The 71633-nt window shown below is 42.9% G+C and overlaps 5 protein-coding genes across 5 annotated transcripts; 3 read left to right on the top strand and 2 right to left on the bottom strand.

Annotated features, from left to right (window-relative positions):
- Nucleotides 1–6706: 6706 nt before the first annotated feature.
- LOC109476846 lies at nucleotides 6707–9041 on the top strand. Its single transcript, XM_019777865.1, has one exon. The coding sequence runs from the start codon at nucleotides 8274–8276 to the stop codon at nucleotides 8988–8990; it is 717 nt and encodes a 238-aa protein (XP_019633424.1). The 5' UTR covers nucleotides 6707–8273; the 3' UTR covers nucleotides 8991–9041.
- Nucleotides 9042–11745: 2704 nt separating this feature from the next.
- On the top strand, nucleotides 11746–13736 carry LOC109476842 (uncharacterized protein F54H12.2-like). The gene has a single exon (XM_019777860.1). It carries the CDS (start codon nucleotides 11746–11748, stop codon nucleotides 13081–13083), a length of 1338 nt encoding a protein of 445 aa, XP_019633419.1. The 3' UTR covers nucleotides 13084–13736.
- Nucleotides 13737–13942: 206 nt separating this feature from the next.
- Nucleotides 13943–18575, bottom strand: LOC109476841. Its single transcript, XM_019777859.1, has 3 exons — nucleotides 18177–18575; nucleotides 16342–18073; nucleotides 13943–14722 (listed from the first exon to the last, which is right to left on the bottom strand). The coding sequence occupies exons 1-3, from the start codon at nucleotides 18332–18334 to the stop codon at nucleotides 13943–13945; spliced, it is 2670 nt and encodes an 889-aa protein (XP_019633418.1). The 5' UTR covers nucleotides 18335–18575.
- Nucleotides 18576–22498: 3923 nt separating this feature from the next.
- Nucleotides 22499–23865, top strand: LOC109476843. The gene is made up of 3 exons (XM_019777861.1): nucleotides 22499–22832; nucleotides 23077–23166; nucleotides 23265–23865. Exons 1-3 carry the CDS (start codon nucleotides 22607–22609, stop codon nucleotides 23753–23755), a joined length of 807 nt encoding a protein of 268 aa, XP_019633420.1. The 5' UTR covers nucleotides 22499–22606; the 3' UTR covers nucleotides 23756–23865.
- Nucleotides 23866–42153: 18288 nt separating this feature from the next.
- On the bottom strand, nucleotides 42154–63196 carry LOC109476845 (alpha-aminoadipic semialdehyde dehydrogenase-like). Its single transcript, XM_019777864.1, has 14 exons — nucleotides 62966–63196; nucleotides 62304–62423; nucleotides 59715–59919; nucleotides 54683–54815; nucleotides 53712–53756; nucleotides 53441–53576; nucleotides 49535–49574; nucleotides 48977–49113; nucleotides 47447–47531; nucleotides 46648–46754; nucleotides 44965–45081; nucleotides 43777–43874; nucleotides 43434–43583; nucleotides 42154–42838 (listed from the first exon to the last, which is right to left on the bottom strand). The coding sequence occupies exons 1-14, from the start codon at nucleotides 63146–63148 to the stop codon at nucleotides 42781–42783; spliced, it is 1614 nt and encodes a 537-aa protein (XP_019633423.1). The 5' UTR covers nucleotides 63149–63196; the 3' UTR covers nucleotides 42154–42780.
- Between the last annotated feature and the right edge of the window lie 8437 nt (nucleotides 63197–71633).

Genomic DNA, 71633 nt, shown 5'->3' with positions numbered 1-71633 from the left:
ATTCCAAAACATGATTTGGAATAACACGCAGTGGAATGCCTGTTGCATTCCAAAAGGTGATCCATTCCAAAACATAATATTTCGTAATCACGTGTCTGGGGGCGGAGCCTCGTACTTCTGTGGGCGTGGCTAAATGAAACGTGTCTGGAAATGTTTTTTAACACTCAGTGTTCCATATTATATTGTTACAGTCTGAGACGTGTCAAGTTTAATGCAGAAATGGGAGTGTCAAAATGCCCCACGAGTGTTTTAGAATACCTGTGTCACTTCTCGAAATAAATGGTTCCCTATGTTTCAAATTGGTAGCTTTTGGATATAAGCATTGCCCATGCTGTCTGCCTCTGTATGTTTTGACCTTCTAAGCCTCTTCAGTGTTAGTCATGGCACGCCCGTCAATTATACCCGCATTCAGGACCGCCACTGCACGGCCGAAGCATGGTAAAGCTCACACGCAACTGTGGCGACCCATCTTTGTCACAATCTCAAAGTTTGTCATTTTTAAACAAAGCAGCAGCAACTCCACACAAAGTCCTATCCCAAGCCCACATGTATGGAGCACGTTTTGGAATATTGCATTTCGTATCTTTGTCTGAAACATTTTTCGGAATATTCTATAACGTGCCTAGAGAAAGGACACGAAATGGAATATTCCGAAACATGTCTGGAGCATGTTTCGGAATATTCCATGTCGTGACTAGATAAAGGGCACGAAATGGAATATTCCGAAACATGTCCTAATCATGTTTCGGAATATTCCATAACGTGGCGATATAGGCTTTGCCGCGGCCGAGCTAGTAACCCAATATCCCCATATATACTAGCTGGGCCGTGGAGACCACATTTCTAACTGAATTATTAGTATATTACAAGCTTGTTTGCATAATTTAATGACACAAAGTAATGCTAAATATTTACAAACTGCACTTTGATACAAAAAAATTTAACTATAAATTCCGTTCTCTCTTCTGTGGCTCAACAAGTATCACGTGATTCTTTAAGCGGGAAAATCATGAGAAACAGATCCGCGAGCATCCGACCAAGGAGTAAACTCAGGCCAGGTTAACTAGGAAACTAACATGATTGCCAGTAAATGGAACATCATACCAAGGATATCATAGTACTGATTGTTCGTGGACGTCCTTTTCCCCACACAGCTGAATTAAACGTGCTAACACCGTCGGCGCTCTAAGCCCGACGACATGTTCAGACAAGTAAACAGGGCACGATTTTGAACACAGTATTTGTATACGAACAGCAAAAATTAAAATTAAACTAAACAAAAACACGAAGAAGATAGCCCCCTGGCACTGTTAATCTCTGTTAATCCCGACTGGCAACTCCGAAGTCTATTAAAGTCAGTCTCAATTTTTTTGAAGTCTCGCAAAAACAACAGACCAAATATGGAAACTTCGGTATGAATAATTAATCACCACTCCTGTCAATCATTCGTGATTGACAGCGTGGCCGTTCACGTTTTGGAACATTCCAAATCGTGGTCCAGCTGCGCCATGATTTGGAATACAACGTGTGGAATGCCTGTTGCATTCCAGAACGTGGCCCATTCCAAAACATGATTTGGAATAACACGTTTTGGAATGCAACAGGTTGTTGTTGTAAGCGCGCCGGCTAGCTGAACCGGCCACACCAGCGGTACTTTCCTGGATTTGTTCCATTTGATTTCTAACATTAACGTTTGTTGAATTCGAAGTTGTTGAAAGAATAAATAAAGGATAGTGATCAAACTTCTTTTTGTCTTTTTCATTGTCTTCATCTTATGTAAACATAACTGCCTTCGTATTTGAGACAGCTTATGCATTAAATTCGATTGTATCTATATTTTGAGCATGTCCAGTTTTGACATGTGTCTGCTGGAGTACTCTGTATTGATAACTGTTAACGTGATGATAGCCGCCATCGTGAAACACCTAATCTGCAGTACAGTAGCATAATATTATGCCTTCTGACTGGTTAAAAAAATGAAAACAAAGAAGAAATCATGTCAATAGAGCCCAAAATGGAAGATTTAAAAAATCCTGTCAATAGTGCCAAAAATGGCACTACTGACAGGACGATCCTGTCAGCAGTGCAGTATTTCCTGTTATTGACAGGATCGTCCTGTCAGCAGTGCAGTATTTTCTGCTATTGACAGGACGATCCTGTCAGCAGTGCAGTATTTTCTGCTATTGACAGGACGATCCTGTCAGCAGTGCAGTATTTTCTGCTATTGACAGGACGATCCTGTCAGCAGTGCAGTATTTCCTATTATTGACAGGATCGTCCTGTCAGCAGTGCAGTATTTCCTATTATTGACAGGATCGTCCTGTCAGCAGTGCAGTACTTTCTGCTGTTGACAGGGTGATCCTGTCAATAGCCTCAGGCCCTACCAAACACTGAAGCCTGTGGCTATTGACAGGATCGTCCTGTCAACAGCAGAAAGTACTGCACTGATGACAGCATCCCGGCAGAACGTACTGCGCCTGCGCAAAATCCGTAATGTTTTGTGCATAGCACTTCGGCAGAACGTCTCATATAAGGTTGTATTAGCGCATATAAGGTTAACAGCCCGTCTGTAGTATTCAAATGTTGTGTAGGATAAGATATCTTCTGCAAAAGGCAAAATTCTCATGCAAAAGTAACCAAATATCCGACGAAAAACGGGTTTTGCGCAGGCGCAGTACGTTCTGCCGGGGTGCTACTGATGACAGGATTGTCCTGTCAATAGCAGAAAACACTGCACTGCTGACAGGACGATCCTGTCAATAGCAAAGAATACTGCATTGCTGACAGGACGATCCTGTCAATAACAGGAAATACTGCACTGCTGACAGGATTTTTCCTGTCAGCAGTGCAAATCATTCTACTATTGACAGGATCGATAAAATGTTGGTATTTTTATTTCATACTGGAAATTTTGGGGGTGGGCGCTGGTTCGTGTAGGTCTTATGTAGGTGTTATTATGTATGCTATCAGGCCATTTTTACGATAAGTACGAAAAGAAGAGGAAAAACTTTTTTTTAATTCGTTGGAAAATTCGTTGGAGACGAGTAACTGGCGTGGCTAATCGCTGGGACGATCAAGACGGAAAGAAATAGGGGACGCTACTGTCAGTTCAGACCATATCGTCTTGACCAATCAGGCTACGCCTTGTGTAACCGGTCACTGCTACATCTGGAATTCATTTACACGGCTTTTCTCAGAAACCGCTCCGTAGAAAAACTTCATTTTTTTACGATCCTGTGCTGCGGCCCCTGCAGATCGTCGTGACTGCATACATCGATCCCCCGATCGGTAGCGCGTGCGCCTGGCCTCCCGTAAGCAATGCGGCGGCAGTGCGTGCCTGTCGCCCCGATTAGCCTCTACCAGGCACCGCGGATCGCTGGAAAAATAGTAGAAATTGGCCGAAATAAAGGAAATATGATGGTAGCGGACAAATACGGTTTCTCCGACCCAAAATCTATCGCCAAATACTAGTAAATGCCGGACTCTGGCACCTAGGGTTAACCGTCAGACGTGCTAACAGTAACACAACAACCCGCCCCCCAGTAACACTAACCAGCTTGCCAGGCCCTGCAGCGTGCCTTTGCCGGTACTGTGGGGCCCAGTGGGGCCGGTAAAATTCGGTGGCCAGCTGGATACGCGCGCCAGGGGGCTGTTGTTGTTAGCGCGCCGGCTAGCTGAACCGGCCACACCAGCGGTACTCTCCTGGATTTGTTCCATCTGATTTTTAACATTAACGTTTGTTGAATTCAAAGTTGTTGAAAGAATAAATAAAGGATAGAGATCAAACTTCTTTTGTCTTTTTTATTGTCTTCATCTTATGTAAACATAACTTCCTTCGTATTTCAGACAGCTTATGCATGAAATTTGATTGTATTTATATTTTGAGCATGTCTAGTTTTGACATGTATCTGCTGGAGTACTCTGTATTGATAACTGTTGACGTGATGATAGCCGCCATCGTGATACGTCTAATCTGCAGTACAGTAGCATATGCCTTTTGACTGGTTAAAAAAATGAAAACAAAGAAGAAATTATGTCAATAGAGCCCAAAATGGAAGATTTAAAAAATCCTGTCAATAGTGCCAAAAATGGCACTACTGACAGGACGATCCTGTCAGCAGTGCAGTATTTCCTGTTATTGACAGGATCGTCCTGTCAGCAGTGCAGTATTTTTTGCTATTGACAGGACGATCCTGTCAGCAGTGCAGTATTTCTTGTTATTGACAGGACGATCCTGTCAGCAGTGCAGTATTTTTTGCTATTGACAGGACGATCCTGTCAGCAGTGCAGTACTTCCTGCTGTTGACAGGACGATCCTGCCAATAGCCTCAGGCTTTTTTAAAAGGTCGGGAGTATTTTTCTTGCACTTCTAGCACCTCAGAGGGACGTTAGGAATGCAAGAAAATTTTTTCCGACCATTTCCAAAAGAAATAGCGACTTTGTTAAAATTCGCCTGTATAACGCGTTTCAGGCTCTAAATCATAGGTTTTGCACGAAAAAAACCGACCAAATTTTTTTTATACGTATAATGTGCGGAAATTTTTTTAAAAGGTCGGGAGTATTTTTCTTGCACTTCTAACACCTCAGAGGGACGTTAGGAATGCAAGAAAATTTTTTCCGACCATTTCCAAAAGAAATAGCGACTTTGTTAAAATTCGCCTGTATAACGCGTTTCAGGCTCTAAATCATAGGTTTTGCACGAAAAAAACCGACCAAATTTTTTTTATACGTATAATGTGCGGAAATTTTTTAAAAGGTCGGGAGTATTTTTCTTGCACTTCTAACACCTCAGAGGGACGTTAGGAATGCAAGAAAATTTTTCCGACCATTTCCAAAAGAAATAGCGACTTTGTTAAAATTCGCCTGTATAACGCGTTTCAGGCTCTAAATCATAGGTTTTGCACGAAAAAAACCGACCAAATTTTTTTATACGTATAATGTGCGGAAATTTTTTTAAAAGGTCGGGAGTATTTTTCTTGCACTTCTAACACCTCAGAGGGACGTTAGGAATGCAAGAAAAATTTTTCCGACCATTTCCAAAAGAAATAGCGACTTTGTTAAAATTCGCCTGTATAACGCGTTTCAGGCTCTAAATCATAGGTTTTGCACGAAAAAAACCGACCAAATTTTTTTTATACGTATAATGTGCGGAAATTTTTTTAAAAGGTCGGGAGTATTTTTCTTGCACTTCTAACACCTCAGAGGGACGTTAGGAATGCAAGAAAATTTTTTCCGACCATTTCCAAAAGAAATAGCGACTTTGTTAAAATTCGCCTGTATAACGCGTTTCAGGATCTAAATCATAGGTTTTGCACGAAAAAAAACGACCAAATTTTTTTTATACGTATAATGTGCGGAAATTTTTTTAAAAGGTCGGGAGTATTTTTCTTGCACTTCTAACACCTCAGAGGGACGTTAGGAGTGCAAGAAAATTTTTTCCGACCCATTTCCCCAAAAGAAATAGCCGTACGTTTGTTAAAATTCGCCTGTATAACGACGTTTCAGGCTCTAAATCATAGGTTTTGCACGAAAAAAAACCGACCAAATTTTTTTTATACGTATAATGTGCGGAAATTTTTTTAAAAGGTCGGGAGTATTTTTCTTGCACTTCTAACTCCTCAGAGGGACGTTAGGAATGCAAGAAAATTTTTTCCGACCATTTCCAAAAGAAATAGCGACTTTGTTAAAATTCGCCTGTATAACGCGTTTCAGGCTCTAAATCATAGGTTTTGCACGAAAAAAACCGCCAAATTTTTTTTATACGTATAATGTGCGGAAATTTTTTTAAAAGGTCGGGAGTATTTTTCTTGCACTTCTAACACCTCAGAGGGACGTTAAGAATGCAAGAAAATTTTTTCCGACCATTTCCAAAAGAAATAGCGACTTTGTTAAAATTCGCCTGTATAACGCGTTTCAGGCTCTAAATCATAGGTTTTGCACGAAAAAAACCGACCAAATTTTTTTTATACGTATAATGTGCGGAAATTTTTTTAAAAGGTCGGAGTATTTTTCTTGCACTTCTAACACCTCAGAGGGACGTTAGGAATGCAAGAAAATTTTTTCCGACCATTTCCAAAAGAAATAGCGACTTTGTTAAAATTCGCCTGTATAATGCGTTTCAGGCTCTAAATCATAGGTTTTGCACGAAAAAACCGACCAAATTTTTTTTATACGTATAATGTGCGGAAATCTTTTTAAAAGGTCGGGAGTATTTTTCTTGCACTTCTAACACCTCAGAGGGACGTTAGGAATGCAAGAAAATTTTTTCCGACCATTTCCAAAAGAAATAGCGACTTTGTTAAAATTCGCCTGTATAACGCGTTTCAGGCTCTAAATCATAGGTTTTGCACGAAAAAAACCGACCAAATTTTTTTTATACGTATAATGTGCGGAAATCTTTTTAAAAGGTCGGGAGTATTTTTCTTGCACTTCTAACACCTCAGAGGGACGTTAGGAATGCAAGAAAATTTTTTCCGACCATTTCCAAAAGAAATAGCGACTTTGTTAAAATTCGCCTGTATAACGCGTTTCAGGCTCTAAATCATAGGTTAGTAGTATGTTATGGACAGGATAGGTATTATTTGCGGCGCTCCTCCACCTGTTATGTGGCGGAGTACAGTGGCGCAGACTAGGTGTGGTCCCTCGGAGGTGTAGAGGTCACGTGAAGGTCAATGTGGCATACCAGACGCCGCGGGAGGTCGTGTCGGGCGGCATCGTTACTTAAGGGTAGGTTGTGTATGTATCGCTGTGTCAGTATGGAGGTGTTGAAAACCCAAACGGAAGACATATTTCGTCACCTGCTCCACCACAGAGCTCCCAACGTGTTTCCTAGAAACGGGCGACTTGAAAATAGAGCCATATACCGTAAGGTTGTGCAAGTGTCAAACGATGTGACGGAGAGGAAAGAGTGGGCTGATCTCCTCTGCTGTTTTGTCTCTACAACAACAACAACAAACGGGGCTTCACGACTGAGAGCCCTGCTAGAAAACGTGCTTAACGAGGATGGATTGAGCTGGGGGCGTGTCATCATCGCCATGATTTTTGCTCTGGATGTCAATATTAAGTTACACGGGTCACAAACGAACCAAGAAAACGCGATATGCTCAGAGTTAGCCGAGTTGATGTGCGCCATAGCGGGGAGGTGGCTGTTACGACGCGGAGGGTGGAGTGGGATGATTGACGCTGCAGAACCGTCGATATTCGTGGCTGTTGTGAACCTTATCTGTCGTATGTGGACTGCGCCTGTTTGCGTTATTGTATCGTGACTATGAACAGGATCTAGAACGTGTCTGTGAACATCTGCTTGCTGATTGGTCATGGTGTAAGAAGATTTCTGTATAAAGACAGACGAACTTTGGTCTTGTTCACTTGCGCCCTCTCAACGCTTCCGACTGGCAAGGACCCGACGACAACTCTTGCTGAGCGATGGCTGCTACAGATCCCGTGCAGACTCCGAAAATTCATAGCAACAGTAACAAAAACGGGACAGAAATCAGATTCCCCTTGGGGGGAAACGTCTACGCTACAGCTGGGCATTTTCGAAAAAAAGTGGAAGTAAGTTTGCGTCATTTTCACAGAACTTTTCTGCGGCCTAACCGGAAATTGAAGGGCGATACTAGGACTGGGGTGTTTCTAACCCCTGAACAATGGCGGACTCTGAAACTTAACATGTCGGGTGTGTCGGCGGCTCTACAGGCCTATACGGCTGCTGCTATGCCTGACGACCCGACTCTGTTCTCACCTCGCCGGTTTAACCTGGGAAACCTGACCTACGCCATCGTACAGATATCAAGAGGGGAGATCGTTGTGACAATGCGAGAATATTTCCAGCGACGGCCAGAATTCCGACGCGGGCCACCAAACGATGATTTTGACGACCTTCTACCGGGAAAGAGATGCCTTAAGTTATCTGCCGCACAGTGGTATGCACTGGAGGAGAACAGCCAGAAGATAGATACGGTACTTGAAGCAGTGACAGAGAAGACAGACTTCCTGACCGACAAGCTGCTGAACAACATCGTGGGCTGTGACGTGTGACCTTCTTCAGATATAGTGCTGTGGCGCTCCACATTCTGGTCTATGTGGTGCGCGTGTTATTGTATCGTGAAGGTGAACAAGATCGAGAACGTGTTTGGACATGTCAACAAAGCTGCCTGCTGATTGGTCAAGGCGTAAGAAGATTTCTGTATAAAGCCAGACGAACTTTGTCCCTCTTCACTTGCGACTTCTCTGCGTTTCGGACTACCAAGTACAGGACAACTCTTCGGCGAACGATGGCTGCTACAGATGTCAGCAATTGGCTGAACCAGCCGATATACCAGGGCCATTTGTACACCGACGCAACAACGCAGACACCACCGCCACGCGACGAACCGTCTGCGGGCGCATCGCTGTATTCGACCGCAAGTTTGCCTGCCGACCCCGTACCGTCCCCGACACCGAAGATGCACATCAGCAGTGGTAACGACGGAGCGGAAATCAGATTCCCCTTGGGGCAAAACGTCTTCGCTACTGCTGGACATTACAAAGGAAAAGCAACGCTGTCTCTCCGTGATTTCTACAGACCACGGCCAGACCAGGAGGACGTATGGAAGGGTGGCAAGAAGGGGGTGGTTCTAACCCCCGAACAATGGAGGACTCTTAAGCGCAACATGTCCGGGGTTTCGTCAGCTCTGCTGGCTTGTACCTTCGCCGCCATGCCCTACGACACGACCGTGTTCTCACCTCGCCGCTTTCACCTGGGAAACCTGACATACGCCATCGTGGAGGTCTTCAAAGGGTCAGCGGTGGTGGCAATCAGAGAATTTTATCGACGAAGCCCAGAAGACGCCAACAATCTACTACCGGGCAAGAAAGGGCTCAACCTATCTGCAGAACAGTGGAAGGAGCTGCAGGAGCACAGTCAGAAGATTGATGCGGTACTTGAAGCTGTGGCAGAGAACACAGCGGTCCTTACCGACAAGCTGCTGAGCGACATTGCTGGTCTGTGATGTGTTGTCCTGAATAAAGCTTCCTGTGGTCCGAACGCAGGCAAAGACGTGATATCTGTGTGTGTGTGGTCTCTTAAGAGTGGTTTAGATAGATAAGTAGATAGCCGGTATAAATACCGAGACTAGTAAGTTGTCAGCTCAGTCTTACAGTGAAAGAGTTAGAAGAAGCAGCACCCATGTCTTGTCTTCCTAACGTCTTTAACTTCGGTGAAATCGCTTGGGGGTTGGTGGAACGCATTCATTGTGCGTTCATGTGCATAGGAGGGCGAATGTTTATTTTCCTCCGCGGTCTGGGATGGTTTCCAAAAATCGTCGGAGGAGGAGGGGGACCAGGAACGCAGGACGGAGCAGAGAGACCGAACCCACCAACAAAGATGAAGCATGGCACGACGTCCTCCACGGGGTTTACTACGACCCTAGACACCCTGCAGGGTATAGTGGAGTGGGACGGCTCCACCGAGCCGTCGGTAGCAAGTTCGGAATCAGCAGAAAGCAAGTAGGAGAGTGGCTTCGGTCTCAAGACCCATACACCTTACACAAACCCATCAGGCGTCGGTTTGAAAGAGCTAGAGTGATAGTAGGCGGTATAAATGATCAATTCCAGGCCGACTTAGTGGACATGTCATCTCTCTCCCGACACAACGACGGATATCGCTATCTCCTTACCTGTATAGACATATTCTCCAAATACGCCTGGGTCGTGCCAATCAAAGACAAGAAGGGCACCACTCTGGTGGAAGCCTTTCAAACCATCCTAGCCAAGGACGGACGGAAACCAAGATGCTTGCAAACAGATCAGGGAACCGAGTTTCTCAACCGACACTTTCAGACATTGCTGAAAAAAGAAGGGATCGAATTCTTTACAACCTTCAACGTGGAAACCAAGGCCAGCGTCGTAGAAAGGTTCAATCGCACGCTGAAAACGAAGATGTGGAAATATTTCACGGCGGCAAACACTAATAGGTACATTGACGTCGTCGACGATTTGGTGTGGGCCTACAATCACTCACATCACAGGAGTATCAAAAGGGCGCCGGTTGATGTTAATAGGAAGAACGAAAATGTTGTGTGGTATACCCTGTACGGAGACCGTGGCACACCGCGCCCCCGCGAGGTGAGAAAGCCAGCACACACTTTTAGATTTGAAATTGGAGACTGGGTGAGACTCAGCAAGTCCAAGATGCGCCTTGAAAAAGGTTACACACCAAACTGGACCGACGAGCTGTTTACCATTTGGAAAAGAATCCCTCGGCATCCTCCCGTGTACCGTGTGAAAGATTATCAAGGAGAGGAGCTGAAGGGGACGTTTTATGAAGAAGAACTGCAAAAAGTTGCAAAGAAAGACGGCGACATCTATCAAGTGGAAGTCGTCCTTGACAAGAGACGACGCGGAAAGAAGACGGAATACTTGGTCAAGTGGAAAGGGTATCCTAGCAAGTTCAACAGTTGGGTGCGCGAAGAGGATATGCTACAAATATGATAAATACGGGCACTCCCCCAGGCGTCGGACATTACAGGACAGTGTCTCAATATGGCTGCGTCGTTTTATGTCACACTCCCGAGTGATGGGAGTATGGATGTTTACCCAGACAACACGTTATCTACCTACAGAACCAAATTATCACACCCCATCGAGCTGAAGGGAGACTGGGAGGTGTCCCTATCCGAAATCCAATATCCCCATAGCTGGATGAATGTTAGGGAAGGTGACAATACGCTTTTGTATTTTGTGGCAGACGAAACGATCGAAGGAGGAGGGAGAGAGTACGAGGTCATCACGGTCCCCAGCGGATACTACAAGAACATTTCACAACTAGTGAAGGTCCTGAACGAAGCGGCGGCCGTGCGATATGCCGACCTCTTCAAGCAGCACGACATGTTTGCCTATAACGCCATCGCGAAAAGAGTGACCATGTTTCTTCCGCCCTTGGTGGCCAACATCCCGACCACCAAGACCTACTTGACTGGGTCGTTGGCAGAAAGATTAGGGTGGAAGACAAAATCCTACATATCCGGCAGCTGGATACAGGCTCCACATCAACCAGATTTGAACGCCGGGCTCGAGTCGCTGTACGTGTACTGCGACCTGATTCACGCCCGGCTAGTGGGAGGGGTGAAAGTCCCACTGTTACGTATCGTTAAAGTACAGGGAGAAGATGATGCTGTGGTGGACCACGTCATTCACGTGCCTCAGTACCTACCACTGGCCAGGAGGCGCTTTGAGACGATCGAAATCAATATAACAGATCACTTTGGTCAACCTGTCCCATTTGAACGAGGGCGACTGATCGTGACACTTCATTTCAGACAGAGACGGTCGTCCTACTTCTCCTAAGATGATGGTGTATCGTGGTCGTTCTATACAGCGTGGATATGGGTTAGGAGGAATCTTTCGTGGACTATTCAGATCGGCTGTACCTCTTCTGAAGCGAGGGGCTAAAGCTGTGGGAAAACAGGCTTTAAGGAGTGGTATAGATTTAGCTCAAGACGTCTTTAACGGACAAGGGGTTAAACTCGCTGCTAAACGCAGGGCTGGTGAGTTGGGGCAACGATTGATGTCTGGCCCTCAGCAAAAAAGAGCAAGACCAGGTATAAAGTTGCCGCAACCGCGACAGAGCGCGAGGAGGGTGACAGCTGGGACGACTAAAGGCAAACAAACTTTAAAAAGGAAAAACCAACGAAAGGTGGCCAGTTTCGCGAAAGCCACCGGGCGCGGCAGACGTACCTCTCCCGACATCTTCGACTAGAGGAAGACATGGATCGCGTACATCCTAAATCGTGTTCTTGTACAAAGTCAGAACTCGAACTATTTGACATTCCGGATACACAGACAACCATTCTCGATGGTAGATGGGTAGAGCATCACCCTATCTCAACGCTTACCGAGATGTCCCCGATAGAATTCGACATTCCTGGAGCCGGAGAAGAGTACACGGACCTGAGTCAAACTCAGCTGTACGTGGGAGCCAAGATTGTCTGCGCTAATGGAGACGACCTGCCCGATGGAGAAAGAGTAGGACCGACCAACCTATGGCTCCACTCGCTGTTTCAGCAAATTGACGTCTCCCTGGGAAATAAGATCGTAACGGACTCCACAAATACCTATCCCTATCGAGCCTACTTCGAAAACCTGTTGAACTACGGAGAAGACGCAAAACAGACACAGCTGACCTCTGCCCTCTTCTACCAAGACACCCCTGGGCGCCTTCACATGGTAGACCCTTTCCCAACCGACCAAAACGCTGTGGTGAACACCGGGCTGGTAAAGCGAGCCACCATGACCCGGGGGAGCCGAGAGGTAGATCTCATCGGTCCTTTACACGTGGATTTGTTTTTTCAAGACCGTTACCTCCTCAACAAGGTAGATATGAAAATCAAGCTGCATCGATCCAAACATCAGTTCAACCTGATGTCGCCAGAGCAGAACAAACAGTACAAAGTCGTCATCACCGGAGCCGCCCTGTTCCTCCGAAAGGTCAACTTGCTATCAACCTATCAGCTGTCCATCGAAAACCGACTGAACAAAGAAAGTGCTAAGTACCCTCTGAAGAGAATCCAAGTAAAACCATTCACCATCCCTCAGGGAAACCACACTGTGTCCAACGACAACCTTTTCCTGGGTCAGATCCCCAAACGACTGGCCATCGCCCTGGTGAGCAACGTCGACTTCCAAGGGTCCTACGGGACAAATCCGTTCAATTTTCAACACTTCGACCTTAATTACATTAGTCTGTGTATCGATGGACGCCAGGTACCCCACAAAGCGCTGACGCCAAACTTTGAAGACGGTCATTTCATCAGGTCCTACTTCAACCTCTTCGGGCCTATCGGAAAGTTGGGGCAGGATTCCGGCAACCAGATCGCCAGAGACGCGTTTGATAAAGGGTACACCATCTACTGCTACGATCTCAGTCCAGACTTGTGCGGACTGGGAGGAGATCACTTCAACGTAATCAAGCAGGGGAACCTCCGACTAGAGCTTCACTTTGCCAAGGCTCTGGAACAGACGGTAGTTGCTCTGGTCTTTGCAGAGTTTGATAATCTCCTGGAAATCAACAGGCAGAGGATCGTCACCTTCGACTACAACAACTAAACATGGACACAAAACAGATCTACAGCGTGCTTGAAAGCGACGAGAACACGGCCCCCATCGCTCGCGGAGTCTTTGCAGCAGACCAACTACCTACAAATGTACCAGAGTACCCGAGCGCGTTCGTGGTAAACACAGACTGCAGTGGAAAGCCAGGACAGCACTGGCTGGCTCTTTACTTCGACGAGTCCATGCGGGGCGAATTCTTTGATTCCTATGGGCGCGCACCAAAAGATTACCCCCGCTCCATAGAGTTGTTTTTGCGTAGAAACTCTAGACTTCCGTGGATTCGTAACGAGCGTCAGATTCAATCAAGATGGTCGACTACCTGTGGACAGCACTGTCTGTTCTACCTCTTACATAGATGTAGACGTATTCCCTTAATGAGTATAGTCGATATGTTTAGCCGGAATCTAGAATTAAACGATGTATCCGTAGCTCAGTTTATAGAAGAACATTTTGATATCGGTGTTCCTGTCGTTGACCTGAGTCATATCATGAGCCAAGTCGCTCGCACCTTAGAAGACGTTTGTCGCACACTACGGTAGACAAGTTTGTCATTAGTTGTATACGTGCAGTTGAATACGTGAAGTTAACTATACTTATCATTGTAGTAGACGTAGAAGGTTGTAACGAATAAATGTTATGAAAACGTATATCTCGCGTTGCCTTTCATTCATGACGTATCAAGCCATCAATCGATCAATCACGCACACACGCACACGTACACTGACACACACCTGTCCTTGGTGCTGAACACCATTCAACACACACACACACACACGTACACTGACAAACAAGTAAGACAAGACTTGATCTATATTTCAATCACAGTGAACTTTATTTGGTAATATCGACGTGATCACTTCCACGCAGTTTCTGTGAAGGACTGTTTGGCAGACGAGGGAGGTTTCGCGACGAAAACTTTTGCCTTGCTTGCGGGAATCCGTTTAGGACCACGGCGTTGTGGAGGTCGAGGAGTCGGCACGATGTCTTCTTCCTCTTCTCCGCTTGAAAGAGTGTCACCGAGAGCAGCACGCGCCTTGTGTTTCTTAATCACAGCCAGTCGGGTTGGGTGTCTTATGGCTGCTTCAGGGGTGTTTATGCGTGCCAGCCCTCTGCTGAAGGCTCGCCATCCAATGGGGTTGAAATTCTGTCTCCGTTGAATCACATCTCTTAAGAGATCCGAGATCTGGGATCCGGGAACTACTTTCTTATCGTAGAGAAGCTCTCCGTGTTGGTTGTAATCGAGAATGTCCCCTCCCTTGTGTTTGATGACGTTGAGCAACTGTTGGGCACGCGCTTTCATGTTTTTTGGGAAAGCCGCCAATATGGTCTTGTCTTCTTTACCGGTAGGCGAGGCGGTGCTGGGAGAGGTGGTGGTGGTGGACCCTTCATCTTTAGCGACATTGTTCTTAGCGGTGACGGTGGCAGCAGGGGTGGAGTTCGACGTTACCAACCTGACGCTGACTGGCTCGGCTCGTCGTTTGTCTCTGTACGTGAGATAACGCTGAAGAAGCTGTTGGTACAGGGTTGCCTTCTCGTCATCGCCTAAATCTTGGCGCGACATCACCTCTTGCATTTGACCGTCCACACTTAAAGCCGATTTAACCAGTGGGGTCATCTCTTCCTGTTGTTTGGCCTGGATCGTGGAAAGCAATTCTTGAGGAACAAGGGCCATCTTTCTGCCGTACTCCATGTCGCACTTGGTTATTTCTTCCCACCAAACAGAGACGTGATGGCCGAAATGATCGGACTGAGCAACAGGGACAGGAACCCGCCCTTTTGTATTAATGTCTGTCTTTTCTTGGACAGTGGAATTTTCTTGTCACCGAGCGCGCGTAGAGTGCTCTTGTGTCGGGACAGTCCTTTCTTTTGTCCTGGTGTGAGACGGATGTTTCCTTTCAGGACGTTATGTGAACAGTCGCAAATCGACTTTAGAAGATCGTTTGGGGCTGTCGATAGAATAGCTTTCCGCAATTTGGGGTTGGCTTTGCTCAGGACGCGAAGACAGTCTGCGTGACGGTGTAGTCTCTGTGACATCTCGACTCGTTGTGACAGCTGAGAGTGGTCGACACGGCGTTTTATTATTTCCTCAGGTACACGTAGGGTTGAGGGGTGAGCATACCGCTTCTTACACGCAACTCAATAGGTGATTCCGGATGCAGGTCAAGGAACAAATGACCGTGAGTCTTCTTATTGACGGCGTCCTCGTAACATTCTTGTAGGAATTTGCTATGTCCGGGGAACATCTGCTTGGCCAGTGTAGTAACCATACTCTGATCTCTGGGAGACTTAAACAGGACGATATAACTAGAGTTAAGACTGATCGTTCTGAGACCCTGGTAGAATAGGTTTTGCACTAACAAGAAAACCGATATGCCTCTGTGACGGCTGGCCCGAGTGAATAATTTTGTGACCTTATCACCCTTTGCTACCTCTTCCATTTGATCATCAATTACAATAGCGTTACGACATCCCGGCTTCGTAACGTCATTCCAGTTTTCAGGAAGACCTTCTTGAAACTGAATCTTTGACCCCAGTTTAGAGCTCAGCTCTGTCATAAGGCTCTCCTGGTATTCTGAATAACACCACACCACGTGTTCGAACGGTCCTGGATCTAGCCATTCGGTTCCTGCTGTTAACAGTTTTTGTACAAAATAAGACTTCCCTGAGCCACTACACCCACTTAACATAACGCGACATGGTAGCTTTAACTGAACATTCATCTTCACAAATGACACTTACGGAGTGCGACCCCTTCATTTATACCATGATATTTCTCTCTCTCTCTCTCTCTCTCTCTCTCTCTCTCTCTCTCTCTCTGTTACATCTGACAGTCAACTCAGCCATACCGATCAGAAACAAGAAACAATATTCGTGTGACGAAATATCGTGTTTATTTACATAATATCATGCCGCTATGTACATAGATACGATACATACTTTACACACACGTGTAGGGTGTTACACAATATCTTATCATATGTCTAAGGGCAGAGTCGTGACACCGTCATCTTGCACTTTTCGTTTTGGATAGAAATACGAAAAAGCTGCCCTTATCTGTGTATACGTAAACATTTGATTGGCTATCGCTCTGAACCCCCTGTTCACACCCTGACCACTTTCCTTAGTTTTCAAGACTTTAAGATATTTCTGATAATTTATGTCGTTACCTCTCTTGCTAACACCCTTACAACTGAATTTGTCATTTTTGTCCTCCCCACCAAAACAGTAATACGTTTTGGAACACAATCCAACAATTCCATCCCCTGCCCATTCTTCCTTAAAAAGACCGGGAGTGCGCTTGTCGTACGCCGCGTTTTCTGGCGTGTCTGTACGAGGGAACCAAAGGTGTTTCTCGTTTTCGTACCTCTCCCGCATGTGAGGTTTGATAACATCCTCCAGCCTGTCTGCGGATATTGCTATGTAGGCTGAGTCTGTATCCATTTCGCAATATTGGAAATCGGAGACGTCTACAAACTCAAGCATAAAGTCAAAATAAAACTGCAACATTCTTAGTTTCGCATACTGATAGACAAAGAATCCAATTTGGAGAGGCAAGTCCAATTTGATGGTTGCCTTAGAACTCTGAACTTCGTAGAAGTTTTCCGTGACTTCCCAAAGTTGGCGAAAGCAAGGCGAATTAATCGCCCGCGTGGTAGAGACCACATCTCCAAAATATTCCACTTTCAACTGTTTCTCTTTGTTAGTGACCGTCTTGCCATAAGCAGAATTACCTATCAATTTCATAGTCTCGGCTATGACTTTCTTTCTGTCGTCTCTATCACCTTCCCGCCTGGCATTGCTAACTGCTTCGACGAAAGGTTCGAAACACCTTTTGGGGATGTATTCCAGAACTTGATAGATGTGTTCCACAACCAACCCCTTTTCCAAATACCATTTCAGCAGAGGTGTCGCCAACAAGATCTTTTGACCGAACATACTGCCAATGAGAGAACGTCTGGGTCTGGACATGACGCCATGTGTTTCGGCGTACTGTTTCATGTGGTCGCCAATGTCGCCGATGGAAATGTCGACGTTCTTAAAGATGGGACACATTTCTGCAAAATTAGTCTTCAGAACCCAACGCACGAATACATCACATTCTACGACACCAAAAAAATTATCCTGACGGATAGCATCAAGGATGTCATCCTGTGTTAGTTTTACTTTGCATTCAGTCGGTGTTTTGCGGCTGGCCAAAAAATCCTTCAATGCCTGGTCTGTTTTTTGCAATTTTTGCCAATCGCATTCCCACATTTCAGTCACCTGAAAACCTTCTCTCTGCAGATATTGTGTTGTTAGTTTTGTTTCTAACCGAAGTTCGAATTTCGTTTTACCTCTGAAATCATACTTCGCCTTCTCGGTCAAATGGCAATCATGGCCGTGCCAGTAGCACCCGTGGAATTGAAAAATCTGCCCGGTTTGAGAACAGAAGCCATCCACTGGGATTCGGCGGTGCCCTATACGTTTTTCTGTATTGTTAAACTTGTGTCTTATGGCGATACCATACTTGTGAGCCACCCAATCTAACCAAGCTTTTGCCATACGACCACGAGAAGAAGCGGAATACTCTTTCACGAAGCCGGTTTCTGCCTGTCGCCGAATGTAATATTCTGTTGGCATCTGTTGTCCGACTGCATAAAGATACAAGGCGTTAGCGTCAAAACCAATCACCTTTTGACAAGGTTTAGGTAGCCTGCTCTGACCTGCCATCTCGCGTTCCCTTATCATAGTTACTCCCTTCTGATGGTGTCTATGAAATATTATGCTAGGCCCTCCAACAATATTCTCTTTAAACAATTTGTATACCTCTTCATTATCAGGCAAAGTGAAAAAAGTGTCACTACCCAAGTTCTTAAACAAATATTTTAGGGTGAGTCCTGGTACACTAATCCCGTCCTTCAGCATGTCGAGCCCCAGGTCTTTGTAGAAGTCAACCATCTTCTGGATCGCTTCTAACATCGGCTGGACATCTTTGTTGTTGTACCTGCAGGAAAAGACACACACACACATTACATATATCGGTCATGTTTGTAAGCTGTAAACCTGAAAGAACAACCCATGGAGAACGTGACGAGACATACACTCACCATATCAGAAAATCCTTCATGGTCTCCATGCCGCATTCTTCCCAGACCGCCTGACAGTGGGCGTAGTCCTCTGGAGAAATGTGTGTCCCGCGCAACTTGCTGTAGAAGGCGTCGGCGGGTGGAAGGCTTGTCTGCTCCAACTTACTCAGGTCATCCATCCATTCGTACCTGCATTTAACGTAAAAGGAAAGCAACACGTAGTTTGTTTATGTGGTACACAAGCATAGAAAGAAACAACGCACAAAGTTAATGGTACACAAGCATAGAAAGAAACAACGCACAAAGTTAAACAACATGAAGAACATGAAAAAGACCATGAATCTGCTCATAAACAACTTACGGAAAGACTCCCTTCATCTCCTGGCACTCGTACGCCTTGAGAAGATGTGAATAGGAAAATCCCGGGGCTAGGAAGTTGACTAAGTCCACAAAGTTGAAGTCTTCAGTTGCAATCGACATGTAGCTGTTGCCTTTTTTAATGACTCGTAGGTTGGTTTGAGTTTCAAGAAGGGAAGGAAGAAAAAATTTCTTCATGGCATTTACATCATATTTCCCTGAATTGAATCCAATCACAGGTACCTGTCTAAGATGTTTTTCTAGTTCTTCAAGCATCTTCGTTAGGTAATGTTTCTTGAGTTTTGAGTCCTTATCCGTCCTATCCAATGGCGGTTTGTTTCTCTCCTCCTGTTCCATTTGCTCAATGTCTTTTTGTCTTTTGTCTAGGATCTCGTTGAAAACCCACCCAAAGGTCTCTCGCAGTGTTTTGTATGCATGATGACTGATTTGTTCTATGTACGCAAGGAAGTCTTCAGCAACAACTTTGGGTTCGCCGTCTGAAACAAAACACTTAGGGGTCGTGAATCCTGGTACATTGGAACTGACGCTGACGCTTAAGAGCTCATGCACCGCCTCCCAAGTCATTTTTTCCGAGTTTTGCTCGGCCAGTGGTTTCAGGAGACACTCAATGTCCCATGTCACCCGGTAGGGGTAAATGCGCTGTTCCCTTGGAATCGAAACCCCTTCATCTTGAAGTTTGTCAAATATGTTTGATGTTAATTGAAAAGCTCCGCCAGGATAAACAAAACTCGTAGAGCCCGTACACTGTCTCTGGTGTACCATGAGATGCCCGTGGTGCGTAAACTTTCTCGAACAAACCTGACAAGACCAAGATTTTGAGTATGAATTAAAGTCTTTGATGTAGCTGAGATGGTTTGCGTATAAATTCAGATACATCGTATCTTGGAACTTCATCACCGGCCGCCTTACTAACTCCGCAAACACAGATCCGTCTGTGTCTTTTCTCAAACTGTAGACATAGATGTTCGTGTGAAACAGCGCTTCCAGGACGGTTAGTTCACCCAATGTCACCCCTTTGAACTCTTTCCGTGTCTTCCCCGAGAATTCCAAATAAGCTTGGAAAAGTTCTTTCGCTGGTTTCTCTATGTTTCTGTGCCAAGCCCCTGCTCTGTGCACCGCCAAACATCTGAAGAAGCATAGATTATCTTTGTATTGTCCATTGGATCCAGAGTCAAGCCCGATAATGGCGCGGCTGTGGCGGATAAAGTCTGGTAACTCATCAAAAGCGCCTATAGGGTGATCTGTCAGCTTGTCGACGTAGAAAGTTACGTTTGTCAAAATATGTACCACCCATTTAGAATCGGGTCGGGCTTGTCTCGCGATTTCAAGTATGTCAATCTCGGTTATCGCTTGTAAGAACCTCTCCATATCTGCCACATTTTCGATCAACATTGGCGCGTCTAAGAATGCGTTGTTCCTGTCATGTGGGTAAAAATACCGAAGCTCTCCCGATTCGTTATTGAGCAGGATAAAACCAAAAGATAGATTTATTTTAAAAGCCGATCTTTGGTCTTGGAATATACCCGTCGTCATTTCTCTGAGGTCGTTGTCGTTGTTAAAGGCAAGACGGAAGTTGTAGCGGTCTCTTATCGCGTTTCCTGTGTTGAAATGACTTCTAATCTGGGGCCATTTCTCTCTGTACAAACGAACGAACGTTGGGTCAGTTTGTTCCTGCTCTGGGGTTATTAAGGCTGCTTGTGGATCTTCCTGAAAGAGAGGGGGCCGTCCGGATTGTGGGCTGTCCGCTTGTTCAACTCTTGGTGTGTCAATCTTACTAGCGCCTGACCTCCTAGTTGACAAGTCTAGGGGTTCATTCTCAGTCGGACCTAGGCTACCGCTTCTTGATAGGTCAAGTCGTTCTTCTTGAAAGTCGGCTGGTATATTGTCGTCTTGTAAAACGCGATGGTTTGTAGCCTGCTCTTTGGCCGAAGGTTTACGACGTCGCACACTTTGCGAGAAATTGGGTGGTCTGTGGTTAACTTGGTGCCGTCTTAAACTGTCTGGACGGCTGAACGAGATACCACACAAATGACATCTGTGCGATTTGTGTGTATGGCTATGAACAGTTCTATCGTGCCTCTCTCTGTTATACGCACTTACGAAAGACTTTCCACAAATGTTGCAGATAAAAGCCATGATGTCTTTTGCTTCAGCTGCAGAAACGAGAGAAACTACACGGTAATTTCCTCCGTTTCATCAAACAACCAAGCACAACACACAACAACGATCATCTATTGTTACACGATTAACTATTCATTGTTGTACGATAATCACATCTTTTGTTCGCCATAACAGTCTGTTTATAAAAGCATTGTGCGGTGATAAAACACATCTTTTCACAGCAAATCTGTTGACAAGAGGATTTCACCTATCTGCTTGTTAACATCGAATTAGCAACAATGCACCGCTATTAACTCTGCCGTCGTGTGGTGATAAACACATCTTTTGTTCGCGAGGAGACCAACACAATAAGATTATACTGCAGCCACGCGCCGAAGAATACAGAACACTTACCATGTATCAACAAGTCGGTATTGGTGCTGGTAGCGGCCCAGAACAGCCCTCTTGCATCGCTGGGTGACCGGTCTGTCTTACGACAGAATTATCCGCCTTTTATCCTATCTTAGCAAGCTCATAATTCCAAAAAAGGTAGTGACCAATCACCGATGATTTCGAAAACCTGCTGACCAATGAGCAGTCAGCGCGCAGATTATTCCTCTGTCTAATCCTGGGGGACGATGCTTCTTTTTCTCACAAGGAAATACATACATATTCAAGCTCAAAATCTCCAGATCCCATTGTCATAAATGACCGTTTTAATAATCCCTTTGTTCCTTAAATTGAAAGGGGAGTTGTAACTCCCAGCGCGCTCGTTGTCGTCTGTTTTTCGCACGGTAACCGCCACAAGACATTCTCTCTCTCTTGTTATTTTAATGAAATGAGTCGGCCCAAATCACTTTCCCACAAAACGAAAGGCAAATGACAGACATCTTATACTCTATGTCAACACAATACTCAACACACACACACACACACACAAACACTCCCTAATACCGCTACAGGTCTATTGTGTGATTTCAACCCGTGTGTGTGTGTGTTTGTGGTTTTTCTTGTTTTGAAACAAAGCTTGTCCTCAAATTCCGGCATTGTTTTCGGTTTTGCTAATCCTTTTGTTCTCTTAATAAAGACGAGTCTGGGCCAGATTTTCTCAGACGAACCCCCATTAATATTCATAAACACCGTTTTAATTCTCTTGTTCTTTTAATGAAAGTGGCCCATAATCACCGTTTATCCTCTTGTTATTTCAATCAAGACCCTTTTGTGAAAGACCCCTTACTGTCAAACGGACGCGTGTGTTCCTAATGGGTCTTTTAATTCACACGGCAATATTCATGAAGAAACCATAATCTCCCTTTTGTTCTTTTAATTAAATGGTCCCAAGACACTTTCCCATGTGTCCAGGTGTTATACCTTAAATTGAAAGGGGAGTTTTAAACTCCCAGCGCGCTCGCCATCTGGACAACCGCAACAATATTCATGAAGAAACCACAATCTCTCTCTTGTTATTTTAATGAAATGGATCGCCCAAATCACTTTCCCACAAACGAAAGGCAAATGACAGACATCTTATACTCTATGTCAACACAATACTCAACACACACACAAACACTCCCAAATACCGCTACAGGCCTATTGTGTGATTTCAACGCGTGTGTGTGTGAAGGGTTTTTCTTGAATGATACAAAGCTTGTCCTCCGCCATTGTTTTCGGTTTTCCTAATCCTTTTGTTCTCTTAATTAAGACAAGCACTGGCGCAGATTTTCTCAGACGAATTCGCATCAATATTTATAAACGCCTTTTTTTATTCTCTTGTTATTTTAATGAAAGTGGCCCATAATCACCGTTTATCCTCTTGTTATTTCAATCAAGACCACTTTGTGAAAGAACTCTTACTGTCAAACGGACGCGTGTGTTCCTAAGGGACATTTAATCCAATTAAGGGAAATTCTACGATAAAAGACAGGCGCGAGGTGTGCCCCACAGAAGCCTGCCCAGAAGCCACAACCAGCGTCATGTCGGACAACAGCCACCAACCAGCCGCCTCTACAGAGTTAACTTCCGCCGGGCCTAACACCGTGTCTACCCCCGTACACAGGATGACTTACCCCGATATCGATATGACAAACCTGGACATGGCTCAGCTGACTGACGATGATGACAGAAGCTTAGTCAATTTTCTCTTGGGGGAGCTTGGGGAAACCCATGAGGCCTACCTTGACTTCCTGGCCGCCAGCTTAGGTGAGTTGTTGTTTGTTTTCTTTTTTGCGTTTCTTGGGGAACTGGGTGTCAGAGACAACTGAAGGGTCTGGGCAGAGAACAGATCATCTTGGCGGGACCTTTGCCGGACTGTAGCCGCTATGCGTAAGACCATGATGCCCGCCGCGGATTTACTGATTGATTTGTTTCTTTGTCCCGCGTGGGAAACTTGTCAACGCTATCGTTCCATCGTTACATGTCTATTCTTTCTTTATTTTGTCCTCAGACGAGGAGACTATACAGTCGTTAGACGATGTGATGGCGAGCGACTTGGCCAGCCTTGGAGCTGGCAATACGGACGCCCTGGTTGATAGCTGTAAGTCGATATATGATAGTTGTCGCTTCTTAAGTCCTGTCACATCAACTTGGTAGTAGTGGCTAGCGATACAATATTGTGGTTGTGTGTTTATCCAGCCGGCGCTGGACCCAGCAGGCTGTCCGAGCCTCCCGCCGAAGACATGGAGCATTCTGACGCGCAACAAGTAATTGAAACTCTAGCGCCAATTACGCTAGAAGCTTGGGACAGCGCCGGTTTTGAAGGTACACGGGCCAGTGTTATTTCGTTGATGCACATTTACAAACATAACTCGTTTGTAAGCGTAGCCTGTTATTTCATTATTTATTTATTTATTTTTTGGCTAGATTCCCAACAAGAACCACAGTGGGCCTGGTTTTTAGATGGAGCCAGTCAAGACGTACAAGACCAACCAATGTCTGATAGCCCGCCGGAGTTCGCGATGGACGCCGAGACCCAGACTGCGGGACCGGAGAGCGTCGTGGACGTGGGGACCCAGACAACGACGCCGGAGACTCCGCTTGACCTCCGACTGAAGAGGCCCGCCGATGCCAATTGGGGCTGCCCTGGCGCTCCCCCGGCAAAACGACACAAGTTTGCAAAAAAATGAAATAAAGAGTAAATAAAGATCATTAAAATAAAATGATATCAAACAAATGCTTGTCTACGACCAGCTGTTTCATTGTTGTCCCGCCGTGTCCGCGTGTGTGTGTGTGTGTGTGTGTGGTGTAAACTGCTCGATCAAGATAAAATAGTGGTGTTAATAATTACAGTGCTAAGTACCAACAATAATAATAATAAGAATAATAAGCCGATTAGCATACAAACCGTAAACTGTTAAACAAACCTAAAGTAACACAGTCAAATCAAACTCAAACATACACAACCTACCCTTAAGTAACGATGCCGCCCGACACGACCTCCCGCGGCGTCTGGTATGCCACATTGACCTTCACGTGACCTCTACACCTCCGAGGGACTACACCTAGTCTGCGCCACTGTACTCCGCCACATAACAGGTGGAGGAGCGCCGCAAATAATACCTATCCTGTCCATAACATACTACTTAGGTTTTGCACGAAAAAACCGACCAAATTTTTTTTATACGTATAATGTGCGGAAATTTTTTTAAAAGGTCGGGAGTATTTTTCTTGCACTTCTAACACCTCAGAGGGACGTTAGGAATGCAAGAAAATTTTTTCCGACCATTTCCAAAAGAAATAGCGACTTTGTTAAAATTCGCCTGTATAACGCGTTTCAGGCTCTAAATCATAGGTTTTGCACGAAAAAAACCGACCAAATTTTTTTATACGTATAATGTGCGGAAATTTTTTAAAAGGTCGGGAGTATTTTTCTTGCACTTCTAACACCTCAGAGGGACGTTAGGAATGCAAGAAAATTTTTTCCGACGATTTCCAAAAGAAATAGCGACTTTGTTAAAATTCGCCTGTATAACGCGTTTCAGGCTCTAAATCATAGGTTTTGCACGAAAACAACCGACCAAATTTTTTTTATACGTATAATGTGCGGAAATTTTTTTAAAAGGTCGGGAGTATTTTTCTTGCACTTCTAACGCCTCAGAGGGACGTTAGGAATGCAAGAAAATTTTTTCCGACCATTTCCAAAAGAATAGCGACTTTGTTAAAATTCGCCTGTATAACGCGTTTCAGGCTCTAAATCATAGGTTTTGCACGAAAAAAACCGACCAAATTTTTTTTATACGTATAATGTGCGGAAATTTTTTTAAAAGGTCGGGAGTATTTTTCTTGCACTTCTAACACCTCAGAGGGACGTTAGGAATGCAAGAAAATTTTTTCCGACCATTTCCAAAAGAAATAGCGACTTTGTTAAAATTCGCCTGTATAACGCGTTTCAGGCTCTAAATCATAGGTTTTGCACGAAAAAAACCGACCAAATTTTTTTTATACGTATAATGTGCGGAAATTTTTTTAAAAGGTCGGGAGTATTTTTCTTGCACTTCTAACACCTCAGAGGGACGTTAGGAATGCAAGAAAATTTTTTCCGACCATTTCCAAAAGAAATAGCGACTTTGTTAAAATTCGCCTGTATAACGCGTTTCAGGCTCTAAATCATAGGTTTTGCACGAAAAAAACCGACCAAATTTTTTTTATACGTATAATGTGCGGAAATTTTTTTAAAAGGTCGGGAGTATTTTTCTTGCACTTCTAACACCTCAGAGGGACGTTAGGAATGCAAGAAAATTTTTTCCGACCATTTCCAAAAGAAATAGCGACTTTGTTAAAATTCGCCTGTATAACGCGTTTCAGGCTCTAAATCATAGGTTTTGCACGAAAAAAACCGACCAAATTTTTTTTATACGTATAATGTGCGGAAATTTTTTTAAAAGGTCGGGAGTATTTTTCTTGCACTTCTAACACCTCAGAGGGACGTTAGGAATGCAAGAAAATTTTTTCCGACCATTTCCAAAAGAAATAGCGACTTTGTTAAAATTCGCCTGTATAACGCGTTTCAGGCTCTAAATCATAGGTTTTGCACGAAAAAAACCGACCAAATTTTTTTTATACGTATAATGTGCGGAAATTTTTTTAAAAGGTCGGGAGTATTTTTCTTGCACTTCTAACACCTCAGAGGGACGTTAGGAATGCAAGAAAATTTTTTCCGACCATTTCCAAAAGAAATAGCGACTTTGTTAAAATTCGCCTGTATAACGCGTTTCAGGCTCTAAATCATAGGTTTTGCACGAAAAAAACCGACCAAATTTTTTTTATACGTATAATGTGCGGAAATTTTTTTAAAAGGTCGGGAGTATTTTTCTTGCACTTCTAACACCTCAGAGGGACGTTAGGAATGCAAGAAAATTTTTTCCGACCATTTCCAAAAGAAATAGCGACTTTGTTAAAATTCGCCTGTATAACGCGTTTCAGGCTCTAAATCATAGGTTTTGCACGAAAAAAACCGACCAAATTTTTTTTATACGTATAATGTGCGGAAATTTTTTTAAAAGGTCGGGAGTATTTTTCTTGCACTTCTAACACCTCAGAGGGACGTTAGGAATGCAAGAAAATTTTTTCCGACCATTTCCAAAAGAAATAGCGACTTTGTTAAAATTCGCCTGTATAACGCGTTTCAGGCTCTAAATCATAGGTTTTGCACGAAAAAAACCGACCAAATTTTTTTTATACGTATAATGTGCGGAAATTTTTTTAAAAGGTCGGGAGTATTTTTCTTGCACTTCTAACACCTCAGAGGGACGTTAGGAATGCAAGAAAATTTTTTCCGACCATTTCCAAAAGAAATAGCGACTTTGTTAAAATTCGCCTGTATAACGCGTTTCAGGCTCTAAATCATAGGTTTTGCACGAAAAAAACCGACCAAATTTTTTTTATACGTATAATGTGCGGAAATTTTTTTAAAAGGTCGGGAGTATTTTTCTTGCACTTCTAACACCTCAGAGGGACGTTAGGAATGCAAGAAAATTTTTTCCGACCATTTCCAAAAGAAATAGCGACTTTGTTAAAATTCGCCTGTATAACGCGTTTCAGGCTCTAAATCATAGGTTTTGCACGAAAAAAACCGACCAAATTTTTTTTATACGTATAATGTGCGGAAATTTTTTTAAAAGGTCGGGAGTATTTTTCTTGCACTTCTAACACCTCAGAGGGACGTTAGGAATGCAAGAAAATTTTTTCCGACCATTTCCAAAAGAAATAGCGACTTTGTTAAAATTCGCCTGTATAACGCGTTTCAGGCTCTAAATCATAGGTTTTGCACGAAAAAAACCGACCAAATTTTTTTTATACGTATAATGTGCGGAAATTTTTTTAAAAGGTCGGGAGTATTTTTCTTGCACTTCTAACACCTCAGAGGGACGTTAGGAATGCAAGAAAATTTTTTCCGACCATTTCCAAAAGAAATAGCGACTTTGTTAAAATTCGCCTGTATAACGCGTTTCAGGCTCTAAATCATAGGTTTTGCACGAAAAAAACCGACCAAATTTTTTTTATACGTATAATGTGCGGAAATTTTTTTAAAAGGTCGGGAGTATTTTTCTTGCACTTCTAACACCTCAGAGGGACGTTAGGAATGCAAGAAAATTTTTTCCGACCATTTCCAAAAGAAATAGCGACTTTGTTAAAATTCGCCTGTATAACGCGTTTCAGGCTCTAAATCATAGGTTTTGCACGAAAAAAACCGACCAAATTTTTTTTATACGTATAATGTGCGGAAATTTTTTTAAAAGGTCGGGAGTATTTTTCTTGCACTTCTAACACCTCAGAGGGACGTTAGGAATGCAAGAAAATTTTTTCCGACCATTTCCAAAAGAAATAGCGACTTTGTTAAAATTCGCCTGTATAACGCGTTTCAGGCTCTAAATCATAGGTTTTGCACGAAAAAAACCGACCAAATTTTTTTTATACGTATAATGTGCGGAAATTTTTTTAAAAGGTCGGGAGTATTTTTCTTGCACTTCTAACACCTCAGAGGGACGTTAGGAATGCAAGAAAATTTTTTCCGACCATTTCCAAAAGAAATAGCGACTTTGTTAAAATTCGCCTGTATAACGCGTTTCAGGCTCTAAATCATAGGTTTTGCACGAAAAAAACCGACCAAATTTTTTTTATACGTATAATGTGCGGAAATTTTTTTAAAAGGTCGGGAGTATTTTTCTTGCACTTCTAACACCTCAGAGGGACGTTAGGAATGCAAGAAAATTTTTTCCGACCATTTCCAAAAGAAATAGCGACTTTGTTAAAATTCGCCTGTATAACGCGTTTCAGGCTCTATATCTTAGGGTTTGCACGAAAAAACCGACCAAAATTATTTTATACGTATAATGTGCGGAAATTTTTTTAAAAGGTCGGGAGTATTTTTCTTGCAATTCTAACACCTCAGAGGGACGTTAGGAATGCAAGAAAATTTTTTCCGACCATTTCCAAAAGAAATAGCGACTTTGTTAAAATTCGCCTGTATAACGCGTTTCAGGCTCTAAATCATAGGTTTTGCACGAAAAAAACCGACCAAATTTTTTTTATACGTATAATGTGCGGAAATTTTTTTAAAAGGTCGGGAGTATTTTCCTTGCACTTCTAACACCTCAGAGGGACGTTAGGAATGCAAGAAAATTTTTCCCGACCATTTCCAAAAGAAATATCGACTTTGTTAAAATTCGCCTGTATAACGCGTTTCAGGCTCTAGATGATAGGTTTTGCACGGAAAAAAACCGTCCATAATCACATTATACGTATAATGTGTGGATTTTTTTAAAAGGTCGGGAGTATTTTTCTTGCACTCCTAACACCTCAGAGGGACGTTAGGAACGCAAGAAACTTATTTCCGACCATTTCCAAAAGAAATAGCGACTTTGTTAAAATTCGCCTGTATAACGCGTTTCAGGCTCTAAATCATAGGTTTTGCACGAAAAAAACCGTCCAAATCACATTATTCGTATAATGAGCGGATTTTTTTTAAAGCTCCGAAATGATTTTCTTGCAATCCTAACACCGCAGAGAGACGTTAGGAATGCAAGAACATCATTTCCGACCATTTCACACTCTCACTCTCACTCTCACGCTCACTCTCACTCTCTCTCTCTCTCGCTCTCGCTCTCTCACTCTCTCACTCTCACTCTCACTCACAGTCACACTCACACTCACACTCACACTCACACACACACACACACACACACACACACACACACACACACACACACACACACACACTCACACTCACACTCACACTCACACTCTCTCGTTCGGGGTAAACCACATGTAAAGCTCCTTCATTGACTTCACATAAACACGGACAAAATGACGACCATATACTAGCATGCAGCAAGTCGCCACAGCTTTGTACTATTCAATCACAGTACTCAACGCACTAACAGTCCCTAATACCACAAAACAATGGATACAAATAGAACTTAGTCAATTGATACAAAGGGCCTATCGTGTGTGTGGCTTTTGGGTTTCATACAAACCTTGTCATTAGATTCCACCATTGTTTTCGGTTTTTGCTAATACTTTTGTTACTTTTATCAAGACAGGCTCTGTCGAACTCAGACGCGCCTGCTTCAGATTTTTCTCAGGACAAATGGCATCAATATTCATAATCACCATTTTAATCTCCTGTTTTCTTAATAATCACCGTTTTATTCTCTTGTCCTTTTAATTAAAGTGACCCATAATCACCGTTTATCCTCTGGTTATTTAAATCAAGACACCTTTGTAAAAGCCCCTTGCTGTCAAGACTTTGCGCGTGTCCCTTTGGGACTTTTGATCCAATTAAGAGAAGTTTCAGGATAAAAGGCAGTGCGAGGCATGCACGACAGCAGCCCGCCAGAACCAGCAGACCACCGACACTGTCGACTCAAGCTCCGCCGCGAACACCGTGCCCATGGACCTGCAGCTGACTGACGACGACGATAGGAGCCTGGGTAACTTCCTGTTAGGGGAACTTGGCCCCGAATATGAGGTGTATCTGGATTTCTTGGCCACCAGCTTAGGTGAGTTTTTTTTTCTTTTCGTTTTCTTTGTTACACGTCGGAAACTGGTCGCCGCATGCTATTCGTGTTCCATCGTTACGTATCAATTTTTCTTTATTTCGTCCTCAGACGAAGAGACTATAGAATCCTTGGAGGATTTCATGGCGGTCGACTTGGCCAGCATTGCGGCGGCCAACACAGACGCCCTGGCGGATAGCTGTAAGTCGATATATGATAGTTGTCGCTTCTTACGTCATATAACATCAACTTGGTAGTAGTGGCTAGCGACACAATATTGTGGTTGTGTTTTATCTCAGCCGGCGCTTGTCCAAGCCGCCTGTCAGAACCTACACGAGACATGGAGCATTCAGACTCTCAAGAGGTTATGCAAACTCTGGCGCCAATTACGCTAGAGGCTTGGGACAGCGCCGGTTTTGGAGGTACATGTGTCAGTTTTATTTCGTTTAAGTTGATGCGCATTTGTGTCCATTACAAAAATAAATCGCTAAGCGCCCGTTAACCGTAGGCTGTTATTTCATTTATTTATTCATTTTTGGATAGATGACGACACAACAAATTGGGCGTGGTTTCTGGACGGCGCCAGCCAAACCGTCGAGGACGAGCCAATGTCCGACAGCCAGATGCAGATAGAGCAACGTGCCGCCCAGACCCAGACAGCAGGGCCTGACACGCCACTTATCTCCGGCTGAAACGACCCGCCGATGGTAACTGGGCCACGCCGGGCGCCCCACTGACGACGCGGGGCAAATTTGGTAAAAAGTAAAGTAAAGATTGAATACAGATCATTAAAATAAAATGACCTTTGGTACTAATCCCCCAAGGGACGTCACTCCACAAGGCGAAAGTCGCAACCCGCTCACTCCACAAGCTATAGCCACGCTCCACACGCCACAATGATACCTCTGCTGTCGACACTATACTACTCAACTTCGAACAATGGGCGACATTTGACGGAGAGCAATTGAAAAACAAAGTGAAGAGCTAACGTTACCCAGATGGAGTGAGCATAAACTGGACCGAGCTGGCAAGAAAATACAACATAAGAAAATGCAACTGAGAACCAGTAGAACTGGGCAACTGCTAAAACTGTGGCTGCAAAGTCAGAATATCAACACGGAAAGGTTTGCTCATACACAGAAAGAAAGCAACAGGTGTAAGAAGAGCCAGATTAAAAGTGAGTGGTAGCGTGGACATCACAGTTACAAAAACGCACCGAGAAACAGTTAAGTGAATAGCTGCGGACCAAGATCGAGACAAAACTGGTGACCACTGAAGGGATAAAAGTGTCTCCAACAAATCAGAGAACAGTTACCGATAGCACACCAGCCATTCATGCGGGAAGCCAGAGACTATAGCGCCATGACAAGAGAAGACCTGAAGAGGAGACTGACTGACCTTGGAGAAGATGTCTCTCACAATGAAACAGAAGAGACACTGAGAGACCGACTTGAATCCAAAGTAGATACGAGACACTTGATGTATTGGGAAGATGCGGCTACGCTTGCAAACCACAGCTACATTGTTTACACGGTTTTAACAGTGTATGATCCCTCAATCCATCTCACTGATGAAGAGTACTATCAAAAGTAAAAACCTCGGCTCTCTGTTCAGTCGAGAGTGGAGGAGCCCCAAATCTACATCATGGCACGAAGCAATTATTGTTATTGCGCATACGTGGTGAATGGCCGCTTGTTTCCGGAGCTCAATCAATCAATCAAAAATGGTTTATTGATAAGACATTGCAGCCAGACAGGCTGAATTGCGCCTTCTGTACATACATATTGTGCAGGACACATTAAAAATATTTACAACATAGTTTTAAAATAATACATAGATTTAAAATAATACATTTTACAATAATACATTAGTGTCAATTGCTTCTAATATCAGTTATCGTTCAGGATTCGCAACATCGATGGTACAGGATACTCCAGATTACGTCATCGTGACGTCATAAAAATTTGCATAAATTATTATCTTGCAATAAGGTACTTATATGAAAAAATTCAATGACCAAAAGTAATTCTAACTAGTATTTTTAAGATGTCCCCAAAGTCCTCAGGCACCATTATACACTACCTTAAACCTCAGAGTTCGGCAGGTCGGTAGGGTTAGTTCATTAGAATTCCTAAGGGACCGTCCATGTGTTTGTCCCCTGGAAACGGGTTCTACCTCAACAGTTCTTCCAGATGTTGCCATGCTGCTTGCAAAGTTGGCACACAAGTGGTCTCGTCTGGTAGCAAGTCTCTTTAGGCCGCAGACATTAAGTGCTGTGCTATAGTCTGTGTAAGCCCTCCCAAGAATGATATGACATGCCCGCTTCTGCACACGTTCAATGGCTGCCGTTTGCTGATTAGACAGGCTATGATGCCAAACAGGTACACAGTACTCTAGTACTGGCCGGATAAACCCGCATATATCGTCACCAGGTCAGACAGTGCTAGGCCAAAAGTTTTCAGTCTACGGATCATGAACATACGCTTGCTTGCCTTTTTTGTCATCTCACACACTTGTGTGATACACATCACACAAAAAAAAACACAATTTTTTTTCGACCTTGAAAGATTACACTTCGGCCATAGCCGCTTTTCAAGTGCTCAAGGTGGGAGAGGCCAGGGGTCCCGATAACACAATAGCTTCAAAATTAACGTATTACAATTTCATAACAACTTACACTAGTCACAGCATCGTCTCTATGGTCCAGTCCTGATCAATTCCATAGTGGATTATTGCAGCATGTTCTTAAATGCTGCCACTGAGGGTGCTATTCTTACATTTGGTGGTGCTCTCTATGGACCATCGGTACATGCAATCTGTTTGATACACTCTGACGTGTTGTTCTGACTGCCCTGTCGCTAGAGTAAGTGAACATTAGTCTCATATAGTCGGGTAACAGACCGTTGAGAGACTTGTAGACTAAAATCTACTGTAGAATACTAGTTTATGAATTTGTGTGGCAAATCATAACGTTTTGTATACTTCTGTGAGAAAATAGCCATATACTTCTCACAAAAAGAAGAAGCAATTTACTTAATTCTTTGTTTTGCGTTACATATACTTAGGTTGAATGAATCATGAGTAAACCTAGAAAACCTTTCCCACTAGCTCACTAAATACCTTAGAGTTGTCATCGTTTTCATGAACCCAAATGGGGAATACGTGTTTGTTGTTTTTCAGACATATTTCAAACTCTAGTCTAGGCAAGTAGGGTTTGTTACCTTCGCCAAGAAGATCATGTTTTCAGGGGCGTTCGTGTGTCTGTGTGTGTGTTTGTGAACACGATAACTTGAGAAGGAACTGCACTGGCGTTTGTTTAGAACTGTTTAAAGGAGGATAACTCAAGAACCGATTGATGGATCGTTATGATTTTTGGTTTGTAGGTAGCTTAAGTGATGCTTGACATAATGATATTGACATAATAATTATGCAAATATGGATGTAATTTGCATAATTTATGAGGAAATTCTATAAATTAGCTTCATTCCATGATAAGACCATTCAAGCTTGTGACATATGTAATTAAGAACGAGAAAAACACAGGCAGATATCGATTATGCACGTGAAGACTTAATTTGCATAATTAATGAAAAAATGTCATAATTCCAAAGTGGTAACTGCTTGGAATTTCAAACTTGGCTTATTTGAAATTTAAGTGAATGTGAACATAACCTATTCAAATAACGACCTCATTTGCATAATTTATGAGAATGCTAGAATGGCATTCATCGTTAAGATAAGACTGTCCTTTGGTGTAGAATATGATCAACAGATGTAATTCATGCAATGTAGGATCCTATTTGCATAATCAGGGGGATTAATATATAATTTCTGAGCCATAAAGGCTAATATCATTTGGCGAAGGTATAAGATCATGGAACTCATGATTTGCTGACAACAATGAGAGCAAGTTCCAGACTTTGACTTGCAATTGTGCAAATTGGTATCTATTGATGTTCTACCTGCCGTAGGCTACATGCATTACATGTATGAAAGTACTATTATGTAAAACTGTAATTACAGAATTTCCTCATGTTCGGACATGCCCCTGTGTTCCGACCCGGAATCGAACCCGGGGCTCCTTGCTTGAGCGTCGAACGCTCTGTCCACTACGCCACATGACGCCACCTACCAAATATCAAGTCAATCCATTAACCTTGCTGCACGAGCTGAATTAGGGAGATACCCCATTCACCTGGAAGCCTCCCTAAACAGCATTAAGTATTTTATTCGTCTTTGCAAGGACGTGCCTGCCGGTAGTCTTCAAGCAGACGCCCTCTTGTTTTAAGTAGAGTTAGAAGCTACAGGTACCAAGTGTTGGGCGTCTGGTGTACGCAACAGTCTAGAGAAATGCGGTTATTCTTTCGTCTGGCAAAGCGTTCAATCAATCGGCTCAAATACGCCCCAAATTATCTCAGCAATTTATCAGCGTTTAAAAGATATTCATTTCCAAACATTTCTTTCCGAAATCCACAACGATAATAAAGTTGCTAATTCAAAAAATAAACTTCGAACGTACAGATTATTAAAACACTCAAATAATGAAGAACATTATCTTAAGATCGCAAATGTACGTCACAGATCTGCCATTACTAAACTAAGAATCAGTTGTCACAATTTGCGAATTGAATCAGGAAGACATAACCGCACTCCTCTAGAGCAAAGAATCTGCCAATATTGTAGTTTAGGTAAAGTAGAAGACGAGGTACATTTTATTGTGGCTTGTCCCATGTATGACAGCGAAAGAAACGTTCTTTTCGATTTTGTGTCAAGCAAATACTGCCAATTTAAGTATTTGAATAGTTTAGAGAAATTTATATTCCTTGTAGTCTTTAACAAACCAGCTCTAACTACCCATACTGCCAACTACATTTATAAGATTACCAGAAAGCGAGAGGAAGTTGAAAGTACTTGTGTACTATAGCAGTTTTATTATCAAAATTGATGATGTACTTTGTCAATATGTGACCTGTCTTTAACCCAGTGGGGCAAAATGTACAATAAAGGTCTTCATTCATTCATTCATTAAGCCTTCTCAAGTTATCATGTTTACACACACACACGCACACCGTGATAGACACACACATACACGCACACACGCACACACACACACACACACACACACACACACACACACACACACACACACACACACACACACACACACACACACACACACACACACACACACACACACGAACGCCTCTGAAAACATATCCTTCTTGGCGAAGGTAATAAATGGGATAAATAATCAAATATACCTTTTATTCCGGTGTCTTTGGGGAGGTCACGTCGGCCTTCATCCTGCAGGATCCGTGCCAGATGCGGATATCTGTCCTTCAGGGCATCCCGAAACACCGTGAATGCATTTGGTCCTTTGGTAGGAAGAATGTCCAGTAAGGCTTTGCCTTGGTCTGCTTGTGTTTCTTCATTTTTCAATCTCGTCAAGATCAGTACCATTCAAGACTCTATTATCTAAAAGATGACGCCGAATGTCCCTAAACCGAAGAACACATGATATCTCCAGCCGTTTGGCGAGAAGAAGGTCCTTGTGTCTCTGCTCCATCACTGTATCATCGCCATTTGATAGTGTCTCCGTAGCTCGTGCAAATTCAATGTTCTATTTGGCTAGCGCTGTACATGTGGTGCGAAGGGATTGCTCAAACATTGACTCGTCCCAGAATGTCATCATATCTTCTGTTGCAAGTCACTCTAGTGGTCACTCGGCTGCAAACTACGGGTTTTACCGAGCAAAGCAATAGCGCTAGCGGTTTAAAGAACGTTGTACTAAATTGCCTCTGCAACGTATTCCATGTATGTCTACGGCTTCAGTTTCAGTTTCACACTACCTTTCACGATCGATTTCAGTTTCAGTTTCACGATCGATTTCAGTTTCAGTTTCGCACTACCTTTCACGATCGATTGTTTCGCTGTGAACGTAAGGGTTTGATAGTTGCTTGCATGGCAATGGCATTGGTCGCCAAATCTGATGGTGTCACCTTCGCTGCACACGCGTACGTGGCAGTTGACGACGAATTATGGGATAATTATAATTATAAATTATAAACATAATTATGGGATATCGAAAGGATGTTGGACACTTCGGCACCTCTACACTTCGGCACCTGGACACTTCGGCATCTGGACAGTTCGGCACCTGTACACTTCGGCACCTGGACAGTTCGGCATCTGGACAGTTCGGCACCTGGACAGTTCGGCATCTGGACAGTTCGGCACCTGTACACTTCGGCACCTGGACACTTAGGCATCTGGACAGTTCGGCACCTGTACACTTCGGCACCTGCACAATTTGACACCTGGACAGTTCGGCACCAAGCCCAGGACGGTTCGGCACCACTACGACAGAATGCTGCTGTTGGTTGCTTAAAACTAGCCGAACTAGTTTTATGACTGCCAGCGAAGAGAGTTATTATGTCCAAAAAAAAGCAAGGAGTGAAGAAGCCACCCAATATGTTATGCAGAATTTCATAGAACTGTAATTTGTCAGAGCATTTTATACAGTTACCCGGCCTATACAGCATTCCGGAATAGCGCTGTTAACGTTCCAAGAGGGGTGTGTGGGTCCGGATCCGGAAAAATATACATTGTACTACAGTAGGACAAACAGCACACTTGTACACACGATACGGAGCTTCATTCACGAACTTTCTTCAGATATTTCTACAGTGTTTTAACATAACTCGCGGTACTTTTCTTTTTTCTACAAGCACGAAAGCAACACTGCTCCTTCCATATTGCTTTTATTGTTGTGCAACAAAGGCATTGCGTACTCGGACGTAGTAGTTCAAGAAGATGAGTTAGTATGACTTTCGTGATAGGGTCAGGTGGAATGAACAACACCGTTTCACAGTAATGTATCGGGCCGTCCAGGTGCCGAACCGTCCTGACGGCTGGGTGCCGAACCATCCTGGGCCAGGTGCCGAACCGTCTTGGGGAAGGTACCGGGCCGTTTTGGGCCAGGTGCCGAACCATCCTAGATGGTGCCGAAGTGTCCAGGTGCCGAAGTGTCCAGGTGCCGAAATGTCCTGATACCATATCGAAAATGATTAGACAGTCATAATCATTATGTAAGAGCAATATAATGAACAGAGTTCTTGCATTGATATCCGGATTGCTTACCTCAGCTTGGGATTGCGTTCTCTATTAGAAAAATCTTCGAAGATACAAACAATGTCCACCTTTCCCAGCACGTCGACAGAACGTACTGCGTCTGCGCAAAACCCTGATTTTTCGCGGTTTTCTTTGGATGTTTGGTCAACGTTGCATCAGAATACTAGTATTACCCGTTGCAGAGGATATCGTTTCTTATATAACATTTGGAAGCTACAGACGGGGTGATAACCTTATATGCACAAGTAAGGCCTTATATGGGAGTGTTCTGTCGAAGTGCTATGCATAATACATTATGGGTTTCGCGCAGTACGGTGCAGTACGTTCTGCTGACGTGCTTTCCTCACACTTCTGTCAATCTCGCATCCAGACGTCAGACGCAGAACAACACAACATCAGCGGTCCGAACGTCATGGCGAAACTTGCGAATGAAGCTCTAATGGAAGCTGTTGACAGCGGCTGCCTTCGAGGCGTGAAAGCAGCCCTGAAACAGTGAAAGCAGGTAAGCTAGTCTACATACAAGGCACCCTGAGGTTTCAACATTGTACTCCTGTGACATACTAGCTATTCATTAGTCTATTTCTACAAATTTTCCAACAAAAAAACAACAAAAAAACTAAACAAATATCCAAGCAGATTTCTTCGGGGGGCAGTTAATTGCCTCCCTACGGGGGCTATTCATTTGTCAATGGTCACAGGCGGCCTTCCTTGCGTCCAAAGCCTGGTATAGGGAAAGAGGGAAAGAAACTACCTCCCAAGCTCTGGCCTGGGTAGTCAGTCCATGGTACGGAGGTGGTAACTCTGGCTACCGAAGCTCCAAGACTCAAGAACTCGGTACATACGTAGAATGCAGATTAAAACTAGAAAGGCCAATATTTGCTTTGGAGCAAATACAGCGATGGGTTCACCACATTTTACGACGTCATGGCAGGGAAAGAATGAGAAACACAAGGGAAAACAATGATTTACATTGATATAACTATAATATGAAGTAACATACAACTAAAACAACAGTTGGATAGCTATTTCCTACTTTATTGGTTAGGATTTTTAATTGCATAATGCAAACTGTTGATTTTCAAAATAAATAAAAAAACGTTCATGCCCCGCATTCCAATGCTGGAGCAGAAAAGCTTGAAATACCTACCAAAACACTTGAATAAAGACATACTGTCAGTATGGAAATCTCTGTGCAGGTGTTAATCAAGTTAAATCCCAACAGCCAATCAGCAAGAAATGCTCTGTGCAGGTGGAAATGCTCTGTGCTTGTGTTAATCAAGTTAAATCCCAACAGCCAATCAGCAAGAAGTATAGAGGAAAGCTGCATGCCTATTGGTTGATGCCCTGCATTCCATTGTGATGACTCATGCCCAGACGTGGTAAACACGGTACACTAACACAGTAATACATTTGCTATAATACAGCCAAAAAACTCAAATAAAACCATTCTAAAAGCTTGTATCACAATAATTTTAAAAACGCCTAGGGGTATTTGCCCACTGTACCTCCATACCAAATTTCAGGACCTTGGGCCCTAAAATGAAGAAGCTGAATCCATTTAAAAAATGGCAGGAGGAGAAGGAGGAGGAGAAGAAGAAGAAACATCAGAAAAAGCAATATGGTTTCACCACACCACCACCCATAAAAATCCGTAAAAAGCCAGCATGTGCCTGCTTGTCATATACGTCGCTATGTGCTGCCGCAAATTCACAATACCAGCTTTGTATTCCTGTGGTTTAGCTGCATTTTTATTTTTGGCTGGCTTTTGTTTTATTCGCCCGCGCGCACTAGTTTGGGGGTCTAAGGAGGATGTCATCCATAGAATTAAGACGGTGCTTAACAATGCAGGATGCCATTGGTACATCACGATCTTGGAATAGCCGTATGTCTGTGTGTGTGTGTGTGTCCGCATTCATGTCAGTGTTTCTGCATGGTCCTTACGTCACGTTATAATGGATATACATGGGTTCAGTCTGTGGTACAGGGAGAAAGTTAACCAGTTTCTCAAGTGTTTTTTGGGGGGTGACCTCCTTTACAGCTTTGCATTGTTTCCCTTGAACACTGTATGATAAAGAAAGACTTGTAGACAATAAGGAGAATGAGAAGAGGAAACAGTCACCATCACACAATATCTAAATATTTCAAGGTCTGGGATCTCTGAATTCTTGTTAATATGTAGATGTCATCCAAAATCTGGATTTCTATGAGTGACATTATACATACAGGGTTTAATATGTGTACAAAGTATATTTTGGAAGATTAGTAAGGTCCATAATGCATCACATTTTTGCGTTGGCGACCGCAAACGGTCACAACCGCAATAAGATGAGTCGGAACTTTGGACCGTTCCTTCGATCGTTCCTTGGATCCTTTAATGGTTCAACGGACTATGCCATAGCCTTGCTCCTATTCCTACAGTCCTTTCCTGGTCTCATATGCTCGAATCGCTAAAACTGTGCTACAATAATATAAAAAGCTCACACAGCAATAAGTCTGACAAAGGAATACATTTTATAATATGATTTTAAATGTTGCTGACGCGAGTCATAAACTGGCAAAAAAAACGCACTGTTCGTCTGGCCATATATTATGTTAATTGCCTGCAGTACCGCCTATGCTCGCCAGGGGACATAATGTACTACTAGTAGTATGTGTGAGCGCAAGGAACCTCCTTGGTGTGCATAATATTTATTGTTAAAACCCTTAGCTGTGTACATGCCCTGTGTGCGGGTCCATGTACATGTACAGTATTCGGAATGGCGGTATTTCCCGGGCGAAAACATAGTGGCACTGTGAAGCGCGGCCAGTCAGTCAAACCCGGAAGTCAGTCAAAGACGGTGGAAAAGGTCAGGGGTCAAATGGCATTACATCAACACAATTCCTTGCGGCTGTCGTGTGCCGAGCTTTCTATTTGTTTTTAGTGTCTTTTCGGCGATAAAGTTCTGATTTTAGTCGCGAAATGGCAAGGGTACCGAAGTAACGGGTTCCTCACTGGCCGCCCAGTGCGGAACTCACGGGGAAAGTGGCGTCGACACTCGGGGCCCTGTGCGGAAGAAAGCTCCGCACTGGAATCCTAGTGCAGAAACACCGTCAGGACTGGAAGTCCAGAGCTGAATCTTGACTCAGCACTCGTTTTCCAGTGCTAACTTCCACTCAGCACTCGTTTGCCAGAGCTCGGAGGCCGTTCACCACTGGATAGCCAGTGCTGAATTCCACTCGGCACTCGGTACCAGTGCTCGGAGGCCGTTCACCACTGGATAGCAAGTGCCGAAGTCCCTAAGTAACGGGTTCCTCACTGGATCGTTCCAGTGCTCGGTAACTCTTGGTGCTGGAATCCGAGTTCTCAAATCATTTCGGCACTGGGCCTCTGGTGCTTACGTCGGCCGCGCGGCGTACAGTACAGTATCGTAGGCCAAGTCTATGTCTGTGAAAATGTGAGGATCTGAGCCTTGCAGTACGATCTCGAAAATTTAAGTGTTAGAGTTCAAAGGCGGCATCTCGGTACTTTCTAAAGACAACGTTTGATTTGCCGATTTGGAGTTTCCAGTGCTGAAGCCGCCGACACTGGGCACCAAGTGTTGACGTACCTTCGGCACTGGAGATCTAGGACGGAAGCCGCCTCACCTCTGTATACCGAGTGCTGAGAAAGGAACCCGTTACTTCGGTACTTTTGCTCTACCGCGAAATGTCCGGATTTACGCTAAAAAATACGTGCTTGGGGACCTTGATAGCATTAATTTTAGGGAAATTTATCCTTCCCTCGGCGAGGATTCTCCAGAAAGTACCGACGTTGTGGGGAGCACACGGAACAAAATTATCGCCCTGATGCCAGTAATGGGAATTTTTACTTACTAGTAGTACGTAGGAGTTTGAGAACTTGGTGTCCGCCGCGGAGTCGACAGTGGTCCGCGATTTTGCAAACGAGGTAGACGTAGGAGGCGAGGAGTATGATGCACCTTATTTTAGAGCTCCAGAAAGGAGAATACCGTCCTTGTAATATATTAGCGTTTCAGCTAAATAGCCAGTTCAGCACCCAGGGCAGTCTGTAGTCATAAAATTCACCAGTAGTAATACGGTCTCCATTCCTTTTATTCAATGAAAGTATTTCTATGTTGTCAGAATTTGCCAGGAACTGTTTATTCCAAGTGTAAGTGATTTTGTGTGTACTTGAGTGAATTGTATTGAAACCATTGTGGAAAATGTGTATTTTATTAAAATAAAATCTAAACTAAACTACCTACATGCCAATAGTAAAAATCCCTTCATACTAACACACAAAATGTATATGTGTATGTAGGGGAGCTAGATTTCAATCAAAGGTCATATCATCACTTCAAAGAAAAAGCACATTTGCTGCATACAATTTTGTTGTGCAAAAATACCACACCAGCAAACGCCTGCTTTTTTAAAAGCACTTGTTTAATCTCCAAGCAGATCCCTTTCGGTGGCAAAAAGACAGTACCAAATTGGCCAGGCAATATCCATTAGCCAGAGAAGGTGGGATTAAAAACAAAAAACAGCCATACATGTCTATAAAAAGCTAACAATCCATTCCCCCACAACCTCTGCTTGGAGAGTACACATTCTATACAGAACCAACAGTTCAAAAAGGAAAGAACACACAAAAGTCTATGGAACATACTTTATTTTCTAACTTAACATCACCCCAGCCAAAAGTAATATTTTTGCCCTTACTTTTGGAGATAATCTCCAGTTACAGATGTACCTGTACGAAGGTCTAGTGATGGGTCGTCCTTGGGAGACACCTCAGCTTATTATCTTGTCACTAAATTATTCTCAAGTTGAAATTATTCTCAAATTGAAAATCACTGTCTCTTCACTATTGTAAGATCTTGACTGGTTCAATATCAGTAAAGCTCCTGTCACACAGTCAATGATGGCCTCCCGAAGAGTGGCCAAACTCCCGCAAACATGGTTAGGAGTAGGTCAGTAGCAAGGTCGGCTGGTGTTCGGCCATGTTGCCCTAAGGCCACACCAATTTAATTTCTTGGTTAACGGATTTTTCTAGAAAAATAATGGAGCGGGTGGGCAAAAAAGAAATAGAAATAAGAACAGGCCTAGGCATCCTATTATGGCCCAAAATGGTACAATAGAAGAAATTTAATTTCTTGGTTAACGGATTTGCCCGCTTCATTTTTTTCTGATTTGCAAATAAAAATAAACATTCAGAATCAACTGCAAAATGCTCATATTTTGCCCTGAACAGCTGAAAACAGTCCTTTTCATCCTAGTTGTTACAGTTATTCCATCTTTCAATGCAATGGTATCATTAAAAGTTCAAAATTCATTGTTTAAATTTTGGACCAGCCTGGTGTGTTGACTTCATGGCTCCTATCATACCATTTTGGGCCATAATAGGATGCCTAGGTCTGTTGTTTTTTTTTTTTCGCCCGCCCGCTCCATTATTTTTCTAGGAAAATCTGTTAACCAACAAATTAAATTGGTGTGGCCTTATGAATGTGTTACAGGGACTTAACTAAATTCTTCTTCTAATATTCTATCATGAGTTTTCACCAGAATTCCATTATCGACCTCTAGCCATATACCACACATAAGAATGGCAATCATTTGTACATCCAAGTCAAAATATGTGCTGATTCTAGCAACTGTGATATTGAACAGCAAAATTCCATTCAGGTATGGGGCGATGTTACAGTAAAGCACAATGTTGGTGAACTGAAATTGCCATTTGCAAAACAGTATGAGATGTTTCAACCTTGTGGCAACGAAATACTTAAGGCAACAAAACTTTCTCAATGACAGGACAGATTACTAGTATGATTTAGGCATAAAACACTTAACAATGTAGAGATTTTGTCGATACACCCGTAACAATTAGTAACAAAATAAGTTGTACTACTGGTAGACTTTAAGACAAGACATAATTCTGTTTCCCAGAGAAACCTACACGCAGATTCTAGTGGTACTCTAAGTCACCCTCCCACATTTTGTCCTGTCCATTTGTGAGGTACATGAACATGACTGCAGCTGTTCCAGTAATCTTACTCTCCAAACTTGATCCCTTGAGCCAGAGGAAGCTCCTTTCCATAGTTGATAGTGCTGAAAAAAGATGAAACAAACATCTCATTTAATTTCAATGGATGACATCCACGCATATTGATTTTTGCCTGTTCTCAAAAAATATATACATATATTACCTCCTCCAAGGATCTGGCCTGGGTCATCCTCCGTAGTCCATGGTAGCTAACAGTAACAATAGGGAGCTGGTGGTAACTATGGAGGATGGCACCCAGGCTGCCAAAGCTCCACAGAACTGAAGAACCCAGCACAGTGCCAACTCATAAATGCCGCAAAAGGCCAGCATGTGCCGGCATGATGTAAAAGTAGTCATGTACTACCGCAAATTCACAATACCAGCTTTGTATTCCTGTGGTTTAGCAGCATTTTTGGGGGCTGGCATTTTTTTATTCGCCCTCAAACACTAATTTGGGTGTCTTCAGAGATGTCATCCATGACTGACTTAAAAGTCAGTGTGGCCTTATCGTGAAAAAACAACAACAGAAAAGTGACTACTTGGCATGCACATACTCTGACCGGAGCAAATTCCCAGAATTTTTCAGAACTGGACATATAACGTAGTAAAAGGCTCCGCCCTGAGGCATCACCAAAAAACAGATCATAGAAACATCCTCACCATGTGGCTCTCCTCATGTACTGCTTCCAGGCGTCACTGCCAGACTCCCGCCCCCCTCCCGTGTGCTTCTCCCCACCAAACGCTCCGCCGATCTCCGCACCGCTGGTCGGAATGTTCACGTTCACAATTCCACAGTCCGAACCCTTTGGACTGCAGTAAATTAATAAGGAATACATTTTCTTACAAACCATATAATATACAACTCTGAAATATGATTAAAAAATCATATTACAAAAAGATTATCCTGAAGAGTTTCAAAATTAGCCAGTGACTAGTAAATCTCTAGATCCAACTGCCCACTGCTAAACTAAGGCACCGCACACTATGGAGCTAAACCACTCACCCGATCCACTTGAAGACATTTCCCAGGTTCCCTGTGAAGATACTACTGGACAATCCCTGTTTCACCTCGTTATTCCAGGCTATGGCCTCCTCCATACTCTGTAAGGGAAATACTGTTAATACTGATACTTATTGCTTTTGTCATATAGTCACATATTTGTCATTATAGTGGGGTCGTGTGGCGCAGTCGGTAGCGCGTTCTGGCGAACCCCGTCTGTATCAGCCAAATCTTGGAGAGGACATAGGCGCCGCCAAGATTATAAGCCTACTGAAACATCATGGCAAGTCCAGACATGCTGCTGGCTGCCATGATGGCCCTACAACCGCTCACGGTTATGGGACTTACATACATAACGTTACATACATACATTGCTTTTGTCAAGAAAGGTATGTTTTCGAGCCTGGTGGAGAAGCTGTGGTGTGTGTCTGTGTTAAGGCCCTAAACTCTCTGTACTAAACCAGTTAGGGGCCTTTTGCAATGTAAACTATTATTTTTATCTTGTTCAATTAGAAAATGCGAAAATCCTAGGGGAGTCTGGCATTCTTTTCCTTGACCCTCTGAAATCTTGACCATCTGAAATTATATTTCGTGCATTTTGAGGGGCAAATTTTGCTTGTAGGCTAAGCTTAGTTTCAGGACAAATATTTCAATATCTTTACACACCAATTATTGTCTGTCAAAGATGACATGACAGATTTGGCAAAGTTTTTGCCCGTCATCAGTGGCAAAATTCCATCACATGATGGAAAGATGTTTGCTAGAACAACCATACAGCACGAGAATCATGACCAATTTCATACTTACTTTACTTACTTACTTTGGTCGAGCTCCCATGCTTAAACTGAAGCATGCCCCATCCCTCTCTGTCCTCCATGTCAGATTTCCCCTATTTCAGTTAAACTGGTGTCTGATCTGAGGTACTTAATCCTAGGTCTCCCTCGACTTCTTTGGCCTTTTGTATAGGTTCCCAAAGGACAAGCTTGGATACTACAATGTCAGGATGTCTGACGCAGTGTGCAGCTAGTTTCATTCTGCATGTTTTGATTTTCTCTGTAATTGCAGGCAAATCCTGATATAGCTACTTGTTGGGGACTTTTCTGTTTTCATACCTTAAGGTTAGAAATTACTGTGAATGAACTGGACTTCATTGTGCTTAGTACAATCAGTACAAAAGAAATGTGTGCTTGCCTTTGTTTTCAGGGCATATACAATGGGTGCGAATGTCTCCCTGTGTACCACTTCTGCATCATGGGGGAGACCAGTCACTATGGTGGGCTCCACATAGTAGCCAGGCCGGTCCACAACCTACAAGGACAAGTACACACATGAAAACCAAGGCAAAATTAGCATGAAATCCCCCTTAGGCCACACCAATATAATTTCTTGGTTAACGGATTTTTCTTTAAAAAAAATGGAGCAGGCAGGCGAAAATAAAACAAACAATAAAAACAGGCCTAGGCATCCTATTATGGCCCAAAATGGTACGATAGGAGCCATGAAGTCAACACACCAGGCTGGTCCAAAATTTAAACAATGAATTTTGAACTTTTCATGATAATATTGCATTGAAAGATGGAATAACTGTAACAACTATGATGAAAAGGACTGTTTTCAACTGTTCAGGGCAAAATATGAGCATTTTGCAGTTGATTCTGAATTTTTATTTTTATTTGCAAATCAGAAAAAAATGAAGCGGGTGAATCCGTTAACCAAGAAATTAAATTGGTGTGGCCTTACTTCTGATACATGTATGCTATGGCCTAGGAACATAAACATTGTGTTTCCTATTATGGTCCTGGAAAAAATAGGGTTGGTAGGTAGGAATTCATTTATTTTCTTTAAATCTTTTTTTTTTACATTATGGCCAAAGTGATCACACAAATTCAGTTAATATAACACTAAAATGCAACAGTAAACAAGTACACTGTACTTGTTTTTTCATTACTAATTGAACCAAAACGTTAAGTTTTTAAGTTCAAATTCAGTCCAGTGCACCAGTACGCACCACTATGCCAGATCCAACATTTTATGTCTCTCATTGGAAGCCCCCCTACATTTTTTCATAGGCCTGATAAAGAGCAACACACATGCACCCAAACAAACACACACACACACTTATACTCATACATGTATCTTCACTTAATAAAGACTTACAAACAGTTCTCCATGCAAACATCTGTAAAAGATAACAAAAACTACAAATAACACCACAGTGAAAGCACAGCTTGGTGCTGAATTTCTGTGGGTGAAAAAACAAGATTATGAAAATTAAAAATACATTGAATATTAATAAAAATATAAATCTTTTTTACTTCTTGATGACCCACAGGCCACTTCAAAGACTAGGCCACTCCAAGGTTAGAGGTTACATAAATCAGCCTGTAGCAGCAACTCTTCTCCCTAAGGCTACACTGATTTAATTTTATGGATGACATCCGCACACGCATTGATTTTCACATTCTCAAAACAAAACAAAATCACCTCCGTGGCTCTGGCCTGGGTACCATCCTCCATAGCCTATGGTAGCTGACAGTGACAATAGGGAGCTTGCAGAAACTATGGAAGATAGCACCCAGGCTGCCCAAGCTCCACAGAACTACAGTGCAGACTCATAAATGCTACAAAACGCCAGCATGTGCTGGCTTGTCTCAAAAGTCGCTACGTATACTACTGCAAATTTACAATATCACACATCAGCTTTGTAATCCCATGGAGGTTTTTAAGTCAGAATCATTGTGACTGGGGGAAGCTTGACTCACCGAGAGTGAAGACTAACTGACTCACTAGGAGAAGCAGGTGTTACGAAGGCTACTTGGTTTGTTCTATACTGGGGTACATATAAGTACCTAGTGGTATTCTACCTTTACTCACCTTTCCTCCACACTCCACTTTGCCACCCTGGGCTTTGGCATCTTCAATAGCCTTGTTGTACAGGTCCACCCCCTGTTGACTGTGCATGGGGCCATACAACACTCCATCTACATGTAACATGAGAGAATGGTAAACAACAGTGTGGTCTTGAGGTTAGGGTTGTTGATTCAGAATCTAAAGGTTATGGGTTGGAATCCCTGGCAGGCTGCATTGAAAAAAAACACTCAACACCTATTTGCTCACTTACTTCTTGGATGGAAAGTAAAACCAGACCTTGAGAATTTTAAAGACCGCACCACATTTATCAAAAAGAGCAGGGTGCTTTCTGATAAGAGTGGTTCAAACCTTCCAGTCTAGTCTCAGGTTCGACATCTTTGAAGAGGTGATAGTCAACTGTTATGTCAACCCTTACCACAAAGGTGGCAAAGCTTAATGAATAAATAAACAAACAAACAAACAAACAAACAAACAGGATTTGGCAATTCAGGGATGTTTCAACTACCATTGGATGCAAGTTAGGTTTATTGAACAAGTCAGTGCACCTTCACAGGGGCTGAAATCACCCAAATCCCCAGACCTTCCTTTTTTAAACCAGATAAATGTACAGTCAAACTTGTCTAAGACTACCAACTAGGGGACCGAGGAACATTGGTCTTCTTAGACAAGTGGTCTACCTAAAGTCTTAAACAAAAGGTATGGCAATACATGTCAACAGACAACAAGAAAACCACTTATGGCCAGATGGCCTGCTTATAGAGGTGGCTGCTTGTGGCAAGTTTGAAAAGTCTACCAGTCTCACCATCCAGAGGATCACCCATGGGCACCTGACTGTACGCCTTCTTCAGTCTGGCCACAACCTCATCGTGGACGGACTCGTGCAGAATCTACAAATGAGAAACCACCCATTTCATGACTTACTGGTACTACATGTTACACTGGGCTTCAAAAACAACATAGACTTTCAATTGGTAGTACAAAATTTTTCACTGCACATCAAATGAGACAAACATGCATGTACAAAACACACATACAAACATTTCAAAATTATAATTGGACATAAAGCACAATCGTGTCATCCCTAAAAAAAACATGGTCAACTAGACAGGTGGCATTTGCAAAGCAAATGCATTGCATTTACCTTTACATGGTCTACCCCAAAAAGCCTGACAAGCTACAAGTACTTCTCTCTTTATTCTTACTAAAACACATTCAATAATGGCCAGCCCATTGATCTTACTACAGGGTGTCTGCTACAGTACCAGTTACCATGGTGAAACTGACACTTGTCTGGTCCAGGTCTTTGACCTTATTTGTTTGGAGAAGAAGAATCTTAACAAAAATAAAATAAACATAAAAATGGGTAAGGAAGTTTAAAATAAAGGTGATGGGTGGGACAAACCTTACGAAACTGCTTGTTATAATATGATCAAGACACGCCAAAAAGCAGTTACTCAAGCAACTGGATATGATTTTGAAAACGTCAGACATTTCAGCTAGTATCCACTAGCTTTCGTCAGTGACTGAGAGACCAGAGGGGAAATGCAGGTTTATAAGCACAACCTATTGATTGATATGCAAATAAAGTGAAGACAAATTTTTGGAAGTCGAAAATGGAACAAAAGTCAGACAAGTCAAGACAAGATAATGCAAATTAGTCAGAAAGCTCCTGTTATACAGAACATGAGCTGAAGTGTTGTCTGTCCTCGGGGCTTGGAGTGCCAAACCCCAAGTGCCGGAAAGATCGACCCGTTAAGGGTGGGGTTGTACATTCTTTCATATATTGCCTCTTTAACACCCCGTTCCCACCAGTGTGTTTCGCAGTCTAAGATATCCGTGGACTCAAGTTTGAAAGAGTGACCCTGGTTGTGTTGTAGGTGGTGGAAAATAGCTGAGGAGTAGCTGTTGGCACTTGGTCTGCAATGTTCTTTGTATCTTACTTGAGCTCCTGTTCCATATAACAGGAGCTTTCTGACTAATTTGCATTATCTTGTCTTGACTTGTCTGACTTTTGTTCCATTTTCGACTTCCAAAAATTTGTCTTCACTTTATTTGAATATCAATCAATAGTTTGTGCTTATAAACCTGCATTTCCCCTCTGGTCTCTCAGTCACTGACGAAAGCTAGTGGATACTAGCTGTAACATCTGACTTTTCAAAATCATATCCAGTTGCTTGTCAATGAGTAACTGCTTTTTGGCGCATCGTATTACCTGGATGTCTAACCTTCATCGACGTATGATCAAGACATATTACTACATTTCCGAAACTTGCTTCCATGCTATCTGATATATGTGTGTTATCCCCATATATATAGTGTGAGGATGTCTCACCAGCCGCCTGGTGGTTGTGCACCTCTGTCCTGCTGTACCGACACAGGCGAACAGGGCGGAGCGTACCACCATGTCCAGGTCTGCGTCATCCAGCACGATGATGGCGTTGTTTCCTCCCAGTTCCAACAGAACCTTCCCTGTGGGCAGCAACAAGAACCAGGGCTCAAAATACTTTTTTCTACATACCTGAACTGGTGCAAGTTACATTGAAAATTGTCTGCACGAGATAAATTTTACTTGTATATAGTTTATCTGCATATATGAATCTATGAATCTATCTATGAATCTATATATCTATATCAATAGATATATCTATATCAATAGATATAGATATTCGACTTCCGGATTCTTTGATTTGAATAATTGGTGTATGGCAGGCCAGTCAAACAACAAAAAATCCAAGCCTTGTACATGTATGTAGGTGGAACACTTATTTAAATACCGGTATTTACGAAAGTGGGTCGTAAGGAGGAGGGGGGCATATGAGATCACAAAAAAATTGAGACTGATGATTCGTTAATATCATGCTTTGAAATAAAATCACGCTGAAGAACTCACCAAATCTCTGCTGCACAGTGGTGCCTACCACATTGCCAACCTGTGAACAAAAACATTTGTAACACTTTAGGAATGGGCTGTATCAGTCAGAGCACCTCTGAGACACTATACTGGTATCCTACTTTTAGAGGAACAAATGTTGTTATGTTTTCCCTCTGTTAAACTTCATTCTTAGGCCACACCAATTAAATTTCTTGGTTAACGGATTTTTCTGGAAAAATAATGGAGCATGCAGGCGGGTGAAAAAAGAATAAAAATAAAAACAGGCCTAGCTATAGGAATCCTATTATGGCCCAAAATGGTAGCCATGAAGGAGCCATGAAGTCAACACACCAGGCTGGTTCAAAATGTAAACAATGACTTTTGAACTTTTAATGATACCACTGCATTGAAAGATGGATTAACTGTAACAACTAGGAAGAAAAGAACTGCTTTCAACTGTTCAGGGCAAAATATGAGCATTTTGCAGTTGATTCTGAATTTTTTTTTTGCAAATCAGAAAAATTAAGCGGGCGAAACAGTTAACCAAGAAATTAAATTGGTGTGGCGTTAGTCTCATTTCTTTTAAATTTAAAATGCAAACAACACATTACACAGACTTACAGGCAGCAAAAGCTGATAAACATAAGTCTACATATATAAACATAAAGGATAAGAAGTGTGTTACATATGTACACAGCTACAACATGTGGGACATCAGATAACAATACATGATAACAATATATGTATATACATATGTATATGTATATATGTGTGACTGTATATATGTGTGTATATATGTGTATACATATATATATATATATATATATATATATATATATATACACATTTTATACACGTCGCTTTAGCATGTGTGATCAAAATAGTCTTTATCGTCTTTATCAATTATCGCCTGTAACTTGTAACAAAAAATCGGTGTATGCTTTGTAATATTTTTCATGTAATCTACCAGATATGGTAGCGCCGCACAAAATTATGTCTTTATTTCCGATATAGAGCGAATAGAGAGAGGAACATGCTTATGGTGTGTCTTTGTTCTTGGGACGCCGTTCTTCATATCCTACGCACATTTAGCCACTTTTAAACAACAGTTTGCGCTTGTGATCTATAACAATGTAAGACTTCATTCTTAGATGTTTTGTTCGTAGTCTTTGCGATACAATTTATAATGGATAGCAAAGCGGTACACTAAAAATTACTAAACTTGTTTGTACATGTGCAAAATGTGTGAATAAAGTTAATATATGTATTAAATTTTATAGTTTCTTGGTGTTTTTTGTGTCTGTGTTTGTCAAATAACTGCATAATTGCACCAAAAGCGCTGACAAATACGTGGTGCAACTAAGCGGCTTCCTCTGTGTATATATATATATATATATATATACACACACACACACATATATATATATATGTGTGTGTGTGTGTGTGTGTGTGTGTCTGTGTTTGTCAAATTTATGTTTCTGACTTCCGACCCCCGTATATATATATATCAACATAAATAGGGTTTTTGCTGTAAAATGGAAGGGAGGCTATTCTGAGTATTCCCCAGTAAGTCCGTCGTGACAGTTGCCATAGCAACAAACCTATCTGTCTGGCTGACCACCTCTGGGTGGTCCGTCCGGGCACCATTCATTCAGTCAGTCGGTCGCCAGCTACCCGCGAGGACCTACTAACCTTTCGCTGTACCAACTGACAAAACATTTTACTTTCGCCAGCTACCCGCGAGGACCTACTAACCTTTTGCTGTACCAACTGACAAAACATCGTGAGGACAACGCCTGGCCGGACCACTTGACCCGTGGCCTTGTGAGACCCGCACGTCGCCAAGCTCAGTCTCCCGTGCGGTGAGTTTTGTTCGTTGACATATCAACATGGACGACGGTCTTAGATCCGTCCTCGTTTCGGGTCACTCTTTTGTCAAACGGTTAGAAAGATTTATCTCTTCCCGTACCACCACGCAAACCGGCCGCGCGGTTTCACGAGACTTCTGGCTGTCCCGGGCCTGTGTCGAGTTTTACGGTCTCCCCGGCTGTAACATCCCTCGCTATCGCGCCCGTATTCTACCGTACATTCAGGCTTTTCCAAGTGACATTATATATATAGAGTTAGGAGTAGTCGATTTGTGCAACCCCAACCTATCACCTGAATTAATCGCTCGAAATCTTGCCAGCCTTGCCTTTTCCCTACAAAACATCCCAGCCGTTCAATCTGTCATATTGGGGGCTCCAATCTGGCGTCTCCATAATCCACCCAACATGTCTGACTTTCCTCAGCGCCTCCACAAATTCACAAGAGTTATCACAAGGTCACAGTATGGGACCACAGGCGTCTGTGGAGACAAAACCCAAACTACTTTGCCCCTGACGGCCTACATTTGTCCGATCTGGGAAATCTCCAGTATTACAAAAGTGTGCGCGGGGCTGTAGATCTAGACCGCCACCTAAAGCACATTTAAATCAAAACGTGTTCGCTTGTCCCTTGTGGACCCCTTTCCTTTCTCATTCCGGCACAATTTGTGCCCGATTGGCTGGTTTCCCTGTTTCGTTCGCACACGCACTGGTGTTGGTTTCTTTCACGCAGTTAGGCGTGTTTTGGCCGGGTTGTTGACATGAGACACATGTTAATATATTTGAGACAATCTCTATCCTACATCATGCCTCGACCGTGTTGATACTATGGTTTGTGATGCAACAGAATAAAAGGTTGCATATCTCGCCAAACAAGAAATGTCTCTTCTGTTTATTGTGTTTGATCCTCCCTAGTTAAACTGACTGTCATTCCGTGAGTTTGGAAGCAAAAGGCCTTTTGCCCCGCAAAATAGGGTTTTTGCTGTAAAACGGAAGGGAGGCTATTCTGAGTATTCCCCAGTAAGTCCGTCGAGACAGTTGCCAAAGCAACAAACCTATCTGTCTGGCTGACCACCTCTGGGTGGTCCGTCCGGGCACCATTCATTCAGTCAGTCGGTCGCCAGCTACCCGCGAGGACCTACTAACCTTTTGCTGTACCAACTGACAAAACATTTGACTTCCCGCCCCCCCTCGCCGTTTTCCAACCAAATTGATCACCCTAGCCCAACATCTAACCGCACAACACTTGTCCTCTGGCGGGCCCGTTGGTTACAACAACAAAAAAATGCCATGTATCTACACGGCCGCTCGGTTTGCCAATATGGCGGCTAGACTGCACCTTTTGTCCGCTATATCGGACGCCTTATGTCACATTTGCTACAGGTCCGTATTGTATGTTGTTACCTTTCTGTCCGCTCGATTGGCTGGTAGCGGTCAGAGATTGTTTACACGTGGTGTCTGTTATACTTGGCAGACCCGTGTAACGTGTTACGGTGCTTCCTATTGAAGCCCGTATTGTTTATTGTTACTTTTCTGTCCGCTTGATTGGCTGGTAGTGGTCAGAGATTGTTTACACGTGGTGTCTGTTATACTTGGCAGACCCGTGTAACGTGTTACGGTGCTTCCTATTGAAGCCCGTATTGTTTACTGTTACTTTTCTATATATATACTTCTACTCCCTTTAGACCTACCAAATGTAAATCCAGATGAAAAACGTGAATGTATCATGTTTTATATCATACCCGGGCCGCGATAAAGTTACATAACGGGTTCCGGACCGGGCCGTACTTTACGGTACGGCCCAGGCTCCATGGCTTCCATTGAACGATTCGAACGCGTGTGCCGCTTTCGAAAATTCGAATACAGAATCAGGACGTTGGAACTGATGTTGTTGCATCTGAGGGTTCAGCGGCACCAACTTTTGGCTCATCTTGCATTGAAAGGTGCGTTTTCTTGGGTGGGTATGACATAAAATACAACACGAGGTATTACGCAGTTGGGCCGACACCTCGGGCGATACGTAATACCCCGTGTTGTATTCCGTGTTGTATGTACTAACCGGAGTGCTGCCGGTGAAGGACAGCAGGTTGACGTTGGTGTCTGTAGCCATGGCCTGCCCGATGTCCGTACTGCCCTGGACCAGAGAGCAGATCGCACCTGGCAGGTTGTTGGCCTCCAATACCGACTGGAGGATTCTGGGAACCAACAAGACACGATTCTTTACATCTCCTTAAACACAAGGAAGTTCAAATCAGTTCTAGCAGATTTTAATTAATACTTTCATGTTAATCTGCTGTGGATGTTGGAACTTGCATTTACATGAGACTTACTTGGTAATGGCTACACTGACAAGTGGTGTTGTGGGTGCTCCTTTCCTGTAAAAAACAAGGTAGTAGATTTTAACAATGAATAAATGAAGACATTTATTGTGCATTATCATATAGCCAGATAGTGTTGACCAATCAGAGGTCCCCATTTGCTATATATGTTAGGTGTGATAACCACCTCATAAACCACCTCGTTCGCTACGCTCACTTGGTGGTTTATTCGGTGGTTATCACACCCGACCAGGGATTATCTCACCATATACACCTCGGGGCGAGGCATTAACCCTTTCTTCATACCTACAGGTCACAGCTTGTGTATACACTACATGTATACATTAAGTTATCACATGTACATCCACATGGTCAAGACATCACTACCACTATAACCTACTTCTCCTCGCTTCTCTGTGATAGTGAAAAGATACAGACATGTTTTAGGATAAGTTTGTCTAAGCTCATCAGAAATGTGAGTTTGTCTGCATTACTTAGGTATATGAAGTAGAGAAACATTGATGTTTTCATTCTTAAATGTTTGACACTTTTATTGCTGTACAAACTACATTCTACCATGGAGCTCCATGATTCTACAACAGAATAATTTTCATCTTCTATCTCTGTATCTGTGTATCATTATAGCCGGTATAACCGCCCTTCGGCGTAACACACCAGCTTCGCAGGCACGCGGCGTGGCAGCAGCTAGCTATATCACACCGCACATTTAATTACAGGAGTTGTTTAAAGCTTTCTAGTGATGGTGGCCCCAACTGTGCTTGGTGGCAACGAGTTCCAGTCTATGATAGTTCTGGGGAGTTTTTCAACACCTCACTTCTTGGTTGATAACTCTGATATTTGAATTGATTGATATCTAAATTTAACATAAATCATCCAACATTATACTTGCCATGACAAGAACATGAAATATTGAAACAACAACAAAGAGAGAACTATGTGTGTGTATGTTGTACAGTTCCTACCATATACAGACGTTGCCGCAGGTGAGAGCGATGGAGCTGTTCCAGCCGTACACGGCCACAGGGAAGTTAAAGGCCGTGATGATCCCCACCAGACCCAGGGGGTTCCACTGTTCCAGCAGGGCGTGGCCAGGACCTACAGGGGACAGGTTAGACTGGGAATGTACTACAGACACAACCCTGAGGAATTTCATCAGGTTGGTGAATGATTGAATAATTATCTCTATGAAAAAGGTACATGTATTGTTTTTGGCGTGTCTGTGTGTGTGTGTGTGTGTGTCTGTGTGTGTGTTTGTGTTTCCGCACATTTGTAGTCAGCATAACTTCATTTATGGATTATGATGATATTTGGTATGTTGGTTAAGTCTTAGGAAGAAAAAGGTCAAGGTCAAATATGGGCCTCCTGGTGGATGACCTTGGTACTGCAGCAGAACTTCCGGTTTTTGTATCTTTTGTCCTGAACATGCTATGGTCTTGACTATTTGGTGACAGATTGCTTTTCCTGTCAGGAATATGTGGTGTGAGTTTGGTCCCCTTACATGTGTAGCAGCTTGTGCTGGAACTACAGGGCACTTTCTGGCAAAATCTTTAAAAGCCAGTAAGTGCAGATAGGAACAAGCTATTTTCATCATTTTTGGTGTGTAGGTAGCTGAGAGAGAGTTGTACATAATTAAATGCAAATTATGCAAATGAGGACTTAATTTGCATAATTAATGAGAAGATACTATAATTACAGTGTTTTATATAATAGTACTTTTATACATGTAATCTATTTAATATGTGGCAGGCGGAACATCAAGCTAATTGTCTTCGTCAGAAGGACTATGAAATTGTCTCGCCGCATTGTGGGAACTGCGGATTTTGCGATATAACTCTGGCAGGCATGATTCGACGTCCATGATTTTTGGCAGGCAGATTACGGTACCGTTGTTGAGGCCGAAGTCAAGTGCAAGTTTTGGCTTTGTGGGGGGTCCGTGCGTTACGTTAGTGCACCTTTTGTGTTTGTGGCTTGTTAGCAAAATAACTCGAGTATATGTACATTGATGTTTATATATGTTTTTTTGTAGGCAACTTACTATTGTTGAGACCAAGGTTAAGTTCGTTAATGGGCTTTGTGGGGGGTTCCGTTGTCCGATGTCCTAGTTAAAAGTTAAAAATTCATTGTTTAAATTTTGGACCAGCCTGGTGTGTTGACTTCATGGCTCCTATCGTACCATTTTGGGCCATAATAGGATGCCTAGGCCTGTTTTTTTTTTCGCCCGTCCACTCCTTTTTTTTTTCTCCTTTTTTTTATAGAAAAATCCATTAACCAAGAAATTAAATTGGTGTGGCCTAAGACAAAAAAAAAAACATTTACAAAAACTCATATATTTCATGGAGGTGTGAGATCTCCGAATTCTTGTTAAGATCTTTATTCACAAGAGCTTGTTTGGGTTCTCGGCCTAGGATGTCTGTGGATTTGAGATTAAGGGGGCACACCCCAGTCTATTTGGGGTCTCTATTCAAAGCTGCACACCCTCAAATCTAGCGACCGTCTCTGGCGTGGAATAATTCGGAAGGAGAATAACTGTATCTGGGACGAAAGGATATCTCTTCAGCTACAAGACCAGCTGAGTTTGCAGGGTTGGACAAGTCCCATTGCCCACTTGCCCAGGGCAAGTAAAAGTACTGTTCGGGCAAGTGAATATCCCCCTGTACTTGCCCGATTGGGCAAGTAAATTTTATGGATGCCAAGTATAGCCACTATGGTGTTTGGAGCAAAATTACTCATCATTTTGCCATATTGATATTATATTAATGCCCTTTTGTCAGAAAATCCATTGCAAGTCTCAAACCGCCTTATTTTGATAAATTAAGCATGTAGCATTATAAACTCTGAAATGAAATAATTTCCTTGCTGCTAGTAAAAATGCATAAAAAATGTCATGTATATTTTGGGCAAGTGAAAAGTTGGTTCGGGCAAGTGAAAATGACCATGTACTTGCCCAATAGGGCAAATGGATTTTTGAAAACTTGTCCAACCCTGGTTTGGTTTCTTCAACCTTTTTAAATTTGGCAAAATCAATGGAAAAAACATTACTTACACTCCAAAATTAATGTACAAAATTGGGAATTTTCGCGTAGGATAATCCCATAGAAAAAAATTTTCCGGCAGAAATGACTGATGCTGGCAGAAAGACCCAAACCTTGACTATAGCCGAGTAAATTATAAAGAAAATTCTAATAATAGCTTCAACTAATATTTTCTAAACCGTCCACGGCGCGAGGGGTTGCAAATCCACCCCTAGGAAGGCACAGAGCGAAATCTAGGTCAAACAGGCGGATTACACATGGCGCGCAAGGATACCCGGAAGTAAGGTTCAGAGCCAAAAGATATTTTCACCCCAAAATCATCATTTCTTACAGTCTCTTCAGCCATGTTAATGTTTAATGATATTTCATGGCAGTTTATGAGACCTCAAACTTGGACCCTCAAAACCCTTTCGTCACTTTTTTACTGCGCACTATCGCGGACCCGTCGCAGAAGAACTTTTTCGCCAGTGTCTTCACGAACGAGGACACTGTTAACATCCCTAGTATGCCGGCGAGAGCAGTAAACTCCATGTTGGAAGGGCTGGACATAAGTGAAGAGACTGTGGGAGGGAAATTAACTGAGTTGAATCCATCAAAGTCAGCAGGACCAGATGGTCTACACCCTCGGCTCCTCAAGGAACTAGCACAAGTCCTGGCATATCCATTAGCAGTCATTTTTAAGAAATCACTGGACAGCGGTCTCTTGCCAGAGGACTGGAAAGTGGTGCATATAACCCCCATTCACAAGAAGGGCAGCAGACAAGAGCCGGGGAACTACAGGCCCGTGAGTTTGACTTCTGTTGTTGTTAAAGTACTGGAGTCCATCATTAGGGATGCACTGGTTAAACACCTCATGGACAACAGCCTACTTACAGACTCCCAGCACGGCTTTGTCCTGAGAAGGTCATGCACTACGCAGTTACTCGTGGTCATGAATGACTGGTCACAGTAAATAGAGAGGGGGGAACCTGTGGACAGTGTCTACTTGGACTTTAAAAAAGCTTTCAACTCACTCCCACATGAGAGGTTGTTGGTGAAACTTCAAGCGTATGGGGTGAGGGGGAACATCCTAATGTGGATGAGGGGCTTCCTCAAGGACAGGAAACAGCGGGTGGTGATAAATGGAGTGCAGTCCAAGAGGCGAGACGTTGGAAGTGGCATCCCTCAGGGGAGCGTTCTCGGCCCCACCTTGTTCGTGATTTTCATCAACAACCTGCCAGACGTTGTGAGCAGTTCAGTGAAAATCTTTGCTGATGACAGCAAGATCTACAGGCCCATTTGTTCGCAGGATGACCAGGATTCACTACAGCGTGACCTCCAAGCAGTAGAGAACTGGTCAGCAGTGTGGCAACTACCTTTTAATGCAGGAAAGTGCAAAGTTCTACACCTTGGGAGAGGGAATCAGAGAGCCGACTACTGTCTGGGGGGGGGGGCAAGTACTGCAACACACTGAAGTGGAAAAAGGGGTACAAGTGGACGAGCATTTAAGTTTTCATGTCAACACTGCTGAGGCAACCCAGAAGGCCAATCAAGTGCTTGGTCTAGTCAAGAGAACATTCTCCAACCTGGACGAAGAAACCGTGCCACTGTTGTACAAGTCCATGGTGAGGCCACACCTGGAGTACGCTAACACACTCCCACACTTCAAGGGGGATCAGAAGCTAGTGGAAAAGGTGCAGCATAGGGCCACTAAGTTGGTGCCTTCACTTAGAACACTCCCATATAGCGAGAGGCTGAAGAAGCTGAAGCTTCCATCACTCAAATTTAGAAGAGACAGGGGAGATATGATACAGGTTTACAAGTTTCTCACAGGGAAGGAGAGAGTAGACCCCGAGCTTTTCTTCCACCTTGGAAACCAGCAAGCAACTAGAAGACACTGTTACAAGCTGACTGTGCCCTTGGCCAAGTCCACAGTTAGGCAGAATTCTTTTAGTGTTAGGACAGTCAACAAGTGGAACTCCTTGTCAGATGTTGTTGTAGAGGCAGAGTCCGTTAATGCCTTCAAGTCAAGGTTGGACATGTGTTGGGAGGAGAGGAAGTACCTGGAATGACAAGAGGGTGGCACAACAGGCGATGCCTTCAGCCACCAATACATCCTCAAGGTATCCTCAAGGTATCTGTAAGGTCATGTGATCCAGTCTGCAACTACCTTACGTTTGTAATCTGCAACAGCAAAAATATTGCAAGCACCAGATATTAAAAAAAAATTCTATATTAAACAATAATCTATCAGCTCAAAAACATTTTCTACCATTCTTTTATTTTATTTCATGAAGATTTACCACATTTGTGGAAGGATTGACATAACAGGTGACTATCACCTCTTCAAGATGTCAAACCTGTGACCAGAAGATTTGAACCACTCACACCGGGAAGGTCCCCTACTCTTTTTGATAAGTGTGGAGGGTTCTTTAACGTGCGTGGGATGTGGCTCTCCCTAAACACGGGACCTCCATTTAACGTCCTATCCATGGGACGTCCCTAACCGAAGCTAGGTACTCATTTACACCTGAGTGAAGTGAGGAAAGTTGTGTAAAGTGCCTTTCCCAAGGGCACAAGATCGGTGACATGGTGGGGTTCGAACCCGTGACCTCTTGTGTGGTGTGAGTCGAACGCGCTACCGACTGCGACACACAACCCCACTATAAAGATTTAAGTTATGTGTCAAAATTATGTATATTATAAATTTACTAGGATTTTAAATGATTTTAACTTTATCTTTTTTTGATATACAGGCATTTCATCCCATTTCATCTGACCCTTAAGCTCTTCAAGTCTAAGGTCAACAAACATTTGTCCACTCTGGCTGTTCTGTAACCCAAAACATTTTAAGTGGCTCCCATGAGCCTTGTTTTGTGGTGACCGATGAAGTAAATAAAAAAAAAACCTTCAAAGAAAAGTGGCCTGCAGGCCAATTTGAGATCCTCATGACTAAATAACAGTTCTAACAAACAAATCTTACGTTCTGAAGGCAGGACTCTCCCAGCGAACATGCGTGACAGCCCCACGGCGTAGTCACACACGTCAATGTACTCCTGCACCTCCCCCACACCCTCAGGCCTGATCTTCCCCATCTCCAGGGACACCAGGGCACCCAGGAGGTCAACCTTCTCCCGCAGAGCATGGCCGATCTGCCGCACAACCTCACCACGTTTGGGAGCTGGCACCTTGTACAACAAAAGGAAGAAAGAACATCTCACCAGATTGCCATGTCTCTCCTTTATGCATTCCAGAGAAAAACTCAACTAGAATATAGAAGTAGATGAAGATAATAATCTCCAGGGCTCAAAATACTGGGTGCATATGCACCTTAGTGCACCCAAATTTGGAGCTGTGCACCCAATTTTTTTCTGTGGGTGCACCTATGCACCCAAATACTTTTGTAGGTTTTTGTATGTAAAGCTGTTAAATGTAGTAGTATGCAGCATATTTTTTTTACATCCAAGTATCAGAAAATAGTAAAATCATTGTTGTAGTACTTTTCTTTAGAAATGAAGTATAATTAGTTATTGCTGACATTCTAGTTATTCTATTAATAATTTTTTCTATGGTGCACCCAAAAAACTTTTGTGCACCCAATTTTTTAGGTTGGGTGCACCAGTGCACCTATTCCCAAAAATGAATTTCGAGCCCTGAATCTCTGTAATTCCTTTTAAGGCCACACCAAGTAAATCTTATGGATGACGTCCGCGCGCGCATTGATTTTGGCCTGTTCCTAGAAAAAAAACAAGAAATTCTGCTTCCTGTAACTATGACCAAAGGGTCACGACAGTGGCGCAAACCGTCAGATTGACCTGAAACCCGTAATGCGAAATGGGTAAAGGGCACAAAAATGTGATGAAAGAAACAGGACAGGACGACAACTGCTGTTCCACCTGATTTATTGCTGTTTTGATGATGAATAAAAGACTTCTTGCTTGTTACACTGTGTCACCTCATTCAAGTTGTGTCCTAACATTTGTCGTCTCTTAGTATATTTCTAATCTAGGCATCTTGTTTTTTAGGGCCCTTGTTTTTTTTGCCCTCTCGCATCAGATTTAGGGTCTCCAAATCCATAAAATTTACTTGGTGTGGCCTAACACAACAAAATCATAACATTTGTTTTCTAGATTTCAGGGCTCGAAATTAACATTGTCCCAGTGTCAAATGACACTAAATTTTCAGCTTGGGACAATTCAAATTACGTTTCGGGACAATTTTGGGGCAATTGGAAAATTCTAAGACCATCCACGTCATTTGGGAACGCGATCCATCCATCCTGCTGCAGACTGCTGGCAGCCTATAAATATATAATACTCTGACAAACATTTAAATTTGACCAATCAGGGATTCCAAATATCAGGGACGGTGCCATGCCCATGATATTATCATGTATTTCCCTACATTTACTAATAAAGTGGACTTCAAGTTGTACAAATTCAGTTGTTGTTTTCTTATTTTTGTCATCAACTTATTTCCTGAAAAGCAGGCTGGGACAGTCCATCTTCAGTTCGGGACAATTGAAATCTATGTTCGGGACAATTCTGGGACAATAGTGAAAAAAGTTAATTTCGAGGCCTGGATCCATGCAGCATTATGTATTATTATGTATCTGCTTTACTTTTTGTAACAATGTATTGTATTGTGAATGATAATAAAGTTTAATAATAGTCTTATACTAGTGTTAATCATTTCTATGACTATGGCTCTGTTCCCACTAAGATGAATTCATCTGGACCAAACTGAATAGATAGGACACCGGCTTGGTGACCGGCTTCAATCCAGGCAATATTATCCCAGTGAGAACACTCTCTCTCTGGCTCGGCTCCAGATGATGCCAGTCAGCAGCACATCTGGTGAGGTAGACAGCAGCTGAGCTGCATTGAGTCAAACCCAGCCAGATAGGGAGTGTTCCCACTGGGGTAAAGTTGACCGGATTGAAGCAAGTTGCCAATCTATTCAGCTCAATCTGGACAATTTTTCCTGGTAGGAACAGAGCCTACAGATGGGAACAATACATCATAACAATACTGGTACAATAATACAGAAAGAGGTGTGATCTTTTGATCAGCATGTGACAATGAGTCAATGACACTGTAAATATACATTGTACAGACAGGTAGAAATGTAAGGAAAAATCTACTTTGAGACTTTACCTAAGGCCACACCATCTTAATTTCATGGATGACATCCTCTGAAGACCCCCAAACTAGTGCGCGGGCAAATAAAAAAAATTCCAGCCAAAAATAAAAATGCTACTAAACCACACTGACAGGAATACAAAGCTCAGGTATTGTGAATTTGCGGCAGTACATAGCGACGTATACGACAACCCGGCACATACTGGCTTTTTGCAGAATTTATGAATTGGCACATACGTATGTACGAATATTTTTTTGTTTTTTCTTTTAAAAGCAGGCAAAAATCAATGTGCGCGTGTATGTCATTCATAAAATTAAGATGGTGTGGCCTGATGTCCAGCCTTCTCTGAACTAAAAATGAAGTGACACATCTTTAGAGAGAGAATTAGACAATTAGAGGAATGATTTTGATTTGATGGATTGAAGCTTACATCTGCCCAAACGTCCCAGGCTGCCATGGCCTTCTGTACAGTGTCTCTGTAGTCCTCCACATTGCCCTGTGTCACCTTGGCGATAGGCTCCCCATTGGACGGGCACATGGAGGTCACCACCTGAGAACGTCAACAACATGACGTTAACATATGTCCTTATAATTGATACAATTCTGGTGTTACTGATGAACCAATATGTATGTTTTCACTTGTCAGTCATCTTCTTAATCTTTAGGACTATCAAGGACTGGTGTGTTACGCTGAAAGGCGGAATATAACTTGTTACCGGCTATACAGATACCTTGATACCCTTTAGCCGTGGCGACTCTTGATTCGGGCTTACATTGCATTACCCTCAGCAAGAGGGTAATGCAATGTAAGCCCGAATCAAGAGTCGCCACGGCTAGATACCCTTCAGATACAGATACAGACCGCCTTGTAGCATCAAAATTGATGAGATCATGGGAGGGAGAGAGATCAACATGTAACGTTACAAGAGAGAGGGAGAGAGATAGAGGGCCTCTATCTCTCTCCCTCTCTCTTGTAACGTTCTCAGGGAGAGGGAGAGAGACAGAGCAACATGTAAAATTATGCCCCCCTCCCACTTTTGCCTCCCTCACTACAGAGAAATGAACCCGAGTGAACCCGTCCGTGCCACGTACCTCGCCCCTGCCGCCCCATTCTCCATTAAACACGCCCTTGTTCTCGGCAGAAAGCCCCAGCTGCTCCAGCCAGGAGTATTTCTCTTGCTCAATCAACATGCTGGCGGAGGATAGTCTCCTGCAGTGGGACAGAGAAGACCGGATGACTAGAGCTTGCCTCGTGACACGCAGTATGGTCGCCATGCATGTGGTGCAGAGTGGTGCAGAGGGATGGCAGCAGTGGGGTTAAAGGTCAAAACGCATGCCCAGAGTTGGAGACAAACACCACGAGGTTTGAAATTTGAGAAATCTTCCATCATTCAACAACTACAATTACATCCAAATTGGTAACCGACCGTGTGCATACCTTTAGTTTCAACGACGGTACTCACATTTTGCCATAGAGCTGCATTGTGCACTTTACAAATCCCAACTAGAGTTCCACGATCTCATACCTTCGCCAAATGATGTTAGCCTTTATGACTAAGAAATTATAGATGAATCCCCCTGATTGTGCAAATAGGATCCTATATTGCATCAATTATATCTGTTGATCATATTCTACACCAGAAGACAGTCTTATCTTATCAATGCATGCCATCGTAGCATGTCCTCATAAATTATGCAAATGAGGTCCTTATTTGAATAAGTTATGTTTAATTATGTTCACCTTCACATAACTTTAAAATATCCCAAGTATGAAATTCCAGACATTACCACTGTGTAATTATAACGTTTTCTCGTTAATTATGCAAATGAAGTCTTCATTTGCATAATCGATATCTGTCTGTATTTCTGCCGTTCTGAATTACATATGTCACAAGCTTGAATAGTCCTATCATGGAATGCAGATGATTTATAGAATTTCCTCATTAATTATGCAAATTACATTAATATTTGCATAATTGTAACATCATTATGTCAATCATCACTTCAGCTACTTACATGCCAAAGATCACGGCGATCCATCAATCGGTTCTTGAGTTATCCGCCTTTGAACATTTTTCAACTAATGCCCCTGCAGTTCCAGAGCAAGGCGCTAGGGGGCCCAAACTCACGTCACTCGTTCTCCAGCACAAGAGCTACCTTCCATTCAAATTTCGTCACCCTAGCATGTCTAGATCACGAGATATCAAAACCGGAAGTTCAGCTGCAGTACCATAACAAGCCGCTAGGGGGCCCAAAATCTAATCAGTTCCACGTCTCATGAAGACCTACCTACCTACCAAGTATCAAGACAATCCATCTTAGCCTTCTTGAGTTATCGTGCTCACACACACACACACACACACACACACACACACACACACACAGACACACGAACGCCAACGAAAACATAACCTTCTTGGCGAAGGTAATAATTATGGTGGTCGTAAGGAAGAACCCCTGTCTTGGGAGGATGATTGAAGGACTCTTGAAGGTAGCAGAACACAGTTTTCGCCCTATGGGGATTTCTATAGTTAGGACCCCAAGATGACTCACTTCGACGCGGTAAAAATTATAGCAGGGTGCACTTCACAAATACGAAAATCGAATATGTTTCAGAAGAAGGTACAAACTACGAAATATCTAGAAACAAAAAAATCCTGTCGGCGTATCTGCTCGTAACGTACACTTTGAAATCGCCCTCTACGGACGTGACCTGAACTGCAGCCGACTCACCCGGAAAGCCAGTTGCGCAATACGGCGCATTTATACACGAACTGCAAAACCTTCAAATCATACAGTCTCAAACCCGATACATTCCTACACCACACAGCACAATTTACATCTGGCTGACGCTCTTATAAGGCTTTCTACCCAGCCTTCAAGAATATTCGCTGCACTACTTTCTATACCCGCGTCACAGACCGCGGGGGTCGCCCATTAATACTGTGTTCTGCTACCTTGAACCAACTTGACCTTGGATTTTCTTTCGGTCAGTCGACAAAACTAGACAAGATGCGAAACTTGGCCAAATTTTAGTTCACAACTCCAAACGGTTGCTGATATATTGCCAACTTTGCACTTCGGCACCTGCCACAGGGCTAGGGCCCGTCCAAGGCCCGTACGAGGGGCCATTTACTTAGTGGTCCCATTATCCGATAAAATGTACTACATTGTATTCTGGCCCTCTTTTTCTTGTTAACAATGATCATTTGTGCCTACTCTAACATTTAGAGTGATTTTTACTTAGTGTAAGGCTTGTTTACGGCAAAAGGGGGGGGGGGGGTGAACGCGGCTTCGTGCCGGTGGCACTTCCCTACTAAGTCCCATAGTTAAGCATAGTCGGCGGTCATAGCGGGCCGTTGCCATGGCAACGGGGGTCTGACGGTGAAACAAACAGGTACATTTCAAGTGAGTCTACGTCAGTACTTGGTATACTAAGAAAATTTGGTCGAAAATACCGCTGCTTGGAATTAATGACCAATTCCCGTGTCTATTGAATTCTCAAGCTGTTGAACCAAACCCCCGACACACGCCCTTTCTGCGTCAGATCCTTTCCGCTTATTGATTACAAAATGTACACTCTTGTGCTTCTCAACAAATTGACCAGATTTGTGAATATTATCTATTATAACGTTACATTTTCCAACGATACTTCAGAGGGAAATGTAATAGCAGTGCGTTACCGTATTTGGGTATGACTCATCAGAAGGGCATGCAGAGCAAGCAACCAATAGGCATGCAGGTTTCCTCTATTCTTCTTGATGATTGGCTGTTTTGATCTGATTGGGTTCACTCAATTAACACCTGCACAAAGCCATTCCAGCATGAACTCAAGTGTTTTGGTAGGTAAAGCACAGGCCATGACACGTATCAATTTCGCGGTACGTTCTGCGGGAGGATGCGGGACGTCTTGCGGGAGAGTGCGGGACGTCCTGCGGGAGAGTGCGGGACGTCCTGCGGGAGAGTGCGGTACGTTCTGCGGGAGAGTGCGGTACGTTCTGCGGGAGAGTGCGGTACGTTCTGCGGGAGAGTGCAGAATTTAACAGAACTTTCGCAGAACTAATCACTGGTAATGGGAAACGCCATTGCGAAACTTCTTTTGGGTAAGAAATCTTTCGCGAGATTTCGGCCGTTAATGAGCAGTCTTTTTATTCTGAGATTTACATGACATGACGCTAAAACTGCCAGACATTTTGCTCTTCTCCGTTGGAACGCAAGCGGGAGGTCAATGACCTGCGCCCCGCGAGTAAACAAAGTTACAAACACGGTTAACACGTAATGTGTATGGTCAGCGCGTGCGCGCCACGGTAGCAACAATTTTCCACAATCTTCACCGACTACATGTATAATCTACAACTAGTATTATTATTTCACTCCATACTTCAGTATGGAGTGAAATACTGCTTTTTCTGATGTTTCTTCTCCTTCTCCTCCTTCTTCTTCTCCTGCCACTTCTTTAAATTGATTCAACTCCTTCATTTTTGGGCGAAATTACCTGTAATTTCGTATAGAGGTAGAGTGGGTAAATACCCTTAGGCGTTTTTTAAATTTTTTTGATACAAGCTTTTACAATCGTTTTATTTGCTTTTTAGTGGTCCCCATAGGAAAGTACTGTGGGGGCGTACGCGCGTGACGTAATAAGAAAGGAATTCGGGGGAAGGCCCAAATATGGGCATACAAGCAGGTGTGGTCATGTTTGCAGATGTGGCTGTTGATTGGCTGTTGGCTAATTAATTCATTTACTACCATTTTCACGTACAATAGGGGGATTACCAGCGCGGCTGGTCAACGCGGTCTCGGCCGTGGGCCATCGGCTGGTCCAAGCGGTCTCGGCCGTGGGCCATTACTATTTGATACTCTGATATTGGATACCGATTCGTGTGATTCCTATAAACATTTCACCTAACTACGAACTAGTTGGAAGAATTATAGCTGCATGGATGCCTGTATATGATTTTAACAAACACTGAAAATCTGACGCAAAAACTGGCAGATATTTTGCTCTTCTCTGTTGGAACAACGCAAGCGGGAGGTCAATGACCTGCGCCCCGCGAGTACTGTAAACAACGGTACGTAATGTGTATCGTCGGCGCACGCGCGCGCGCCACGGTATCAACAATTTTCCACAATCTTCACCGACTAGTATTATATATTCTGTTATCGATTTCTGAAGAATCACCAAAATTGTAGAGTGTACAGGCGTTCATTTGTTGTTGCTGAGAACATCGCAAGACGGCTTCCTGGCAAATTTTCCTAAAGCGAGCGTTGAGGGCTTGCATGCCCGACAGTTTTCAAAGATTGGACAGGGAGCCGGCGGCTTCTGCTAGCCGGATTGATAGTTACGTTACATCAAGGTACCGGTGGTTCAAAAGCGAACCTGATAAAGAAGGAAATCTCCTAGAAAGTCCCTTACTAGTACTTGAAGCGATCGTTACCGCCATGTTGTTCACTTTATATGACATACAATGCAGAGAGTAATGGAAACGCGTCCAGATAGCTCGGTTGGTAACGCGCAGGGCTGCAAGTCCAGACATTGCGAGTACGAACCCCGGTACACCGGATATTTTTAATTACCCTTTTTAAAATTTTTAACAATTTTAACATTTTTAACAATTTCAACAATTTTAGCCATTTTAACCATTTTACATTTTAACAATTTCAACATTTAATTTTAACATTTTCGTTTTAATATCCATTGCTTTGCTTTTAACATTCCAAAACTGGTTGTTCTTACTCAAGAATTTCAATAACTTCGAATGTTAGTCTTTTGTATTTTTTCAACATACAAACCAAAATCACTTTGATGTTGTCACAAAAGTAACATCTGTGCGCGCATCGGTTTTCGTTCATTTAAAAACTACAAGTACAAAACATCTGGAAACTAAGCAAACATACTCAGTAAATTGATTGCTGGAATACTGTGATATCATCTGGGACAACAGCAGCTCAACACTCAAACGACGACTACAGATTCTTCAGAACAGGGCTGCCAGGATCATACTCAGGCGAGACCCCAGAGCTATTATATAAACGTCGAAGAACTGCATCAAACACTACAATGGGGGTATCTGCAGGATCGGAGAACTCAGCACTTATGCATTATGGTTTACAAATGTTTACATGGTTTAGCACCTAGCTATCTACTCAACACTTTTACCTATAACAGTCAAATCCACAGTTATAATACCAGACAGGCTCAACAGCTACACAGACCAAAATACACATCTCGAACAGGCCAACGAACGTTTGCTTTCAGAGCGGTTTCCATCTATAACTCCCTCAAACCAGCGACAAAATTAGAAACCACTCTGAATTCATTCAAACAAGCCTTAAAATCTGACCTCTGACCCCTCTGACCAAAACAAGCAATGACCTACATGTATAGCTAGTATTTTATTTTGCAAACGGATTGATTTTGTTGTTTGTTTTGTTCTATTTATTTGATTTACGTATGTGACAGGCTCTGTAATTCTGATTTTGAGTTGATATTGCTCAACGTATTTTGAATTGTTAAGATTAAGTATTACTCCTATGTTCGATTTTGTGTTTTATGTTGTACAATTGTAACGTTTTGTTGATTCATCTGTTGGATGTGGAGCCAGGGCCCCCTTGGAAATCAGTTGTTTATCAACTGAAGGGGCGACCCTCAAGATTAATAAATAAATAAAATAAATTGCTGTAATTCCCGATTTTTTTTCACTGTACCGCAACGCAAGCGGGGGGTCAATGTTCACGGTTTTCACTGTCACCTCTGTATTGTGAAGTTATCATTACAGTTAGGAAATAATTCCTGGACTTTCTTTTTCCTGCAACTGTCACCACCGTGAATATATAGTTCCGTGAACATGTCCATTTTTCTCAGGCCGTGAAAATTTTGCTTCCGTTAGTAGTAGTTACAATCTCGTCAAAAGTGTAAAGTAAAGCTGTCGAGATTTAAAGTGCGTGTCGTTGTATCTTTGTAAAAAAAAGGGGAGACAATTGCCAAGTGCCAGTTTTGTAAATACCTGTCGAGATTCAAACAGCTTGTCCTTGTATAATTGCAGTATGATTTATTTAGAATCTCTCATTTTTGTTTGGGGAAGGGTATGGAGTGAAATTCCTACATTTGCTCCGAAGCAAATGTTGGCCTTTCTAGTCTAGGTTCTGTAATCGATTTCCGAAGAATCACCAAAATTGTCGAGTGTACAGATACAGGCGTTCGTTTGTTGTTGCTGAGAACATCGCAAGACGGTGGCAAATTTTCCTAAAGTGAGGGTCGAGGGCTTGCATGAGGGTTTTCAAAGATTGGACAGGGCGGAGCTGTTATATCAAAGGAGACGGCGGCTTCTGCTAGCCGGGTTGATAGTTACGTTACATCATGCATTAAGGAGGTTCAAAAGCGAACCTATATAAATAAAGAATGATCTGAGGAGAGGTTGACGCACGGAGTTGCGGAACAGAAGGGGGCTTATACAAACATGACTATACATGAATCTGTTCATTACAAATGTATGTCTCAATATATCTGAATCCAAGATCGCTATATTTACAAATTGTACTATTTTTGACGATCAAAATTGTCCGGCATTTCTGGGCGCACGTTAGGAAGCGCCCCCTCCCACTCGAGTGCTCCACTGCGGGATATTGCGGGACGTCTCGCGGAATATCACGGCCGCGGTACGACCCGCAGAACTTGATGCTTATTTCATGACCTGTAGTGTGTGTGTACTGTACATGTATGTCAAGCTTTCCTGCTCCAGCATCGGACTGCGAGACATAAACGCAGTTTGCCTTATGCAATTAAAAATCCTAACCAATAGTGTAGGGGATAGCTATCCAATTGTTATCAATGTAAAGAATTCTTTTTCCTTGTGTTTCTCCTTTTCCTGACATGTCGTAAGCTGTGGTGTAGCCATCCGCTTTGGAGCAAATGTTGGCCTTTCTAGGTAGTATTATCTTTAATTATATCTTTTATCATATATCATAAGCAACAAGAACACCTCCAAGTTAAAATCACTGTGTCCTGGTAGCCACAAAGACCATGAAGCACGTCACCTGAAAAACAGGCTAGGAAAAAGTGCTATCTGCACTTCATATGTGATCTACTGTGCCAGAAATACAGTGGGCTGGGAAACTCCCTCAGGACTGTTCGCAAGCGGTTAATAGTGCAATAAGTATTTAGGTGCAATATGCTAGCATGCCATTGTCTAACTGTATTATACTTGTTAGAATTTTTAAGCATTGTTGAGGTTTAAACTGTCTGACGCACACCAACTATAAGTTTACCTTGCGCCCCCTGGGTAATTAAACCCAGAGAAGGGGTCGTCCTAGGCATTTTAACATATTCGTCTTGTGTAAGTTTGTCTCAAAATTGCAATAAAGATGATTTTAACCCCCTGCTGGTATATATGTACAACTCCTCATTATGGCTTCACCACAAAGTGGTGAAGACATATTGTGTTCCCTCATGTTTCTTCTTCTCCTTCTCCTTCTTCTCCTTCTCCTGCCATTTCTTTAAATGGATTCATCTCTGCCATTTTCCGGCCAAATAACACGAAATTTGGCATGAAGGTAGAGTGGGCAAATACCCCGACGCGTTTTTTTTTCATTTTTTTGAAAAATTGTTTTATTTGGGTTTTTTGGCCATTTTCAGGCAAAAAATATACATTTTGAGATCTGGTTCCCAGGTACTAAAACCAAATGACCTGAAATTTGGTATGGGGATACCTTGGATATATGTCTACAAAAACTCATTCAAGCTTTTGACATACACCACTTTAAAATTGGGAAAAATAAGGCTTTTTGGCTATTTTCGGACCCAAAATGTACATTTTTGTCCCGGCACAAAAATCAGTTTTACGCTAAGCGAGTCCCAGTCAAATAAGTCAAGGGAAAACACAAGGTAGAAGGCGGATACGTATTTCATGTTTGGCGGAAACACAACCATTTAATTGCGTACTGAACTTGGACTTGAACGTAAACTTGAGTATGAACTTGAACTTGAATTAAAAGTAAAGTATTAGACATGAATAGAATTGACATTGTGATGACGACATACGTAAGAAAAATCCCCATGGGATTTATCTATCCGGTCAACAGTATACAGCAGTTATATATATACGTGGTCATGATGTTGAGAAATATGTAATCACATAAGCGACATTACAAGCTGAGAACTAAAAACCACCATCACTACGGGAATGCATGAAGAAAAGACGAAAGGACATAACATGAGAAAAAGTGAAGATCGTGCAGAATGCTCTGATAACAAAAACACAGTGGCCAGAGATCGGTCAATCATGTGAATAGGAAGATACCGCCAGCCGGCTACCCCAACCCTAACTCCTCTTCTTCCCGGGGGCCAAAGTGGGAAGAAGGGGAGGGGGGAGGTAGGATTTTCCCAATGCTGCAACGGCAGAAAAGAGTGTTTTCTCACTCCTGATGTACAAATATAGTGTACAGGTCGCCTGGAGGTTTTGTCAAAGAGAGCATCCTACCGGATATTATGCAAGGACTTCTGGGTCTGACGCTACAGACACATGTACAGTATGTACGATATATAAAGACGGATATGTGGTAAGGAGCATAAGTAATACAGTAGCTAGGACTTCTGGGTCTGAAGCTACAGACACATGTACAGTATGTACGATATATAAAGACGGATATGTGGTAAGGAGCATAAGTAATACAGTAGATAGGACTTCTGGGTCTGACGCTACAGACACATGTACAGTATGTACGATATATAAAGACGGATATGTGGTAAGGAGCATAAGTAATA

This window comes from Branchiostoma belcheri, unplaced genomic scaffold (assembly GCF_001625305.1).
Source record: "Branchiostoma belcheri isolate BF01 breed outbred unplaced genomic scaffold, Haploidv18h27 scaffold394, whole genome shotgun sequence".
Lineage (NCBI taxonomy): Eukaryota > Metazoa > Chordata > Leptocardii > Amphioxiformes > Branchiostomatidae > Branchiostoma > Branchiostoma belcheri.
Note: the sequence above shows the minus strand (reverse complement) of the source record. Positions and strands in the feature narration are given on the sequence as shown.

What these genes read in the sequence shown, in the direction of transcription:
- LOC109476843 (XM_019777861.1), top strand. Translation starts at nt 22,607, where the DNA reads ATGTCGGACAACAGCCACCAACCAGCCGCCTCTACAGAGTTAACTTCC. An exon ending in CTTCCTGGCCGCCAGCTTAG is followed by an intron (nt 22,833 to 23,076) that starts GTGAGTTGTTGT and finishes TTTTGTCCTCAG; the next exon opens with ACGAGGAGACTATACAGTCG. An exon ending in GGACGCCCTGGTTGATAGCT is followed by an intron (nt 23,167 to 23,264) that starts GTAAGTCGATAT and finishes GTGTTTATCCAG; the next exon opens with CCGGCGCTGGACCCAGCAGG.
- LOC109476845 (XM_019777864.1), bottom strand. Translation starts at nt 63,148, where the DNA reads ATGGCGACCATACTGCGTGTCACGAGGCAAGCTCTAGTCATCCGGTCT. An exon ending in GAGAGTCCTGCCTTCAGAAC is followed by an intron (nt 54,816 to 59,714) that starts GTAAGATTTGTT and finishes TGTCCCCTGTAG; the next exon opens with GTCCTGGCCACGCCCTGCTG. An exon ending in GTCAGTGTAGCCATTACCAA is followed by an intron (nt 53,577 to 53,711) that starts GTAAGTCTCATG and finishes GTTGGTTCCCAG; the next exon opens with AATCCTCCAGTCGGTATTGG.
- LOC109476842 (XM_019777860.1), top strand. Translation starts at nt 11,746, where the DNA reads ATGGATCGCGTACATCCTAAATCGTGTTCTTGTACAAAGTCAGAACTC.
- LOC109476841 (XM_019777859.1), bottom strand. Translation starts at nt 18,334, where the DNA reads ATGGATGACCTGAGTAAGTTGGAGCAGACAAGCCTTCCACCCGCCGAC. An exon ending in ATGAAGGATTTTCTGATATG is followed by an intron (nt 18,074 to 18,176) that starts GTGAGTGTATGT and finishes CTTTTCCTGCAG; the next exon opens with GTACAACAACAAAGATGTCC. An exon ending in AATGGGCAGGGGATGGAATT is followed by an intron (nt 14,723 to 16,341) that starts GTTGGATTGTGT and finishes TCCACGATCCAG; the next exon opens with GCCAAACAACAGGAAGAGAT.
- LOC109476846 (XM_019777865.1), top strand. Translation starts at nt 8,274, where the DNA reads ATGGCTGCTACAGATGTCAGCAATTGGCTGAACCAGCCGATATACCAG.